This window comes from Peromyscus leucopus, chromosome 16_21 (genome assembly GCF_004664715.2).
Source record: "Peromyscus leucopus breed LL Stock chromosome 16_21, UCI_PerLeu_2.1, whole genome shotgun sequence".
NCBI classification, from domain to species: Eukaryota; Metazoa; Chordata; class Mammalia; order Rodentia; family Cricetidae; genus Peromyscus; species Peromyscus leucopus.
In genome coordinates this window covers 61,698,543-61,770,631 of record NC_051084.1, presented here as the reverse complement: position 1 = coordinate 61,770,631, position 72,089 = coordinate 61,698,543, and the positions used below count along the sequence as shown (strand labels likewise).

At 44.3% G+C, this 72,089-nt stretch overlaps 2 protein-coding genes across 2 annotated transcripts; both read right to left on the bottom strand.

Annotated features, from left to right (window-relative positions):
• Nucleotides 1-20,503: 20,503 nt before the first annotated feature.
• Nucleotides 20,504-30,114, bottom strand: Il17f (interleukin 17F). Its single transcript, XM_037199575.1, has 3 exons — nt 30,013-30,114; nt 22,197-22,411; nt 20,504-21,034 (listed from the first exon to the last, which is right to left on the bottom strand). Exons 1-3 carry the CDS (start codon nt 30,112-30,114, stop codon nt 20,797-20,799), a joined length of 555 nt encoding a protein of 184 aa, XP_037055470.1. The 3' UTR covers nt 20,504-20,796.
• A 17,038-nt stretch (nt 30,115-47,152) lies between these two features.
• Nucleotides 47,153-65,563, bottom strand: Mcm3 (minichromosome maintenance complex component 3). Its single transcript, XM_028868084.2, has 17 exons — nt 65,363-65,563; nt 63,129-63,241; nt 62,546-62,754; nt 61,936-62,066; nt 59,865-60,103; nt 59,335-59,443; nt 58,728-58,881; nt 58,298-58,429; nt 57,569-57,777; nt 55,966-56,140; nt 55,513-55,639; nt 54,243-54,393; nt 51,229-51,369; nt 50,219-50,322; nt 49,707-49,786; nt 49,259-49,328; nt 47,153-47,853 (listed from the first exon to the last, which is right to left on the bottom strand). The coding sequence occupies exons 1-17, from the start codon at nt 65,438-65,440 to the stop codon at nt 47,655-47,657; spliced, it is 2,421 nt and encodes an 806-aa protein (XP_028723917.1). The 5' UTR covers nt 65,441-65,563; the 3' UTR covers nt 47,153-47,654.
• Nucleotides 65,564-72,089: the final 6,526 nt, after the last annotated feature.

Genomic DNA, 72,089 nt, shown 5'->3' with positions numbered 1-72,089 from the left:
AAGTCTTGAAATTCTCTTTCCATGTCTTGTCATCTGTTGGTGAGACTTACCTCTGAGGTTTTGCTTGATATCCTAAGTTTTCATTTCCAGGTTTTACATCAGTTTGGGTTTTCATTAGTGGTTCTATTTCTCTGTTAAATTTGGTTTATTCTTATTTGTGGGTCTCAGCTTTTAAACTTTTAGTACATGTACAACAATCCAAATAACCAAGGGACCAAGGGAGAGGAGAGGCTCTCCCTTGGTAGGGGAAATGGGTGCAGTGTTAAGGAGAGATAGAAGGGGGAAGATGGGTGAGTAACATAAAGGAGGGAATACAGAAGGGAAAACTAACACTGCAAGCTACTCGAAAACCCCATGGAAACAAACATACTAGTGTAGAACCTTCCTCTACGGAATGAATCTAAACAGAAGTCACCAAGTAATGGGATACACAATGACCCAACCAGACATCTCATGCTACCAAGTAAAACCTCCCAGTGCCAGGAATGGGTTACCTATTGTTCAGTCACAGGCCAAAAGGGTCTCATGAGACCACCCACACATCACAGGCTGCAGCCATTGTCATGGATTGCTTTCCACAGCCTGATGGTAAGGCCCCATTGCAGAAGACCACACTCACTTATGTCACCGAACATGGAGAATCTGAGCTGCTGCTGCTGCCTAACAAGGAGTTTCACCTCTCCCCGTCAGCATTCATGGTACTGGAAGGCATGCTGCATGCTCCTGGGGGAGGAAAGTAATTGTCAGTACTAAGTAACTAAAACCCCCGTGTCCTCCAACATCAACCTGCCTGCAAGGTACACTGATGCAACAGTGTCACCAACGTTATGTGAGAATCCAACCACTTTATTTTTAATTGGATTTACGCCCCACTCCATGAGATGGAGCTCATGCCTGACATTGCTAGGGTAGACAGGAGACCAGATAGATCGCAGGCCTCGGGGAAAACCTACCATTATTCTGCTGAAGGAACATAGCAATAAAATGGCTCCTAATGATGTTCTGCTATCATAGACTCCCTTCACTCACCCCACATCAGAGAAGCTTCCCCTTTCAATAGATGGGAATTAACAGAGGCCCACAACCAGACAAGGTACAAAGACTGAGAAGCTTTGGAGTCCTTAGTCCTAGGAGGGATGTCTTTCTCAAACCTCCCCTCAAGGCTCAGGGATCTGCGCAGAAGAGAGGTGGAAGGACTGTAAGAGCCAGAGGTGATGGAGGACTCCAAGGAAACAGGATCCCTCAGACACAACCGGACTGATGCATAGACAGACGAGCTCACAGACACTGTGGCAACACACACAAGACCTGCACAGCTTCAAGTCAGATGGTGTCTCGGCACTGAGGAGAGAAGGGAGACAAGGGATTGACCAAGAATCTATCTGTGATTGGATAGCCACTGGCAAAGGGAGACTCAGTTTTCTCCAATGGAGTCTCCTGGGGTATATCAACCACACTCCATGCCCAGTGGTACTGAGCCAACACAGAACAAACTCAATGGTATTTTCATGGACTTTTTGTTTCATTTTGGCTTTGTTTTTTCCTTATTAGCCCTTTGATTGTTTTGAATTTTTTGCTTTATGGCTTTTTTTATTTTATTTTGTTTCTTGCTTTTTGAGAGAGAGAGAGAGACAGACAGAGAGAGAGAGAGAGAGAGAGAGAGAGAGAGAGCATAAAGTTGGGTGGGTAGGCAGGTGGGGAGGATCTGGAAGAAACTGGGGGAGAGGAAAAACATGATCAAAATTTAGTATATGAAAACCTTTTCACTAAACACCAGGCATGATGATGATACACAGCTGTAACTCAGCACTCAAGAGGCTGAAGCAGGAGAACCGTGAGTTATAGGTCAGCCTGGATTATATGGGGGAAACCCTATCTCAAACACATCACACACACACACACACACACACACACACACACACACACACACTCCATTTAACTAATTTGCTGGTATTTTTACTTTGGACATGCCACTTTGGAAAATAGTTTACCAGTTAAATGTACACTTACAAATCTCAGCAGGACTTCTCCTAGATTTTTACCTGAAAGAAATAAAACTTTCTGACCAATAAACATTTATATGTATTTTTTAAGTACAATGAACAAAATTACAAGCAACCAGAATGTTCATCAATTAGTATATGAATAAGTAAATATGAGTATATTCCAACAATGGAATTCCACCCAACAACTTAAAAGAACAAAGTAAGGGTTGGAAAGATGGATCAGCCTTTAAGAGTGCTAACTGCTCTTCCAAAGAACCTGAGAACCTGCTTTGAAGGGCTCACAACTGCTTGTAACTCCAGCTTTAGGGGATCCAATGCCCTCTTTTGGCCTCTGTGAGTATCTACATCCACACATGCACAATCACACATATATGTAGAATCCAAAATAAACATTAAAAAAAAACTAGTGGTGATCTTTAGCATAAATATATCTTAAAAGCATTATACTAAAGTGAAAGAAGCAGTCAAGTTTTGGGAAAAGGTCTACTATTTTATATTCATATTTGAACTATACATTCTGACTACCATTTCATTGTGTTGGAGATAAGCAAAGAATTTTATTCAAGAATCAACTCCAGAAAAGAAGAAGAATGTTTTGGGGCTAAGATTTACTTTTTAACTTTTGTTTTTCTTTCAGGTTGTACAATAACTTTAACTGGGCTTGTGCACTAGTTTAACATTTCTTCAGCCAAGAGTTATTAGATCACTTCCCATGTTTCAGCAGCGGCATGAGCTGCACGTAGCACAGTGATCTGGTTTTGGTAATGAAACTCTTCACTGCCCCAGATAACCTAGACTGTATCTCTCCCTCGCCTCCAAGTCGACTCCCACAAACCCCAGCCTTGCTCGCCCTGGTCTACCCCGTCTCTTGACAAACAGTGTGGTTAACCATGCTGTCTGCAGCCTTCCTGGTGAATCGGTGGCTCGCAGTTGTGATACTCACCACAATAGTATAAAAACTCTGTCTTTGGGTCCGGAGAGAAATGAAAAAGAAGCACAAGTCCATGTGCCCTCTGTACTGCAGGGAGGGAGGTGTCCCCAACAAGGAGATACACGGGGGTGAGATCAGCCTACTTAGAAAGGGCAGCTCTGGAGCCATTCTCCTCAGGGGCCCTTTCCTTTCCACAGTGTCGGACGTCAACCTCAGATGCAAGTGAGAGCTGAAAAGAAATTTAACACAAACTTTTCCTCGCTTCCAGAAAAGGCAAAATGCTTCACAATTATTCATAACTCCACCTGATATAACTCATAGTGATTGACGTTGTTGCGGGTTTTCTAAGTTTCCTCAACAAAATCTAAGTGTTTCCTCAAATTTAAAAAGAAAAGAACCAGGCAGTGGTGGCGCACGCCTTTAATCCCAGCACTTGGGAGGCAGAGGCAGGCAGATCTCTGTGAGTTCGAGGCCAGCCTGGGCTACAGAGTGAGTTCCAGGAAAAGGTGCAAAGCTACACAGAGAAACCCTGTCTCAAAAAAAAAAAAAAAAAAAAAAGGAAGACCCTCCCCCTCACCAAGGGCAACCATCCAGAGAGCGGGCCCTGCACCTCACCGAGGCAAAACAGTAGAGCTGGCCCAGGTGGTGTGAGAGCAGAACTGGCCCTCCTCCTTCCTGTCTGCTACACTGGATGAGTTTGCCAGGACAGTGCTGGAGAGCTCACCTGGGTGATGATGATGATGATGAGGGAAAGCTGGCATGCTGACCAGCCCAGCTACCTACCACCCAGGCCCAGCACCGGAACTTCAAGGTAGCCCACTCCAACATCCACCTTGTCTATGAACTGCTGGAGCATGTGAAGGGCCCAGACCTGCAGACCCAAAGCTACAAGATCTCCCATGACACAGGCAACAATAGGATATCCAAAAGAAGCCCAGTATCTAGGGTGTAGCAGAAGCCAGAGACCTCACACCAGACCAATGACTCATTCCATGAACACTTCAAGTAAAGATGTACGAGCTATATACTGTGTGACTCACTGAGCCACAGCACAGCTTCCATGCGACATGCCAAGAGTTTTTGTTTGTTTGTTTTATTTTGTTTTTTTTGGTGGGTTTTTTTTTTTGTTTGTTTGGTTGGTTGGTTGGTTGGTTTTGGTTTTTTTTGAGGGGAAGTTGTTTTGGTTTTGGTTTTACTTTTAAATTTTGTTTTGGGAGGAGGGCACAGAGTGGAAGCCAGGGGGCAGGTAGATGAGTAACATCAGGATGTATGATGTGAAATTCACAAAGAATCAATAAAAAAAAATTGGATTTTTTTTTTTTTTTAAGGAAGACTAGAGAAAGAGAAGATTATTGTGTGACAGGACCTTTCCTGGGGAGACACAGCACACATGTTTACTCACCCCAGACAGGGAACCCACGACAAACCAAAGTACTGCTACCACCAAAGTCCAATTTGGCGAACCATGAGTTTTATTGGGGTCACTTACTGGAATATGGGTGAGGGTTAACTTACAGGGGAAGAAATGACTCAAAGACAGCTGCATCACTAAAGCCCACCCCAGCATGGATGACAGCTCACAAAAGCTGGGGAATCTGGAGCACACTGAACAGCCTGGAGGCAGCACAGCAGGATGAAGAGGGTCCTTTCCAGGTGCCTCAGTTGGTCTGAAGCTCCTCCAGGCAGCTCAGCTGGTTTCTGCTTTCTTCCAGACAGCTGGTTGGGTCTCAGTCTTCTTTGCTGCTTGGGTTGTCTGAGGATGATTCTCAGTATCTATTGCTTACCCTAGCAATGGGGGGGGGGGGGGACGGGACGGACACGGACGGACACCTGGTCTGTTTCAGGAACTTCCTGAAGCTCTTTTGAGTTGTTTACCTTCCTGGTTAAGGAGCTTCCCTGTAGGATGAAATGTTTCCATCTCTGAGGAAACTGTTCCACAACAAGGGAGGTTCAGTAGAGGAACTAGTAAGGACACCCGGTGTTACTAAACGTTCCTTGTGGATTGCTCCTTAAATGCCGGATCACCAGCTTTCAGCAGCTTACACCCGAGAGCACTGTTTACACGTCTGCTCGCTATTCAGGTTTGATTTAAAGAATCATGAGATGAATTGTCACAGTTATGTCAACAGCACACCTTAGAGATGTAGAACTGCCCATCATTCTGGAACATGATACCTAGCATGCCTCAGGAACTTTCTCCTCCCTGGTCAGGTCAGGAGCTGTCAACCATAAAGGGAAAAAACTCCAGACACATGTATTTTGCCCCATCTCACAAAATGATATTTATTTATTTATTATTTTTGAGGCAGTTTGTTGCGATCGGGACCAAGCTGACCTCAAACCCACAATCCTCTTGCCTAACCTCCCAAGTGCTGGGATGACAGGTGTGTACCACCATGCCCAGCTTATAGGTACTTCTGACGTACTGTTTCCACAGCATGTAAATTCACTCCAGTGTGACATGGCTTTACAAAAACCATGAAAGGACTGGAATTGGCACAGGACACACCAGGGAATAAGAGACAAAGACAGGAGATGGAGGGTGAGAGAAGGGGAAAGGGACAAAGGACTGCCTCTGGATAGGGAAGAGATAGATGTGGCCCATAGGCAAATGGCGGTTTATAAAGGGAAAAGAGGAAACCCTGTGTTAGGGTGAGTTGGTTCATTTTAATTGGGCATGTTAATTAAGTGAGCCGAAAGGGGCCTTTTGATAGCTGGACCTTGATAGTCAGTCTCAGGAGGAGAAAGTGGCCAAATAAGGGAATAGACCTGGGCGGCTAGCTTTAGGAATGTAATCTAACAGTTTAGAAATAAAGAAGGAAGAGACCAGGGGGTGGAGAGAGGGCAAAGCCTCCAGAGCCATATTTGCCATGCTCAGGCCTACTAGAGCCCTTCAAAATGTAAACTCAAAGAAGACAAACACATGAAGTGCTCATAAGCAAGGTGAAATCCATCCACATCTCTCAGAAGCCATGAATCCTGGGAGCTCTGTACATGTCATGTACCACAGTAAACATCTGCAGTAAATGCACCTGCATAAACAGATGCGGTAAACATCTGCCATAGTAATCTTGACATCCACTGTGGCAATGGTTTTTCTCCTCTGAGTCCCAAACCCAAACTCATTCTCTTCCTGTACCCAGAAGACCTTTCCCAACTAAGGAACCTTCTTGCCCGGTTATAAACCCTCCTCTCAGCTCCCCCTCCCCCCCCCCCCCCCCCCCCCCCCCCCCCCCCCCCGCCAGGTGCTTTAAGCCATGACAGCTGGAAGAGAGGGCTCAGGAGCAGAGTTACTAGCAGATGACAGGAACCTGAGAGAAGTGGTTATAGTACTGCTTCATCAGCAACGGTGACTGAAGAATGTACTTAGGCACAAATGCACTGGGAAAATAGCCCGGGAGATAAGAGCACGGTGTAGTGGGTAGCCGTTCCAGCTTTGACCTGGAAGTACTACCCCCATTGAGGCTTCGGTAACTGTCACACCTACAAGGCGGGCCGAGGCAAGAGCCCTTAAGACCCGAGATCCAGATGTACCGGCTCTCTTGGTTCCTAGATCCTGGACACTGGAGGTAGACCAAGCAGAGTTCTCCAGAGAACACCGCTGGACTGCGCCACACCTTTCCCGGACACTGTAACCTATCCCTTCACTCGTAAGTTACCCTACAAAATAAACCTCCCTTTTAACTACATGGAGTGGCCTTAATACTACAATCAACACATCCTGCTCTTTGTAGAGAACTGAAGTTGGGTTCACAGCACTTACACCGGGTGGCTCAAAACTGGCTGTAATTCTCGGTTAGGGGGTTTGACAGCATCTTCCGGCCTCCACGGGCACTGCATTCATGTGTGCGTGTGCGCACAGGTGTGCTCAAAAACCCACACACAAAAGTTAAAAATGAAATCTTTTTAAAATTCCTAGAGAATAAGAGTGTCTGGTATCGGCAGTGAAATGGTCGCGGTATGCTGCTGTTCAGCCCCTCCCATCCCCATTCTACAACTTCAAGCACGCCTAGCAGACGCAGACATGTCCAGTGCTGTTTTCAGCAAGGCACCCAGGGAGCTCAAAGCAGAGACATCCTGTAGGAGGTGGACCATGAAAGCAGAATTGGCTCACTGTGTCTTAAGAAACCATGAGACAGGCAGGCAGGTTGGCTCTGCATCTGAAGGCCCTTCCTAACAAATGACAACCTGAGTACAATCCCATCCGACGTGGTTGAAGGAGAGAGCTGACTCTTGAAAATTGTCCTCTGACCTTCACATGTGTGCTATAGCCTGAACATGTGCATACACACACACACACACACACACACACACACACACAATACATGAATTTATATATTCAGATAATTATAAGAAAAGAAGGAAGAAACCAGAGACTCCAAGGCAAGTAAGGTTCCTACAGAAATCCTCACGGGGATGGGGGAGGACAACCTGTCATGTATGTATCCAGTGGTTACATATCAATTGCAACATGGTAATCCAGCTGCGGGGTGCTATCATTTTCTGGCTGCCTTTTTAGACATTGAGTGTAAGTGTTAAGAATGCTTCCTTATTGATCTGTGTCACAATGATTGAATCGTATGAGCTAGAGGTTTTTGGAAGATATAATTTTCTAAAATGTGTGTGTGTGTGTGTGTGTGTGTGTGTGTGTGTTGTGTGTTGTGTGTTTGCACACATATGCTGGTACCCCCAGAGGCCTGAAGGTGCCTTTGGTTCCCCCCTGGAGCTGGAGTTATAGTTGGCTGTAAGCCACCCAACATGAATTACTCCCTAGAAAAGCACATTTTTTAACAGCTGTCAAAAGTGATGCTTCAAAGAGAACTTTTCAGCAGAGCACAGAGATAAACCTTAACGGAGTTTCCCCCTAGAGTCCCACAGATCATACAACTGAGTAGATGGTCTCTTTCACTGGTGTTGAGACCCAGCCAGAGAATTAAGACTGAAAGGTTTTGCAAATGCAAGGAGCAGATTGTCCTGTGGACATGAAACAGCTGTCCCCACAGCCACATAACTGCCTACTCAATCCTACTACCTTATCACCCTTTTGTTGGAAAATTCAAAGATGCATGAAGCCATGGATTCCAAGCATACACTATTGAGTATGATTGTCATTCAATGTTTATTTTTATGTACTTAACCTTGAACTTCTTGGGCGACAGCGAAGGTCATTTTGGAGGCCTACAATGTAGGTCAGGCATCTTGGTTTTTGTTCGTGGAAGGAGCGCTCTACCAACACTGACTTCCTTCCCCTGAGGTTACTGTAAGAATTTGCCTATTTCAGGCAGATCTTGAGAGGCCAACTCGGGGTCCCAGAATGCTTTTCATCGTCTCCCACACAGAGCATGCAGCACTCAACCTGAAACAGCATCCTTAGAACTGCTTTCTTTCAGAACCTACCACATGGGTGAGTCAGAGACATTTCCCAGCCTGGGCTGCTGGCTGCTTTCAAAGATGTCATCCAACCAAACTGACCACTGGATGAAGAAAATCACTTGTAAGAAACCAGCAGCATTGAATGCCTGCCTGAACACATGAACATGAGTTAGTATTCTGCATAAGGGACTAAGCACAGAGGTTACAGATAGATAGAAAATGACTAATATTTCCAGAAGGATGTTCTTCTGGCCTGGAAACTGAATGCTTAAGTTAATCATAAATCCAAATTGAGTACGAATTACCTCAGCAATAAAAAGTTTTCAACAAAGATGGCTGGGAATATGGCTCAGTTGGTGAAGTGTTTGCCCTGGATGCACTCCCTAGCACCACATGAAACCCAGTGTGATGTTGAACAGCTGTGATCCCAGCACGTAGGAGGTAGACACAGAAGATCAGAAGTTCAAGGTCATCCTTCTTACATAGCAAGTTCTAGACCAGCCTGCACTCCATTAGGAGGAGGAAGAGGTAACAATGGCACCTGGGTACACATTAGCACTTTATTGGTTTCCTACCGGTGCTGTTAGAAATTACACAGCACACATCCATTCCCAAATAGTTCACTGGACCCAAATCCTTATCAGTGGTACCATGCTTCCTCCAGGCTTCGAGAACCATCAGTTGTCTGTGTTAGCGTCTGAAGCTATAGTCAGGCTAGAACACTTGCTTAGGAGCTGCAAGGCCCTGAGTTCAATCCCCAGCACTGAAGAACAAACAAAAACAGTAATAAAATAAAACGAATAACAGAGCTTCAGCCGTCCAGTCCCTTGCTGTGGTGCCTCCCTCCATCTTCAAAGCCAACTGTGTTGCATCCTGTGCTGTCCTCAGATTTCCTTCTCTCTGTCGGTCATCCTGCCTGTCTCAAGGACACTGGCGGGCACATTTAGGACCCACACAGATAAGTCAGGATAACCTCTCACTATCAAAATCCTAATTGTATCTGCAAGTCCTTTTTTTCTTATGCAGTAAGACTCTCAGGTACACATTTTAGGGTATAGCTACTTTGGGGACTATTTAGTGGGAATAACATAATCCATCATGCACAAATGCTCTTCAGAGAAGAAACTTATACACACAGTGCTCTAACAAACTGCACACGATGGTGGAATTACCACCGTATTCTGGAGGCACTACGATGCTGGCTAATAGATTGCTAGTAAATAAAGCCTGAGGCTTGGCTGTGTCTGACTTCAGGATTTCTGAAAGGCAAACATTTTCTGTCTTGCATAAAAGTATCTTGAAACCTTTTTTTTTTTTTTTTTTTTCCTGTAATGAGAAATCCACACATTTGGGTTCTTTAATCATGTAAATGCAAAGTAGAGCATTTTGGGTAGCTGGGTCTCTGGGGATTCACCTGTTCTTTGCATAAGGTGTTCCCAAAGGTCATTTATCTTGTGGGCAGAAATGCATGCCTACAAACTGTGCACTTTGTAACGATACCTTTTCACCTTTCAGTCTTGTACTGTTGCACATTGTTACTTATTGCAGTACCAGTATGCACTGTGTGCATCTCAGTGTAGCTGTGGTGGTCAAAACCACCAAGATGTAACTGTACTGTGATCAATTCCTGGTGGATGATAGAACACACAATGTAACACTGTAACAGACTGGAGGGCTGGAGTTATAGCTCAGTGGTAGAGCACCTGCCCAGAATACATTTAATTCCTAGAAACACACACACACACACACACACACACACACACACACACACACACGAATGCACACACAAACGGACCAGTTATAATCTAATTCATATTCATCTAAACTCACAACATTTAGGCAGAATGAACGTTTAGAAATAACAAGTAAAAATGCTGGGCTAGGGGCTGGAGAGCTGGATCCGTGATTAAGAGCACACACTGCTCTTGCAGAGGACAGGAGCTTAGTTCCCAGAACCCATTTCAGGGGAATCAGCGACACCTGTAACTCTAGCTCCAAGGCATCCAATGCCCCTGACCTCCACAGGCACCTGCACTCATGTGCACATACCCATAAACAACACACATACACATGGTTAACAATAATAAAAATAAACCTTTTTTAAAAAAAACTGAGCTACTACACTCTAAAAATTTCTATTGATGTGATTAATATTATTGTATGTTGAGTCCCCTAGAAATTTCCTGATGCAAAATCACTATCATTTACTTTCTGGTTTTAAAAATCAGGAAATGTTCATCGGGACAGCTGTTCTTGGGATCCTATGAATAGGCTGGTTCTGTAATCACAAACCCACACCATTGCTAACCACTCCAAAAAAAAAAAAAAAAGATCTGGCATACAAAAAAAAAAGGGTAGGGGGAATGGAAAGATCCTGTATTACACTGAGAACCTCTGCAGCCTCCCTGACCAACAATTCATAGAGAGATATTCCATATCAGCCCCTGGGATTTTGTTTAATGACTCTCGGCTGTTAGTTGCAGCATTAATTCAGCCACAAAGGCTACATCTTTCTGGCTCTCATATGTGTTAGTTGACTTACCGGGTAGGCGGTCTACATATGGCTTTTTCATGCTCCTTTCATTTGATTAGCATTCCCTCCCTCCCCATAACTCCCCATCTCTGTTCTCATCCCTGCTTAAATGTTCCACCCTAATATCTCCCCTCTCTGTTTCCATATCACATATGTTGTGCTATTCCCCCTCCTTTGAACCATTCCCCACCCCAAACCAGTCTATTCTAGTTCCTATCTTCTACAGGTATTCCAGGTTAAGCATGCAGATCTAAAGATTAAAAGCTAAGATTGACCCATGAGAGAGAACATGGCAGCGTTTGTCTTTCTGAGCCTGAGTTACCTTGCTCCATATAATTTTTTCCAAGTTCATTCATTTACCTTAAATTTAAGAATTTCATTTGTCTTTATGAATGAAGAAAATTCCACTGTGTGTGTGTGCCGCATTTTCATTGTCCATTCGTCAGCTGATAGACATATAGACGGAGTCAATTCCCTTGCAATTGTGGATAAGGCAACAATGAATACTACTGAGCAAGATCTCTGTAGTACGATCCAGAGTCCTTAGGGTATATGCCCTGGAGTGCTTAGCTATAGTAGTTCTGTTTCTAGTTGCGGGTTTTGTTTTTTTTTTTTTTTTTTCTGTTGTTGTTTGTGAACTCCCCATTCTTATTTCTGCAGTGGCTATACCAGTTTACATTCTCACAGTGAATAAGAGTTCCTCTTCCCCTATCAATTTTTTGCCACTTGATTTTTTTATGGTAGCCATCCTGACAGGGATGAGATGGAATTGCAAAGTAGTTTAAATTGCATTTTCCCAATGGCCAAGGGTATTGAACACATTTAAAAATGTTTAATAGTCATTTGTATGTCTTCCATTGAGAATTCTCTGTTCAGACCCATGGTCCATTTTTTTTTAATTGGGTTTTGTTTGTTTGTTTGTTTGTTTTGTTTTTTTACCTGATGTTTAGTTGGGGTTTTGTTGGTGGTAGTTTGGTTTGGGTTTGTTTTTTGGATTTGTTTTTTTAGGGGGCTTTTGTTTGTTCTTTCTGTATTCTCCATATGAATCTCCTATCAGAGATATAGCTGACCATGAATCTTTCGCCCATATGGTGTTTGTACGCTTGATTAACAGTTTCCGTTTCTCTTTATTGTCCAGCATTGCTGAAACCTTACTGCTGAAGACATGATACCGGAACTGACATGACAGCTTTCTCCCTATTCGCCTGCTTTCATAGCACTGGAAGATGAAATGCAGGCTGCCAGACAAGGAAAGGCATCAGTTGCCTTACCTAACTGAGAACCCTACAACCACAATACCAACTTCCAACAGTGGCACAGCTGGTACATGGACAACCAAGCACTCTCTGGTTTTGAGGCCCACTCCTCAAGAAACAATACATGCCTGATACTTGGTTAAAAACCCGTGGTTGAGGATGCTTTTGGCCCTACAGTAGCTAAATTGACACAGTACCAAGCTGCCTTCTAGATATTTCTGTTTATACCCAAAGACGTATATTGCTTTCAGACTTAAGCAGAGAAACTTCTCTTCACAAATGACATCAGCAAATGCAAAGATGAACGGCTGCTCAAGGTGCTGAGAATAAGTGACAGCTGAATGCTGAGCCTCCTAAATACCACCCCACCTAAGGCTCAGGAAATGATATGGAAGGGCAAGCAGAGGGAATGCGTGAGTCAGAATGTCTTGGAAAAGAACTGTGAAATTCTATTTCCTGGGAATGACGCATCAATGCAAGCACGATGTCATAGGGGCAGATGCTGCCTACAATGGCTCTGTATGTGACAGGGTCTGTCAACGGTGAAGAGACATAGGAAGGGGGCACCTACGGCCCTGCCCCTCTCTGCTGAAGTCTAGATAGCCGACGCGTTCTGGAGGAGGGGCAGACATGTCTTCAGTTATAAAGCCACAAATGAGCTCACCGTGCTTGAAGGGACAGTTCCCAGCCCGTGGTCACTTAGTGGGGTGCCAAACAAAAAGATGTGAATGTGGGAAAGGGACTTGTAGAGAGGATGAGATGGGGATGGTGGTGGGAGGGAGGTAATAGAAAGTAAGGGAGATGGTGTTCAGAATAAAATATGTGTGTTTATATATATTGCATACATATGTGTGTGTGTGTGTATGTGTGAACAGAAAAAAGAACGAGTTATTGGAGAAAGTGGGAAAGCTCACCCAGGGCTGCTCCCCCACCCCAGGGCTGCTTTCTCTGTAGCTACGAAGTAGCAGGTGGGATGCCAGCAGACTGAAGAAGATGGGCGATGTCTCCAACAGGTGCGAGGCTTCTGTTAGGCGCTGAGGAGGGCATACCAGACTGGCAGGCCTCGTGGAGTTCAGTGTCTAGTGGTGTGCTCTTGAGACTCGTGAGCTGTTACCGTCTGTGTCACCACATGTTCGAGGTTCTGGAGCACAGTTACTGACTAGGAACTCTATGACCCAAGTCTTGTTAGTTCCTTTGGGAGTAGTTAACTGTGTGCAATTAATTATTGGGATACATGAGACACCATTCTTTCCTCAAGAACAGGAGGAGATAGCAAACATATTGCCTTTTCCCAGAGCACCTGAGGAGATTTTTTTTATAAAAAGCCAACGTTCCTCTGGAGGACAGGGGAGAGAACACTTGCTGGACCTCAGCCTTCCATCCGTTCATTGGCTCCAATCAGAGGCATCTTCTATGAATAAGCCAGTAGGAAGTCAGCATTTCTGGGCTCTGGAACCTCTAAAATTAATGTTTTTTTTTTGTTTTGTTTTTTTAAATAACTCAAGCAAGCAGAACAAGAGAGTTTACTTAGATCTTTCCCGTACCCTGGAGAGACAAACCCATCCCTGAATATAAGCAACCCCCTTATCTGCAGAGTGAGGCTGCTTAATATTTCCTCCTTCACAAGATTATTGTGATGACTGAATGCATGGAGACTTTAAAGATCATCCTATTGTGATGACCGAGCAAGCGTCAGCTTCCATTACAAAGCATTCTGCTACTTCTAAAACCAATGGCGTTCCTACTGTACAATGGAAATGATTGTATCATCGTTCCGCTCAATAAAATTCCTTCCCATTTGACAATTGCGGCTCATTAGTAATTCACCCAAATCCTCAAACGCAAATAATGGCATTGAACAGATGTTAATAAGCTGAACAACATGGACCCAAAAGAAAAGATTGATTTTTTTTACATATATACTTAATTCTATTTGGGGTTTATTTTCAAGCATGCAATCCTGAAGACAGGTGTCTCCGTGCAGACGTCGTCAACAGCGAGAGACAGAAGCAAGCATTGGTTTCCTTAAGAGATTCTCACTTGGGGTTTCAGGTGACCACAGAAGGCAATCAGGCATTTGACAAGTGGTCTGCATGACATCTGGGGTTTCTGTCTTCTTAGGTGGTGAGAAACCAGGAGTGTGGTGTCAGCAGAACCTAGAATCTAGGGGAGCTCTTGATCTTAAAAATACAAAGCACTTTATGTGAGCATGGCATCCCCTCCTAGGGGACAGCTACAGTTGAACAGGATGAACTCTGGCCTTCAGGACACTCCAGTGTACTCCAGGGCAGCCCACCCACAGGGCTGCTTTCTCCATAGCCCTGAAGTAGCAAGTGCATTAACGCACTAAGCCATCCCGCCAGCCCCACGGCCATGAGAATGTGGTTGTAAGACATGGTTAAGGGACCTATGGTGCTGTCACCACTACAAACAAGATCTGGTTCTCACCCTCAGGACATACAAAGGGCTGTGGTATGTCAACTACGAACAGCACAGAAGGAAACCACAGAAGTAAGCCAGCAGACTCCCAAGTCTATGGATTTTGTGACGAATCATAACCCCACCTTGGTTTAATCCATTGATCCACTTAACTTGGACAACAAGAATTATAGTCCACACAATTGCGATACTGGTAGCCGCCTGGAGTAGCTGGGAACTACTCTGAATGTTTTACATTTAATACATCTTTTAATGGGTCTCCCAAACTTCAGAGGGAGATACTATTCTCACCCATTTTATAGTTAAGAAAACTGAGACAAAAAGAAGTAACTTGTCCAAGGCAAGCTGTTGATGTGGAAACACATGTACACAGAATCTTAACATGCAATATAGTGAGAGAGGACAAAGAGTCTCTTCTGTCTATATTACCTAGTTTATAATTTGTTTTAAAGTAACTACAATAGCTATAAGCATTGTCTATTTTTTTTTTGAGAATTCCATGCATGGGTACTATATTTACACCATTTCCAGCCCTCTCCTTCCCCTCTCAAAACCTATTGAGTCCACTTAGTGTTGCTCCTATGCACATCATTCAGAGATGACTGATAGGTTGGACCTATCAGAGGGGCTCATCTGGAGAAATCAGTTCTCCCGCAGTAGTAGTCATGGAGGGCTTCATCTAGGGCTAGGCCTTGTGAAATTTTCTCTATTCATATTGTCGGGTCCACGAGTGTTGTTGTACAGATCTTGTTGAATTTCATGGATGCTCCTCCCCTGCCTTGTCTAGAAAGACAGAACGTTGTAACAGCATCCTGGTCCTCTGGCTCTTACAACATGACTTATCCTTCTTCTCTATAGAGATTTCATTGTAGCTGTATTGGCTGGAACTTGCATTCTCACAGTTACCTGTTCTCTGCAGTTTGACCAGTTGTGGAACTCTAGAATAGTCTCTAGCTGCTGCTGCAAAAAAAGCTTCTTTGATGGTGGGGTGAGAGCTTATCTGTGGGTATAAGGATAAGTACTTAGAATACAGTTAGAAATTATATTGGTTTAGGATAAGTGGCAGGAGTAGACTCTCTTCAAGGGTCCATGATCTCTCCAGCCATAGGTAGTTGAATAGGTTTATAATACTTGGCATAATTACCTCCTGTTGAGTTGGCCTTAAGCCCAATTAGACAATTACTAGTTGCTCCTAAGAGAAAAAAAGCTACTATTGGAACATTCACAATATCTTACTGAGCCGGTCATAGTTGTGGTTTGTAAGCTTTATAGCTAGATAGAGCTGTTGATTGTTTTTGTTTGTTGATTTTCCTATTGGCAGCTAATATAGTACCTTCTTATCCTCTGAGACTTAGTCCTCAAGGAGGGGACTTACAGGTGAGCTCCATCTCCGTTCCTCCAAGTCCAGTGTCCAAAGTGTGTGATCTCCTCAGCAATGGGGTCTCAACTCCATGTTCTGGAAGACCCAAGGGCAATGGCATCTTGTCTAGATTGCTTCAGGGGTCTCTTGAATCCCCCTGATCCACAACTCAAAAGGAGACTCCCCATGCCTGGCACTGGAGTTTTGTTAGATAGTCTGTGTCTCTTGGGGAAGCATTATTGCTGTATGTGTGTGTGTGTGTGTGTGTGTGTGTGTGTGTGTGTGTGTGTGTGTGTATGTATGTGTGTGTGAGACAAGATATCATATGGATTTCAAGGAAACTTATAAAAAAGTTCTCTATGAATTTTTCAAACATCGTTAGTGTTTTCTTTTCTTCCTCCTTCTCCTTCTGTATTATCCTCCCTCTCCCATTAAAGTCTCTCTGCCATTGTTTATCCCATTTCCCCCTCCATGGTACCTGTGTCCTACAGCCTCCTCTTCCTCTCCCTCCTCTTCCTCTCCCTCCTCTCCCCATGGTCCCTTTCCACTTCCCTAACCCCTGCAGTCACACAGGTTATACACTCAAATCTAAAGATTCAGAGCTAGTATCTGCAGCTAAGAGAGGACATGCAGCCATTTCTCTTTCTGGGTCTGGATTCCCTTGCTCAACGTATTTTCCAGTTCCACCTATTTCCCTGAGAATTTCATGATTTCATTTCTTCCTTTACAGACAAATAGACTCTATTGTGGACATATATCAGATGTTCACACTCATTCGTCGATTGAAGGACATTTAGGCTGTTTCCATTTCCTAGCTATTGGGAACAGAACAAAAACAAACACTGCTGAGCAAGTGTCTCTGTAGTAGGATGCCGGGAATTTTAGGTGTATGCCAAGGACTGGCATAGCTCAGTAGTATGTCACAGTTATAGACTTAGTTGTAGCCTAAGAACTTCTCTTTATAAATAGTGGTCACCACCGGGCGGCGGCGGCGGACGCCTTTAATCCCAGTACTCGGGAGGCAGAGCAAGGTGGATCTCTGTGAGTTCGAAGCCAGCCAGCCTGGTCTACAAAGTGAGTTCCAGGACAGGCACCAAAACTACACAGAGAAACCCTGTCTTGAAAAAAAACATACACAAAACAAAAAAAAAAAAAAAGAAAGAAAGAAATAGTGGTTACCAAGTGCTGGGATCAAAGGTGTGCGCCACCATGGCCCAGCTGCCAGGTACTGTCTGAACCCTCTTAACCAATCACCTTATTCTATCCTCTTAAAAACTCTACTAGGCCTGGAGGTGGCGGCGGCGGGGCGGGGCGGGGCTGGAGAGATGGCTCAGAAGTTAAGCTCTTGGTGCTCTTGCACAAGACCAGGTTCATTCCCAGGACCCACATGAGGCAGCTCACAGCTACCTATACCTCCACCACTCAAGCACCAGGGACTCTGACACCTACTTCTGGACCCCATGGGCACCGCACTGACATGCACAAACCCACACACACACATAATTTTAAAAACTAAAACATCTTATTAGAAACTCTATGAGGCTGGTACTGACAGCATGCCCCTCTTACAACTGAGGAAAGGCAAGCGGAGCAAGTCTGAGTAACTTGTTCAAATCACTAGCAATCAGCATGAAGCAGTAAGACCCAGAACAAACATTTTACCCCAGCATCTGGCTCCAGCATCCTTGCGCTCAGCCGTCATGCAGTCGTCTCTGATATTGCTATGACATTTGCACAGCATAAAGGAAGAATTTCCATTTTCCATGTGAAAACCCTTTAATGCACAATCACAGTCATTTTCTGTTCTTAGTCTTAGTTTTAAAATACAGTCTTCTTCATTATTGAGCAAAACGCAAAACTGGTCCCCACTAACGAGTAAGGCTATCACAACTCATAAAATGTACATTTATCTACTGGGTCACATATCACTCCTGAAATGTATTGCTTCTTTTCCAAATTACACCCACAGAGTACATTATAATGAACTTTGACGTTAGGTACAAGGGGTACATTTGCTTTTGTTATTTACTGTTTTTAGGACAATGGCATGGTTGAGGGGGGCATTATTTTTCCTCTCAGCTGAGACCTTCGTGAGTAACTAAAAATAAGCAACTATGCGTGGGATAGGAATGCAGCTCAGTTGCAGCCTAGCATGCAGGAAGCCCAGTAAAACTGAGTGCGGTGCTCCACACCTGTAATCCCAGCACTCGGGAGGTAGATGCCGGAGGATCAGAAGTCCAAGCCCTTGGACAGCTTGGTCTGTAGGAGACATTGGAGAGGGGGCGGCAAATAAGCAAAGCCTGGAGGGAGGGAAGAAAAGGAAAGGACAGAAATAGCTATGTGCTTTCAAGTTCCTATGTGGAAATCTCCCCACACACTATGACGGAAACTCTCTATTCAAAAACCTAAGCCATTCAACTCAGTCTGTGTCTTCAGGGAAAATGGAGGGACTTCTGCCTCTAAGACATCTTGGCAAAGCCGATGACCACAGCATCCTCATTCTGCTCCGTGGTGTCTCACAATCACCTGAGCAAAGAGGTGCAGCCAGCCATTCCTTTCTTTTCCGTCTGTGCTGAAGAATCCGAGAACGCACGGGTGCAGTGTGCCACCTCCTGAGTAGAAGAGGGTGTGCAGTTTCAGCTTTAGCCGCAAGCCAAGAAGGCAAGCTTGCTCAGCCTCTGGCAGCTCAGTGAGCAATGTGTTTGGAGACACAGGATGTGGTACTTCTGTAGCTTCTCCCACAGCCAATGCAAGTCCATACAGAGAAATGGCTGGCATGGGTCTTGTCATGCTATCACGGATAACATGATAACTGACATGTTATCAGACACACTCTGGCAATACTGGAAAACCAGAATGCAATGGTGTTAAACCTGGAGCCTGTGAGCCTGTTCCTGCCAGTAACTGCTTGAGTGACCTTGAACAAGTCACCAAATTCCTCCAGGCTACATTCATAAATGGGGAAGTGAACCAGGGGCTATAGTGGTCTATTTGGCCCTCACCATGAGACTGCCATCAAGAGGAACCTCTCTCCAGTCTTTAACTGAGCCTCAGAATTCAGATCATTTTTACATCACCAGCGCTGTCTTGGGAAATGTTGCCAGGCTTCTGTCATTCCTGCAATCCAGCGCCCAGAACTAGCCACAGGTGGCTCATTAGGCAATGAACCCTACGGTTGTTTGCTGCAGGTTCATTTGTGAATAAGTGAAGAGCACATGCTGGAGCATCCTTCCTGTCGTTAGATCATGCACAAGTTAGAAACGGAAGCCCCAAGCTCCTACTATCTGCCTGACCCAACACCAAATCCCAGATAGGAGAAAGGTCGTACATCTCACTTCCTCTGGCACCTGGAATGCAGCAGCAATGTGGATGTTCTTAAAGCTGGTGGCATGGCAGCCGTGAAAGAGAGATGTGATATGCTCTATCTAGAAAAAGGGAGACACACGTTTCCCAGAGACTGTGATCTGCATTCTGTGTATCTCCAAGTAGCATTGGAGTCTGACAAAAAGACTCCTGGTGACCCCATAAGGTCGAGAAGTCAAAGGGAGAAGGAGGCAAAGGAACCACATGGCCCTAATGACAGGGTTCTGGGGCTGGCTGCTGTACATCCTCTGTACATCTTTCTCCACTGTGTACCTCTAGTGGCTAACAGCAATCAGTAAATGTTTGCTTTATAGCATAATGTGGCCAGAAGAGTGGATGAGTAACATGCTGCCCCCACACTTGAATTCTGCTTGCATCATTAACGGAACCTCGATTTCATTAATAACAACTCTAACACCAGTAGTCTGACGAGGAAATATGATAAACAAATGACATACATACAGAATTTCAAAATCTTTAGGGCTGTAAGGTCTTGGGAGTGCAAACTGGAAATAGAAACAAAAACTTTGCCTTCCTTAATTTCCATGTTGCCATGTTAATTACCACAAGCAAAAGGAACTTAGAGGGAGACAGATGTGCTTGGCTTGTGAGTTATAGCCCATCATGGAGGGAAGTCATGGCAGGAACTCAAGGCAGGAACTGAAGCAGAGATGATGCAGGAACGCTGCTCACTAGCTCACTCTCCGCAGCCTGCCTTCTGATACAAGCCAGTACTGCCTGCCCAGAGGTGGCACCACCCACAATGGGCCGGGTCCTCCCACAACAATCATTAATCAAGAAGATGCCCCCAGACATGCCCAGAGACTAATTAACCTGCTGCAGTCAATTCCTCAGCTGAGGTTCCCTCTTACCAGGTCGTTCAAGTTTGTATCAAGTTAACAAAAACTAACCAGCACATACTTCAAATATTTTTAATTAAAAATATTTTATTATATAATTAATGGATATATTAACTTCTGCTAAATTTTTGTATAATCAATAGGTCATAAATATATGTATAGTTCTACAAATATAAATACATAATAGTTTATTCCAGCCTCATTTATATTTAGCAAATTTTTCTATAAACAGAACTATCAGATGCTTGCCCCATCCTTGTTGACCCAGCCCACACTACAAATCCCCCTCCCATACATGCTGAAATTTCCATCTGAAAGAAGAGCATTTCTTTGAACTCTACAAGAATGATACTGTATCAAAGTGATAGTATTAACCAAAAAAAAAAAAAAAAAAAAATGCGGCCATCATGTAACATAAAGGGGCTGGGCCAAGGGTGTCTTAATTCTTGATTTTCAGAAGTTTAAGGCATTGGAACACATCAGAACTGGTCACAGTTCTAAAGCACGCCAGGAAGTTAGCATTGCATCGAGTACAGAGCTTCAAGAATGCCATGCGCATCTTACTAAGAGTCCTAGGAAGCAGGAAGACTTAGAGATCAGGCTTCAAGCAGAGCACTGGGTAAAGAGAGGCACTTCCTCGGCTTCTTCAACTGCGTTTGCTGCTGTGGAGCTTGGTCAGGCCGCGCGGTGCACGATGGGAGTGACGCAGGTGCAGCCAACCTTGACCCGCATCTTCTCCAGCCTGAAGGAATTAGAACAGCCCTGGGGCTCCCGCCGGAGGACCAGGATTTCTTGATGGATGGCAACGGAGTTCATGGAGCTGTCTTCCTGCCCCTGGGCATTGATGCAGCCTGAATATCTGCACTGGGCCTCGGCGATCTCTGAGGGGAACCGGTGGGGGTCTCGGGTGATGCTGAATAAAAACAAAAAAGCAACAAAGGATGTTGAGGCCAGGGAGAGAGAAGGGCTCCGGCAGCTGGGTGTCCCCCTCCAGGGGAGGTTCTGAGTCACACAGGGAGCAGCACCCGCTCCAGATTCTTGGACCAAGCTCTAGCTGTTAAGTAACTCCCCATGCCCCAAATGCCTCCACCATAAAATGGGGCTTCTCGCCATATCATTCTCTCAGGGGGACTGTTGAGGATTTTTACGTAGTATGAAGGCATGTAAAGCAACCCCATAAATGACATTAGGGTTCAGTTCATCTTAGACCTGTAGTTTATTTGTATTGTTATTACAATTATTACACGTCCTTTAAGCAGAAAGTGAACATCACTAATAGGTCTCCCAATGTACAACCCATAAAAATTCACTGCTTGGAAAGGAAAATCAAAGCCCTAGAGATTTATGAATCCAAAGCCTCTCTCAGTTTCTCTCTTTATATTCACCTCTGCCTGGAGACAGGCAGCCTCGTGGGCTTGCCGCAGTGTGCAAACCTCTCAGGAAGTGCCCCCAAAGCACTGCTTTGTCCCTGGAATCTGTTTTTATGGATGTATTTGAAGAGTATAAGTGGGAGCTTAACCTATATCTTAAGATAAAATCACAAGACTCTACCCTACACAGTAGACGTCTACATCTCAAGCTGACCTCTCTTCCACACCTGTTTCTTACCCTCACTACTCAAAGTAACATCGAATCTGAGTGCTTCCTTAAACTGACTTCTGGTTTCCACTTACCCTCATCCAGTGATAATAATGCATAACGTAGCACTCCTGTAATCCCAGAACTCGGAAGGCTGAGGCAGAAGGATAACCATGGGTCTGAGGTTAGCCTGGGCTACCTAGGAAGTTCCAGGGCAACCTGAGCTACAGAGTGAGACCTCCATCTCAGAAAAAGAGTGAATGTGAGTCCTGAGTACGGAGAAGAATGAGGCTTTATAATCAATAATAATTAGATAATTTAGAACATTTTTCTTTAGTTTTGGCTGTCCTGGAATTCAGTATGTAGATCAAGCTGGCCTTGAACTCAGAGATCTACCTGCCTCTGCCTCCTGAGCATTGGGATTAAAGTCATGTACCACCACATCTGGTTTAGCACATTTTTCAATGGAATATGGATATCTATCTCCCCTGACTTACTTGTAATCCCATGGGGAGCTGGAGCGATTCTGGAAGTCATGTGAGACAGAAATGCCCTGATTTTGATTGAAGATGCGGATGTCAACTCTCACACTGTTATCCTCCAGGGGAGGGCAATTCCCAGCCTTCTGAGGGACAGGAGCTTTGGGGTTCTTCCGTGCTGCTACCCCTCTCAGGATGGCAAGCCCCAACATCAACAGTAGCAGGGACTTGAACTGGAAAATAGAGAAGATTGCTGATGGCTAGAGCCCTGGTGGTGCGATGTAGCTGAACTCCAACTCTATATATGCAGTCTCTTTATTGGACCAAGGTTTCTTTCTTTCTACAGGTAGTCACTGGCAATGAGAACAGTAATCCCTAATGTTACCAGAGTGTGAAACAGAAAGACCGGTCATTAAAAGCCTCTTGAATTTAAGCCTCGACTTATATTCCACAAAGGCTTCCTCCAGGACATCCCTCCAAATCTCACCCTACCATCAGGGCCCCATTCATATGTAGTTCAATTAGAAGTATATTTATCAACAATAAATAATAAAGATTTTATCATTTATCACTCATGAAGCATTTCTTTATGTTCTTCTAGAAAGGTGTTATGTGTGTTCATATCAGACTTAGACCTGTTAAAGTAAAACTTTCTGTATGAGAACGTGCACAGCAAGGGTGTTCCATAAAAGCTTTCTGAATGAATGAAAGGATGGGTAAGTGAATGAATGAACAGGGCAGGGCGACACAGTTATATTAAACAATAGAGTTGAGCTCAGCTCATTGAGTAAAAGATTATGCAAAACCAACCACAGCAAACTTCCAATTATCGATGCTAATTGAAAGACGCAGGGGCACTAATGGCGCACAACAGCAGAGGATGGAAGCCATTTCTTTAAGCTGTGGCATAAATATATTTTCCACACTAATATTGAAATGTCAGTTTATCTGCTGTTACAAAAACACACAAAGAAAGTACTCAGTGAAGACCTACCCACAAGAGGAGCTGGGAACTCAACAGCTTCCCTTTGTTGTGACTATCCCTTGCCCACACTGCCATCCCTGCTTGACCATCACTGGGGATGGACAGAGGAACTGAAGCTGAACTTTCAACTTCTGGGCTCCATGTTGCTCAGGTTAATACTGTGTGGGAAGGGAAAGTGATTGTGTGTGTTGGTTTAAAAGACAAGCCTGGGTGCAAGTAATGCCCAGCACACACAGAAAGGTCATCGTACCAACCTGCTGTACCAAGATCACTAGTAATAAGTAGAAATCAAGATGCAGGATGAGGCAGATTTGCCTCCAGATAATCAGCAGTCATGTCTGTTTTCCCCTCCACAGTCATTGGTTCGCTCAGTAACTAGTACTAGGGGTCATAGTGTTGTGGTTTGGGGCATTATCTCTAGAGTCAACTGTCTGGCGTCCATAACTCAATTCTAGGACTCACACCACAGTGACTTGGTTTCCTACATCCACAAAAGTCCTAAAGACCCCTGTAAGCACGTGATGAGGATTTGATGCAGGTAACAACTGTTGGCACTATACCGATGTGACACTCACTGCATGTGAGATGGATGTGGAATGTAGTCTTCGCAAGTGCCTGGAAGTTTAGCAAACAGAGTCACTCACCGATCAACCACTTATTTAGGTTTCTTAAGTAAATCTCTCCTCTGAGTCTTCTCCTTCCTCTTGTATATCATGTTCACTGACTCACTTCTAATTTTCATTATCAAGACTGAAAGTCACTATAGCGTGGGTTATGTGATTCATGACAATTATTGTAGTGGTTCAAATGAGAATGCCCTCCATAGGCTGATATGCGGTCTTGTTGGAGAGAGTGTGTCACTGGAGTGGGCTTTGATTTTTCAAAAGTCTTTCATCATCCCCAGTTAGCTCTGCCTCATGGTTATGTCTTAAGATGTGAGCTCTCAGCTACTGATTCTACACCCTGCCTACCTGCCTGCAGTCATGATGATCATGGAGTTAACCCTCAGAAACTGTGGGTACCAAATTGGACACTTTCTTTTACGTGTTGCCTTGTTCCTGGTGTTTTATCACAGCAATAGAAAAAAACAACTAAGACAACTACCATGCTCCTAACAAGTCATTACTATTTTTATTAATACTTAAATATTCATGGGGTATTTTAGAAAACATTTTCATGGCTCTTTAAACACTAGATTCTACCCACTGTCTCATGAGGCAGACAGAACTCATCTTAATTATCTAATCAGATAGATGAAGGACTTAGTCTGAGAAGCAATCAAGAACTTGGCAGATTTTCAGCCTCTTAATGCCAGTCTACAGGCTCCACTTTCCATGGCAATGCTTGGTCACAGCCAGTCACTGAAGGTCGTCACTACTATTATCCACATTAATCTTAGTTGTGTGTCATTACAGGACACAAGAATTCTAAATATTCTATCCACTGCATCTGAAAACCAGAGGTATTGAAAGCCATGGGGCCTTTATCAGGAAATCATATAATATCATCAAATCACTGCTTGCTTCCTGACAGTATCGTTTTTAGTGTTTGGGGGCTCTGATAAGGCTGGTGCTGAGTCTGAAGAATGATACAAACAATACTTCCCAGGGAAGCTGAGAGTGTTTTACAGGCTTGAATTCTTATATGCCACCCTTAAAGCAGATTAATAAATATAATTCTCACCCTGTAGAATGGGAAACAGGCAGGAGAATACTGAAACTATTCATAGAATGTGAACCTTTTCAGCTTAGTTTTGTATGTTACTCTGATGTGAGCCCAGCTGCACATTGCCCCTACACTTACCTGCAATCTGTGACCTCCTCACTCAAGAATAGGCTACGGAACCTGGTCAGCTCTAAACTCCATCCAAATGCACCTCAATTACCATAGTGTGTCCTCTCGGCTGGCCCCCCTTTACCCAATCCCATTTCCATGCCATGTTCACTGCCATGCTTCTTGCTGACAATCCATCTGATTTTTCTTTCTCAAAGAAATAGAAATGGTTTGGAACACTAGACTACCCAAAGGATTAGCTTGGATACAATGGTGTTAGGTTAAGAATCTTGCCTCTTGATCACCCACAGATGATTCGGGTCACAGTTGTGCATTACACTATTCAATGACAGCAAACAAAGAACAGATGATTGAACTCCCTTTCACTGTGTAATGGGCAGCATATTAACTGTCTATTTCTGTGGGTTGATGAGGGTCTCAGAGGTAATGATAATAACACTGAGCTAGGCTTGGTGGCACACTCCTGTAGACCCAGCACTCCAGAAAGGGAGGCAGAAGGATTGCCAGTTCCAGACCAGTCCGAGTTACATAGCAAACTCAAGACTAGCCTGGGCCACACAGGAAGATCTTGTCTCAAAAAGCAAAAACAATAACATTAAGAATTAACATTTACATGCCTTTGCTACCTTTATCTCTTACAGCAAATTAGAGTGTCCAAATTAAACAGAAACTAAGCATTCATGATCTACCTCACAAATAGAGATTCATCCTGCTATACCAATTAATCCCTCCCCCCAAACACTGTAAGGAGACACTATTATCATACTGCTGCATGGCTGAGAAAATTAATTTCACAAAGGGTGATGACTAATGCCAAATCCCACATTTAGCAGATAGCGGAGTCAAACTTGTCTGACTTCAAAGCCTTACGTCCCTAAATACTGTGCTTTGGTGGCTTGTGGTAATCTCTAAAATAAAATACTAACAATCAAGTCAATATCACCATTGTCAGAAAGCATGAGCCCTTTATAAAAGCCCAGCTCTTTGAAGTTGCAAGGCTCGTACAAGGAAGATCAGAAGATTATCCGAACCAATTACACAGTGTGATTTCCTATGCCTGGTCCATGTGCCTCTATGTTAAACGCTTCCCACGTTTATCCAATTAATGTCGGCCATGACTCCAGTTGTAAGTAGTGAGGAGTAGAATTGTATTATACTAACATTCCACTAGCTTCTAGAAGGAGAAAGACCAAGCAAATTAATTAGTTAATTGATCAGGTATCAAAGACATGAAAAGCTTCTCCAGGAGCTGTCCAAGTTTAACTGGGTGGTTGTTCTTCCACCACCCAAAATACTACCATAGTCTTGAACGAACCAAACCTTGGGTTCTCTGCTTCCTTGGGATATAAATTATATATTAATACCTAATGTATATCAGATAGTATTATATGTGATATTACATAGCTACTCCTTCCTTGGAATTTATACACACACACATATATACACACTATATATATATATATATATATATATATATATATATATATACATACATGTATGTATGTATGTATATATAAAAGCTTGGCTTGGCTCTCACCATCAAGTATTTTCTGGCCAACCTGAGTCTATAATGAGTAGCTAAGAGAGACCATCATGGTCCCTTGTGATACCAGATACACACACTAACTCACCTGAGCAAAATCTGTCAGGTAAGATCTATGCTTTCCACTCCCTGTAACTTTGCTGCTTTTGGTTCATTGGTTTTTTTCTTTTTCTCCACCAGACAAATCAGAAATTAAACTTAACTTCATTTTTTAAAGAACTAATCCACAAAAGACTCCTAGAAGGTCTGAAGCCTTGGAAATCTCCCTTCTTTACCGCTTAGACGCATTTACCCTTACCCTAGACATCAGCACCACTTACCATGGCTGTCTCACACGGACCCTTCATGCTTGTTTCCAGCTGGCTGCTTCTTTGTTCAGGAAACTCTTTCTTCTGAGTATGTCTTCCTGGGTATGTCAATGACAGTACCTGTCACTTTTATAGCAATCACTGTCCCTGTTTCCACTGACCTCCTTACTGTCTGTAAGTTGTGGTTGACCCAGAGTGACTGACGAATGCAGGTTTTTTTTTTCTACTTCACTTCCTGAAGGGGAATCAAAGGGGGGACCCTAAAGGAGATGACGGAAAATGGACCCAACCTTCCTTTCCTCCTGCTCCCCGCCTCCTCTCCCATTATCTTCACTACAGAGAGGAACCAAGTCACAGATTACTGTCACAGACTCTAATTCTTCCACAACCTGTGGACACTCTTGTCACGCACTGTGCGTTCCACTTTCAGGTCACGCGGTAGAATCCCTGGTTGACTTGGGGGTAAGTCATCCTTACCAAGCCTTGGCTTTAAACACCATGGATGGGAAAATGAAGCGAAAGAAATGACTGGTGTCTGAGAGATTCAGAAATTACATCCACAGGTAGTTTTTTGTGGTTTCCCTAAACTAATTCTTCTAACGCTCTGACCAAACCCTTACTGTGCTTGCCAAATAATCATTCACACAATATATATGGCTGTTGTCTTGGCTAAACGCTGATTGAGGATGATTTTTGTTGGCCAAAGTGAACTAGTAAATAGAAGACTTTAAATGCTCTGGTGCACAGTTTGTGGACTTTCAAAAAAATTCAGTTGTCTCTGTCCCGATCCTGTCCCTAAAACATTTGTCAGGCACACACATTGATGCTAGGGGAACACAATCATTCCCCCCTCCCTCAAATACACCAGAAGCTTACTTCTTAAAAACTTCTATTACTAGGTCTGTTAGCTCAGACGTTAAGAGTACCGGTTGTTCTTCCAGAGGATCCCAGTTCAATTCCCAGCACCCACACGACAGTTCACAACAATCTGTAATTCTACTTCCAAGGGATCTGACACCCTCACACAGACATGCATGCAGACAAAATACCAATGAGATAAAAATAAGTAAATTTAAAAAATTCTATTACGAGGAGGTAAAATCATCTACACTTGGACCAGCTTTGAGTCTCTGTGTCCATTACCATCTCCTACAAAATGAAGCTTCCTCAAATGTCGGGAGTGGGGGTGGATTTGATCAATGCTATATATTCATGTATAAAATTCTATAACCAAAGTTTTTTAAAGATCAGGTGAATGTGCACACTTTCCTTTCAGAGTGTAGTCTAGAGCTTGGAGCTGCCATCCTCTGTTGTCGGCGTATTTGACTAAATCTCCATTTTCTTTAACTGAAGAGCATCCAAAACTGACCACAGTTCTGCCGTGGCACGCCTTAGCACCACACGATGGAAGCTTCTGTCTGTGGAAGCTTCTGGTCCTTCTCTGCAGCTGTCAGAAGTTCAACTCCTACCTAAAGACTCTCCAACCATCCTCTCGGGCATTGCTCTCTCCTCACGCTTGGTAAGCTCAAATTCTATCATCTTTTGCCTGCTTCTTCTGTTCAGGATGGTTCTCTAGGCTCTTAATAAATATGTGGTATCTTCAGCCCATCCCAAAAGAAACATCCTCAAATATGCAATCTATATTACACAGTATATATACTGGTTTTTCAAGACAGGATTTCTCTGTGTAGCTTTGGAGCCTGTCCTGGGACTTCCTCTATAGACCAGGTTGGCCTCCAACTCACAGAGATCCATCTGCCTCTGCCTCGGCCTCCTGAGTGCTGGGAGTAAGGGCATGTGCCACCACCGCCCGGCCTACACAGTAAAATTTTTGGGCAAACATGGATTCAATACAAGTGCTTTAACCAGACTGAAATCCCCATGCTTATCTCACAGATAATTTTAAGGCCTCATCACATAGGACAGCTCATGAACACAGTGAAGCTGCCTTCATGAAGTCTAGATTTTAGATTTCAGCTTTGCTTGTATTCCTCATGATACCAAAGCATCTATGAGCAAGGCTACTTCTGGATCTGCACTGTCTGCTAAAGGACTGAACATTGGTGGCTTGCTGTCTGTCCACTATAGCAGGGTTCAGAAGCAGGAGCTTCAGAAGTAGACCTGACAACTTTTCATTTGACAACTTTTTATCAATAGAATAAACCTTTCATAGTTTTATAGTTTTTTTTTTTTAGTTTTACTTATTAGCTTTAATGCCAATTATTTAGAACTCTGATCATTAGATATTTTACACACACGCGCATGCACAGATAAATTTTTTGGCTAGCATATAAAATAATAGATTTCATTATGACATTCTTTTGTTTGTTGTTTGTTTGGGGTTTCTTTTTTTTGTTTTTTCAAGACAGCATTTCTCCGTGCAGCCCTGGCTGCCCTGAAACTCTCTTGATAGATCAGGCTGGCCTCAAACTCAGCAATCTGCCTGCCTTTGCCTCTTGAGTGCTGGAATTAAAGATGTTTGCCACCACTGCCTGGCTTTATTATGCCATTGTTATGGATGTATTAAATTTATAACTTAATGGGCTATTAGAAAAATGGCAGAAATTCTGATAGATGGGAACTAATAAGAGGAAGTGGGTCATTGGAAAAATAGATTGAAGGAATGTATTTGTTCCAGGTCCTTCCTCCTCTCCTTCCATCCCTCTCTTCATTCACCTTTTCCTTTGGAGACAGCATGAAGCGAACAGCTTTCCCCTACCTCACACTCAAGAAAACCACACAAAGTTCTTGTCTCATCCTGATCAAGAAGTATGATGTCACATGACCATACACACTAAGACCTCTGAAACCATGAGCCAAAATAAGTCTCTATGCCTTTGAGTTGATGGTTAGGGGCGTTGCCATAGAAACAGACGGCTGCTTAGCATCCCCGTTTTCCTCAGTAGCCTTTAGGTTGATGGTTAGGTGTGCTGCCATAGTAACAGAAGGCTTATGAGCATCCCCACTTTCTTCAGTAGCCTTTAGATTAATGGTCAGATGTGTTGCTACAGCCACAGAAGGCTTGTGAGCATCCCCACTTTCCTCAGTAGACTCTTTCCTCATGGCTGTGCTTCAGTGCATAGAAGAGTACCAGAACCACCCTGAAAGGAGTCTCAAAACACCAGACTCAGTGCGGGAGGGTTTGCTGGATTGCGGCTGGGAAGAATAAAAGAGCACCTTCCATGCGAAGGAAGCAGCACTGACTTTCACAGCCGCCGTCAAAACGCCGTCTGCTGCAGAGGGAAAACCACTTATAGGGATGCCAAACTGGTAACTGCCCAGAACCAAGGGGTCCAGATCAATCATCTAGCCCGCATTTCCTCAGCATTTCTTCCCATGTAAACCAGGTGTGTTGACACTATGGATACAGTAATGAATGTATGATAAGCAGACAGCCAACTCGGGTGCGTGCACCTCTCTGACCTTGTATCAGCATCAGCCCTGAGACTTTCGGAAATACCCTAGAGCGGTTGTCCAGCACCCAGGCCACACTCAGCTTCAAGGCACACAGAAAGCAAACAGCAGACAACTGTAATCCCAGGAGTGGCTTATGTAGTGGATATCTGTTCTATCTATGACCTTGAAGTACTGCCCCTAGAGATGTAGCAGGTAACTATCCTATCTACCAATGACCTTGAAGTACCTGCCCCTGGGGCGTGGTCTGGGGGCTACCTTTAAGACCTCAGACACAAGTAGGTTCCTCTCTTCTCTCCCTTGTGGGCTTGGATGCTCGGTCGGACTCAGGCAGAGGAACAGTGTGGCATTGTACCTCGGCCTTCCAGGACCCTACGAAAATCTCCTATTCTATAGTGAATCTTCCTTCCTAATAAATTCCTTTACCCTTTAAGCAGACTCCATGGATTTCTTGTAATGGGCTTACACATAGCCTCACCTATGATAAAATAGTGCAGCTGGCAAAACATCCAGATTAGCCAGTGTTTTAGCCAATATGCCCTACTGTGTGCTTGGAGCCATACTCCATGTTTTCCGTGGGATACTGTTCCAGGTAATAGTCTGTACTATTATAAATTTGTATTAAGAAGTTCAAAATCTGGTTACATAGTGAAAATCATCACACATATATTAACAAATAAAATAACAGCATGAAATTGATAGTGATCTTGGTGGCATGAATATAAACATTTAATTTTACAAATCCAACTTCCAGAGATGTTATTCTCATTCTATAAAGGTGAGTCTAGTCCTCTATAGGAAGATGGCTTGGTGGGTAAGAAAACTTGCTGTGAAAGCAAGATGACCTACGTTCAGATCCTCAGCACTCACATAAAGCTGGGCAGGCTTGGAACCCTAGAACTGAGGGACAAAGTCAGATTGGTTCTGAGAGCTTTGCTGGCCAGCCAGCCTGGCCAGAACACAAGCTGCAGGCTCAGGGAGAGATTCATCTCAAAATAATAATAAGATAGAGAATGATAGAGAACAAAAGCCAATCTCTGACCTCTGTGTGTGTGTGTGTGTGTGTGTGTGTGTGTCCCAAGCACACAAGTGCACATACACTATACTACAGAGAGAGAGAGAGAGAGAGAGAGAGAGAGAGAGAGAGAGAGAGAGAGAGAGAGACTGCCACAGCACAGGAGTATATCTGAAAACACAAAATTAATGTCTGAAAGTGAGGTGCTAACATAGCAAAAGCTTAAACAATCTAACCGTACTTCGGGCAGTTAAATTACCTGTCAGATAAATGATGATCTATGTTATGTAGCACAATCCATTTGACAAAAAACTGTAATAACCAGAAAGGCAGATATTGTACCTAATTAATTTGTATCCTTAGAGAAAGAGATTAGAACCTTTCCATATACGTGAGATTTTCTGAATTGACAAAAATTACATGAAGAAATTGAGTTCAGAACAGAACTGAAGGTTTGCAAATGAAATGGAGAATTGAGGCCAGAAGTCCAGAGTCCCACAAGACTAGAAAGAAAGAAACATCTATTTCTACCCACCAAAAATAAAAGACAATCACAAAAAAGCTTCAGACACATCTTTCAGCCAAACAAATTTCCCACGGATGAAAAGCAGAATGAAGCGTGAAATAATCAGGTGCAGGAATTCAGAATGAAACATGTATGAATATAACTCTAGCAACCTTCTACTAAATCAAGAGAGGAAGAGAGAGTTCCAGGAATGCAGAAAGAAACATGGGTGTTCTGAACATTGTGCTTCGAGAGAAAATTCTGACTTAAATAAGAAATTTATTCAGCTTTTAAGAGAATGCTTAAAATCACCCAGGAACTGATCCTTGTACCTTTATCATCAAGGGGCAGGTAGCAAAGTCCTAGCAAAGATTTTTTGCCAACACTATTTTATATACATCAAAGAGATGATTAGGAGGAAAAAAATTAATTTTCAAGTACAACCAGAAATCACAGAGTAAAACTAAAGTGTGCTTCTTCCAAATCCCGAACCAAGTTCCAATCGTGCGATAATTTGTATAAGAGGTGCCTGTGACCAAGCCAAGCAAAATGTCAAAGCCACAAACCCAAACAAATACCTGCTCGGCTGCGATTCTTTTTCTTTCTAAATAGAAACAGTTGTTGTTTTCCTGCTTCTAGTCTATCTGTTCAGGTAATGAGCTATAGTATCAGCCAGATGCTCAGACATTATGTAATAAACCCTAGATTGGCACTGGACACTCGGATTGGTTGGTCGGTACCGTAGGGTGCTTTTCCTTAGGGAAGAAGAAAAAGCATTGTGAGAACTGAGAACAAAATATTTGATGGAAAAAGAGGTAGACACTGGAAGGAGCAAATACATTCATCAGAAAGCTCTTCTCTGCTTCCAGGAACAGAGTGCAGCTTTTTTTTTTTTTTTTTTTTTTTTCTTCTTGCCTCCTTACTCTTTGTCTTGCTCTGGCCCATGAAATGTGTGTGAGTCACTTCCAGGCAGAAGAGTGTAAAACCCATGTGTCATTCACCATGACTTTCTTCTTCTGCCTCAGGGATTATGGAACTGTGTGGGGAAATGATAATGTGGTAAGAGGGTGGACTCCCCATCAGTCTGCATCTCTGAGCTAGTTCAATGAGCTGTCTCCCGACTGACCCACATTGGGCACGGCAGTAAGGCATCTCTGGTCTTGCAAACCACTGGGATTAGGGCATTATTTATTTGTTACATATCCTAATCCAAGCAGACTGGTGGACACATTAAAGGATTTCACAGTCTTTTCTGTTTAGTTTTGCTTTTTATATGAACTCTGATTTCTCATAAAACAAGACAGTTCAGTATTTTATCATATACCACATTTTAAAAGAGTATTATAAATTAGAATTAAATTCAAACTTTAAACTGAGGTGGGTTGTTTTTTTTTAACTATCTTATTCACAAACAGAAGTTTTTAGTACATGGTTTACTTTAACCCTGCGTTTATCCCCAAGTGATTTATTTTCCTGGATATCATATATTTATGTTGAAGTCAGGCACGGAGTATGAGAACACCAGGCTAGAATAACATCAAAACATCCTGGATTTTATTCTCTGACTCCATTCTTCTTACAGCTTGTTGCTCCCTCAAGCAAAAGACTCTTCTTTCCTTTAGGTTGTTTGAGCTAATTAAATATACAGCTTGTCTGTTTAGTCCCTAGCACAAAGAATCCAGGCTTCATTTCCTGGAGTCACCTTAGCTCTGGGTCTCCTACTGAAGATTAAAAATGTGGTAATGTGACAGCATACCCTGCCGGGCAGCAGTACTCGTCACCAAGTCAACATGATCCTTTTTCCCAGTTTGATGCGGTAGAATAGCCCCAGGTTCAGGGTGCTTTGAATCTGTTCATTGTTTTGTATCTGTTCGAAATAAATAATGAGCCCCACCATGTGTTTTTTTTAGAAGCGACACAAGGTCACAATCCATAGTGGCTAACTAACCTTTCTGTCTCTCTCTGTGTCTCTGTCTCTATCTCTGTATCTCTCTCTGTCTCTGTCTATATCTCTCTCTCTCTCTCTGTCTCCATCTTTCTCTCATTTGGTTGTTTGTTGAAACAAGGTTTCTCTGTCAAGTTGAACTCAGATCATCACTACATAGACCAGGTTGGCCTCAAACTCGGAGATCTGCCTGCTTCTGTGTGCACCACCGTGCCCAGCAGACCCTGCTTTTTAAACGCAATGACTATTTGTCAAATGGAGAAGCTGTGCGTGGGTCTCCATGGGCCGATATTTATGAGACTAGGAACTACTTGAGTGTGAGGAAACAGAATTAAACTACAGAAGCCTGCTTTCCCTTCTGCCTTTATGGCGATGGTTTTCTCTTCGAGCCTTTTTTCCTTAGTCTTCCTCTCCTCTCTGAGAAAGGGTTGGTGGGCTGGCGATGTGGTTCAGTTGGAACAGTGGTAGCCTGGCATGCACAGAGCCCTGGGCTATCCCTTGCATGGCCATAAATGGGGTGAGGTGGTTCATGCCTACAGCCCCAGTGCTGAGGAAGTAGAGACACAAAGATTTAGTTTTATGTCACCCTGGGCTGCATAGGGAGCTAGAGACCAAGTCCGGAGTTAGAAAGAGGGTGGCGGAGAAGAAAAAAAAAAGGAAGTGGGGGGGGGGGTAGAAAGTGAGGGGAGGACCGAGGGAGGGAGGGAGGAAGAAAGGAATTGATGGAAGGGAGGAGGCAAAAGCTCTGGAAGAAAAATAAGAAAGAAAAGCAGGAACAGGGTTTCACCAGAACGCAGTGAGAACCCTGGGTGGAAAAGGTTATATGTCACTAGAGAAAGGTCCAGTGTGACCGAGGGCTGTCTCAAATCTGAACTGATTCTAAGGGTCTGTGGAGACATCTGCATCACACTTCTGTTTCCTTGTCAATAAGCATCCACTCTGGACAGGGGAAGAAGAAGAAAAATAAAAAGGCACTGGCTAAAAAAGCACGAAAGCGCTGGAGAGATGGCTCTGTGCTTAAGAGAGCTGGCTGCTTCTACAGAGGACGCAGGTTCAAGTCCCAGCACCACATGATGACTCATGACCATCCATAGCTTCCATTCTAAGGGATATACCTTTTTCTGGCATGAGGCACACATGTTGTGCACATGCCCATATATATGCAGGTAAAACACACATGCATATAAAATAAAGTGAGTACGTCATTTAAAAGGCTGTGTGCCACCATGCTCAGCATTGAAAAATAAACAATGGTGCTCCATCATTGACTGCACTGGTTAAATCAAGCTTGGCTCTAATGGAAAGGCTGATAAAATTGGGATGTGGTAAGGAGGACCAGCGGGGTGTTATACTGAAAGAATACAGACATCTAAACCCAGGGGAGCAGATCAGACAGTATTGCTGCCTTAGAGAGAATTTACCTGGGGTCCTTTAGGGGCTTTAAAGACAGAGCCTCTTCCAGGATAGATGGCACAGCATGAAGTCATTGTGCATGAAAATAAGAGGAATTTGAGTTAGTCCTGGAAGGGAATTGAGATGCCCATTAACACTCTCCTAGTGGCTGAGCTGACAAGGGAGCTTTCCAGGCACAAGTTTCCAAGCCTACGTTGTGCTTTCATTGGTTTGGGGGTAACATGTCAAAACACAAAACAGTCTTATGATGTCCACACAGAGCAAAGCGACAGGCAGAAAACAAGATCTCCTCAGGGGGCATCAGCAAGCACCAAGATTTGATATGAGAAACTCACACTGCTACCTCAAGACTGCCGTCTAGAAGGATCTTGCTACCCAACATCAGGTCTCAGAACCATCTAACTTATTAGCCCCAGTGAGCTTGTTTGAAAGTGAAGACTCCATTTTCTTTCTCTTTTTCTTTTCTATTTACCTATTTATTTATTTATTTAGGTTTTTTGAGATAGGGTCTCTCTAAGTAGTCCTGAACTCGCTATGTAGACCTTGAACTCACAGACATCCGCCTGCCTCTGCCTCATGAGTGTTGGGATTAGAGGTTTGTGCCACCACGTCCAGCAGCTACCTCAAGTATCCACATCACATAGGAAGTCTGAGGTTCCCCAAACTAAAGTCCATTAGAGAAACTGCTGCATGTCCCATAAAATTACGTCCGGATGTGTTGTGGTTTCCAACACCGGTAAACCCAGCACTTGTAAACTGAGGCCAGAGGACCATGATTATGCTATCCTGGACTACATAGTAAAACAAACACATGAAACAGTGCAGTAGGTTCTGGAACCGGGAAACGGACAATCAAATGCCCTTGGCAGTCTGTTGGATACGAAAAGAGCAATCTTTTTTTTTCTTTGAAAAATTTTTTAATTCATTTTACATACCAACCACAGATCCCCTTCTCATCCCTCCTCCTGCTCCCCATTCACCCCCAAAAGAGCAATCTTAAACTTCCTGTACATCTTTATAGCTAAGAAGGCCACCTCTTCTATACTCTGGGCGGTTTCTTTGGCAAGTGTGGGACCGCTGTAATAGGAAAGCGAGGCTGTTTCTGAGTCCCAGGACTGTGGTCTCTCCTGGAAGCTAGTCTGCAGCCGCGCTCTGCAGGTTCCATGCAGACTTTCACTTGCCCAGCTGCAGGCAGACTTCCTGCTCTGAGCTGGATGGAATTAGTCAGCACACTGCCCAAGCACAGCGCCAGGGGAAAGCCCAGCACACCGTCTGCCGGTTCAAGGTCAAACACCCTCGAAATGTTCCTGCCTTCCTCCCACCAAATCGCTCCTCAGCTCATTTCTACCAGGGTTATGAAGGAACCAGGAATCAGCGATTTTCGTCCCTGTACTTTCCCCCCAATTCATCATTGACAAGAAACAAAGTTTCTGGATGGTAAATCAGGGTTCAGAAAAATTGATCTTCCGCCCCATTCTTACCTCTCAATCACTAATTTCTCATGTATTGGCTCAAAATCGCATGTACGTATCAAATTCTCAAAACTTTCACACAAGCAAACTCAATTTTATTGAGTTTTGTGTTTCCGTAAGCTCCTGCTCTCCAATCTGGTCTTCTTTCCTGTAGTGATTGATCACGTTGCTTCTCCGAGTTCCACCCTAACTCACAGTCTCCCACGTCCAGCTCCTCCTCCTCCTGAAAACCCTCAAAGTATCTATTTCCTCTCATGCCAGTCCACTCAACAATTAACTAAAAACAACTAGAGGTGACTTTCATATTGGACACTTGAACGGCTATTTGTATGGGCTTTGGACTTCTGAGGGTCTCAAGTGTGCATTCATAATTCGTTCTCTGAATCTTAAATGCTGTGAAGGGGCTCGCTTTGAATCCCGCCTTTTAGACTTCCACCATGCCTACAGTCCTGGCCATCGTCCTGCCTAGGGCTGGTGCTCAGTAAATACTTGACTCCACTTTATGTCAACGCTATTTTATGTCTCCTTCGTCTAGTTTAAATTCTTAAAATGGGGCATTTTGAAGAAGAGAAAGCTTGAAGACACAGAATATTATTTTCAAATACTTGTAAATGTTTTTAAGATGAAGATTGGTTTCTATCCAAGTCTCTCTCTCTCTCTCTCTCTCTCTCTCTCTCTCTCTCTCTCTCTCTCTCTCTCTCACACACACATACACACACACACACACACACACACATAAGTGTCTCACTATGTAATCCTGACTGTCCTGAATCTCACTGTGTAGCCCAAGACCAAGCTGGCTTGACACTCATAGTGCTGGGATTTAAAACGCACAGTTCCACAACTGGCTCTTCACAAGCCTTGATGAGCATTTGGTAGTGATGCTCTGAGGGAGTCATGAGTCTTGATAGCATTTGGTAGTGACACTCTGAGGGAGTCATGAGTCTTGATGAGCATTGGGTAATGACACTCTGAGGGAGTCATGAGTCTTGATAGCATTTGATAGTGATGCTCAGGGGGAGTCGTGAATTGGGAAGCTGTTGGACTGAACCTCCTCCCCAGCTGCTTGTACTTTAGGATCCTATGGAACCCTCAAACAGAAAACTAATTGGGGCCAACAAGATGGCTTTGTGGGTCAGACGCTTGCTGCCAAGCCTGATGAACTGAGTTCAATCCCTGGGTCCCACACAGTGGAAGGAAAGAATAGACCCCTCTGACCTCTACATCAGCGCCGTGGCACAGGACACACACTCTAAATATGTAAATAAATAAATGTGGCAAAATGTTAAGGAATATTATGATTAATAACACTCCCAGGTGCAGTCAGGGAAGTAAGTGGGAGCGTGTATGAGGAGGACACAGGCATGTACCTGCATGTAGGGAATGCTATCCCTGCTCTCTTCTTCAGCTCATTCCTCCCATCTCTGTGTGGAAAACACTAACATCAACTCCAAATGCTAGGAATTCTACATGCTGTAACTCTGCCTCCATGAAAATACATGGAAAATGGGAATGGAAGAGGGGGAGGTTTCAAACGACCACATTTGGGGCATGTATCACTTTCACCCTGCACAGCCATGACTCAGGCCAGTAGTCCTGGGCTCTCCTAATTTGGGTAGAAAGGCTACAAAAGACAGGATGCAAGGGTTTCCTGTGAAGCACTTCATCTTTGCGGAGACAAGAACTTGAAAGGTGGATGAAGGAGAAAGGGTGGGAGGAGACATCTGGAGAGGAAACAGGGCATGCCTTCCCCTTTCTGCCTCCCAGGCTCAGGACACAGAGAGCTGGGGCCCTGTGACATGTGACACGGGAGGTGGGGGGGATGAGAAAGAAAAACTAAATAAATACGCTGGTGTCACTTATGAAGGGTTTATTTTAACCAAATGACCCAAGGATGTTTCCACTGTCTGTTATCCTGTGGTACCTGGGCACCATCCAGAGCACCCCTAGACCTGGCATCTGAGTTAGATGAGCCCATACTGCCTGCTCACTAGAGACATCAGGAGCTGCCCAGAACTCTAGAAATATGGTGCTCCAGCTCTCACGGACGCTCGTGGAGACTGCACAGCTTTCTTACAGCTAACCACCCTTGAAGAATTGCGGTCCCTAGCCTCTTTTTTTTTTTTTTTCTTTTTTTCTATTTTACACACCAACCACAGTTCCCTCTTCCTCCCCTCCTCCCAAAGTATCCCTCCACAGGAAATGGGCTCCAAAAAGCCAGTTCATGCACTAGGGATAAATCCCGGTCCTACTGCCAGTGGCCACACACACTGCCCAAGGTCCCTAGCCTCTTGACTCCCTCTGATCTGTTTCTCTGTCTCCCCTTCCTCCCATCTCTCTGTGACTCCTTTTCCTCCACCCTTCTGTATGTAGGGAGTGGGTTGTTTAGTTTGGGGGACAGGATCTCGGAGGCACTAGCCAGACTACATGTGTAGACAATGCTATCACTGAACTCCTGATCCATCTGCCTCTACCACCCAAGTGTTAGGATGACAGGTTTGTTAATACTTAACTACAGACAAAGGGATCTCTCTCTCTCTAAAACTCTTCCGGACCCCTTTTCTCTGTGCCAGCACTATCAGCTCTTTGACAAAATGATATATTCATGGTATGGTATGGTATGGTATGGTATGGTATGGTATTATGGTATGATATGGTATGGTGCTTAGATGACTACTCATATGTCTAGGACTGAGGTCGGAGACATCTGATCAACTCTGCCTGCTCTCTGAAGATAATGGGTGGTGAATTCACTGCCTGCTTTTTGATTGGGTCTACGTCATGCTTTATTAGGTGCCCTATTTAGTTGCACATTATTTTCTGGACATTTTGCCTTTGAATTAACAAGGTAAACGCTGGATCAGGCCAGGTCACTTCAGGAAGTGCTTCTACTCTGCTGCGTGTCACATGTAGTCCTCAGAAATACACAGTGGGAGAAGCTTGTCCTTTCTATATGTCCTGTGTGTTTAAGGTAGGAAACAGTCTCAAACCACTTCCACAAATCTGAATTTCAGTTACTACTGAAAGTATAGAGTGAGAAATATAGGACATTACAAATATACGTCAAGTTTCAACCATGCCCAAAATGAACATTTGAAAAAGATGAAGGTGGGGATATTTAGTGTCAGCAAGGGTACAAGACAAAACATATCCCTAACACATATATGTAGAAATAGATACTATAAATGCAGTAAAGCGTTCATATTTTGTGTAAAATAATTGTACTTCTAGGGGATTGTCCTAAGAAATAAGTGTGTGCACCAAAACTTACAGCAAGGCTGCTCTTCACAGCCTTCTTGACAGTCATGAAAAACTGACAACATCCAGCGATGCAGGCAGTGTAAATATCTAGGACAGCATATCAACCATATATTTGGCTTGATAATTATGGGTGTTTTCTAGTGTTCCACTAATGAAAAGATTCTAGGTTAGAAATAAAAAAGAAAATATTTGAGTTTCTCATAATTAAGAAATTTTAGTGGGCCCCCAAAAGCAAGGTTCCTGGTAACTCTAGTGCCCACCACAGCTATCAGCTTCATATGAAATAGCACATGCCAATCACTGCCACACAGGCCTTGCTGCCCTTGGGGAAAGTTCTTGAGATTGCTCAAAGAGCATCACCTAGCTATAGAAGGTCGTTTCATCTCCAAACATTGGTACCCAGTCACCCCATCACACTAGAACTCTACGATCTTGTCTACAATATTTATTCATAGATAAAGCTATGAACCCTCTAGCTCACAGAGTCCTCCAAACCCTTTGAAGAGAACATCACAGTATGGCAGGTAAAGAGCTGTAATTAGTAATCAAGACTAATTAAGTAATTAAGTAATCAATTCCACCACTGACCATCTATGAACCCAGAGCAAACTATCTAGAGAAGGCCCTTGCTGCCAAGTCTGATGACCTGGGCTCTGTCCCTGGAGCCCAAGGTGGATGGAGAGAACTAACTCCATAGAGCAATGCTACAGTATGCACATAGGGGTCAGAAAATGAGTCTATGGAGTCAATACTCTTAGTCTAATGGCCCATCTTGCCAGTCTCTAAACGGGTTCTAAAGTTCACCAAAAATAAATTATATATATACATATATATGTATATATATATATATATATATATGTGTGTGTGTGTGTGTGTGTATATATTTTTATATAGTAGGTGCATTAGGGTGCTTTGTCAGTATTGTTGCTTACTTTTCTAAATAATATTTTTTAAAACCTAAAACCATACACAGCAATTCAAACCTTGTTTTTGCTTGGGGGTCCTTTATCGAGTTGATTATGGCTTTGATTCCAGAGACACACGTGCAAGAGGCATAGGTTGACCTTTCTACTGCAAGATTAAATGGTGGCACTTAAGGCAGGAAGGCTTGGCTTGCTTACTCCAAAATATACCTGCTGGGATAGCTATTACCAGGATGGCAAATCTCAGCAGAAGCTAATATCCTCCTACAGGCTGTGGGAGAATACTCAGGACTTAATAGTAAAAATGTTCAAGAAAAGAATTTAGAATCTTAATTCCCTCCCCTGAGGAGACTGAAGAGAATAAGCTAGGATTTCATGCTGCTTAATAATGAATGAGCTAGAATCCAAGACTCTTCAGTGAGGCGTAAACTAGGTTTATATTTCAGCAAGTTAAAATGGAATTAAAATTAGTCTTGTGATAAGATCTTCCTAGGAATTAAGTAAAACCTCTTGAGATCATTGAAAATGTCCTGGATACTACTCACTGAATATGGAGGCATAGAGACCACTGCTGTTTGGAAGGCATGGGGTTGGTTACATGTCTATTGGTTGTCTACAGCCAATCAATTGAAAATACTCTCCAAATGGGTACTTTCTGGACTTATCGTTGACTTCCTAAACAATACACTATAACAACTATTTATAGCATTTTTATGGAATTGGGTATAATTTAGAGATGACTTAAAGTGTGCAACAGGATATATGTAGAGAATCTGCAAAAAAGACACCATTTTACATTAAGGGACTTGGGCCTCCTCAGATTTTGGTATCACTAACAGCCTTAGAATGAATGATTGTATGTATGGGCCGGGTGGTGGGCACACGCCTTTAATCCCAGCACTTGGGAGGCAGATGCAGACAGATCTCTGTGAGTTTAAGGCCAGCCTGGGCTACAGAATGAGTTCCAGGACAGGCTCCAAAGCTACACAGAGAAAGCCTGTCTCGAAAAACCAAAAAAATAAAATAAGAATGACTGTATGTAACCAGGTATTAAAATACTGCTGTGTAGCAGTTTCCTCAAGATTGAAGCATTCCCTCCCGCAAGGAAGCTCCTTAAACGGGAAGGTAAACAACTCAAAATGGCTTCAGGAAGTCCCTGAAACTGACCAGATTCACTAGGCCCCTTCTTCTCCAGAGCAGACAACTCAAGCTCTTAAGATTTCAGGGCAGCCTAGGGGCCTGGAAGAAGCAGAGACCAGCTGGGCTGCCTGCAAGGTTTAGACCAACCGAGTCAGTTGGAGATAACACTCTCAAACCTGTTGAGCTGACTCCAGTCTGTGCAGTGTGCCCCAGGTCCCCAGCTTTTGTGAGCTGTCATCCATGCCGGGGTGGGCTTTGGTGATACAGCTGTCATTAAGTCATCTCTGCTCCTGTAAGTAACCCCTCACCCATGTCCTTTAAGTACCCAATAAAACACAAGTTCTTTGGTGGTTATCTGTACTTTGGTCTACTGTGGGCTCCCAACCTGAGTTGTGAAGACATATATATGTTCTATATCTCCCCAGGAAAAGTCTCGTCACACAACAAATATTTTTGTTAAGAAACCATGCACTTTCCTCTAAGGATGCGGCTGGCCTTTCACTCAGGATGGAAGCCAGTGTCAGGGAAAGGAACCTGAACACATGAATGAAGACTTACTTCCCTGGAGCAGTCTGTAGCTCGCTAGTGACATTTCCTGTGTAATCAGTCCCACCCCCATCTCCACATCCAGAAAACAGAAGTGGTGTCACCATGTTCCAGAGGAGAGTAGCAAAGGGGAGCAACCACACAGACTGTCCAGAAGACTGCAGAGCTGAGGCAGCCAGCGCACAGGCGACTCCCACCTACCTACCTTAGTCCACTCACGGACTGACCACATCTGAGTAGACCTTACCTCAGAAAGTCTGGCATCACGGGGCTGGTGTTGTAGAACGTGGTCTTCAAGAACACAGCTAGGATATCTTCCCGCTGCACTGTGAGGAAGCCCAGTAAACCCTCTGGTTTCCCAGGTTCCCTTTGGTCTGTCCCAAGGACTTACTAGGTTTCCTGGAACAAACTCTCCCCACAGTTGTGGAGATAGCTCGGGGGTAAAACGCTTGCTGCCCAATGAGGACCTGAGTTCAGATCCACGGCACCTATGTAAAAGTGAGGTGTAACCCCAGCCCAGTGAGGAGACAGAGACAGACATATTCCAGGGTGCCCATTGGTCAGCTGCTCAAGCTGAAGATATCCAGCTCTAGGGTCAATAACTACAGTGATAACAATAATAAACATGATGATGGTGGTGGTGTGGGGGAACAGTAAGATACTTGATGTTGCCTTCTGGGTTTCCACACGCACACACATGTGGGCAAGTGTGACCATACACACATGCATATACACACAGGCTGCTGTGGGATGGTCTGTATGTCAAGTTGCTCTGATTGGTCAATAAATAAAACACTGATTGGCCAGTGGCCAGGCAGGAAGTAGGTGGGACAAGGAGAGAGGAGAATTCTGGGAAGCGGAAGGCTGAGGTGTTTACTTGGTTGGGTCTGAGCGGCTGTGGGACTGGCGGGTGACAGAGATTTGTCCTGACTGTGGGCAAGGCAGGAAAACTCTAGCTACAACAGGCACCATAAACATAGGCTTTAAAAAGATCTCAAAGTCCAGAATCATTAGGACAGCTAATGTAGAATGAACAGTCACCAGGGAAAAAACGTGCAGGGACGAGCCAGCCAATTCTGATTTCGTCTTTCCCTTTTCTTCTCCACGTTTCCCTGACTTACCTCACAGGGCTGCTAACCCTGCCTGCCACTTCAGAAAACTGCAGTCCATTGGGGAGAGCTAACGGCCCTCTCACAAGTGAGGGGCTAGGTGCTTGAGCCAGGCCCACACTGCCTGCAGAACAGGTACTACCAAAGAACAGAAAAAGGGGATGAATCCAAGGGGATGCTGGCGATTTGAACCCAAGGCCTTGTACATGCTAAGTAAGCATTCTACGAGCGATGCCCCCAGCCCCTAGTGATTTTTGTTTTGTTGAAACAGTGGCCTGCTGGGCAGTGGTGGCGCACGCCTTTAATCCCAGCACTCGGGAGGCAGAGCCAGGCGGATCTCTGTGAGTTCAAGGCCAGCCTGGGCTACCAAGTGAGTTCCAGGAAAGGCGCAAAGCTACACAGAGAAACCCTGTCTCTCAAAAAAAAAAAAAAAAAAAAACCAAGAAACAGTGGCCTGCTTGGCTCCTAAGTAACCTACAAAGCAGTATGCAGCCCCATTTACAACTTATTAACAAGCAGGGCCTGGTAAGTGGCAGACTCAATGCCAGCACCTTTCCCAAACTAACAACTTTGACCATCACTTTCTTATCAACATTCCATTCATCCAGGTACCCTATTGATAACGCTCTAATCTCTCAAGATAGGAAAACTTTACCCTCTAAGTCCCAGAAACTGCTTAGCTACTTTAGATAGCAGACCTAAATGCAAGCAGGCTTTTTCGGAATGAGGAACGCAGATTTTTGTTCTTCTGCTTTTTAAAGCAATGCTTTTTTAAAACTTTTTACTATTTTATTTTTGTGTCTCTGGAGTGCTGGAGTCAGACGAGGTTGTAAGCAGTCCAACTTGGGTGCTAGGAACTGAACTCACATCCTCTGCAAAAACAGTGAGCCCTCTTAACCATGAGCCATCTCTGCAGTTCAAGTCAGTATATTGCAATAGCTATGTGAAGAGCATCTCGTCACAGGCTGAGCACTCTGTGGATGTGTGTGTGCACATACACGTCACAGTACATGTGTATAGACCAGAGAAAAGCTTTTGACTTGATTTTTCAACTTAACTTGAAGGCAGGGTCTCTCACATGAGCCACACTTCTGCCATACTATGCACCCCAGACTAGGTAACCTGCCAGCTTCCAGTCCTGTTTCCACCTCCCATCTCACCATGGGGGCACCTGGATTACAGATAGTAATCTGGCTTTTTTTTTTTAAAGATTTATTTATTATGTATACAGTAAGCCTGCAGGCCAGAAGAGGGCACCAGATCTCATTATTGTTTGTGAGCCAACATGTGGTTGCTGGGAATTGAACTCAGGACCTCTGGAAGCGCAGCCACTGCTCTTAACCTCTGAGCCATCTCTCCAGTCCCAAAATCTGACTTTTTATATAGCCGCTGGTGATGAGGCTCAGGTTATCAGGCTTACATGGTCAGCCTTTATCCAGTGAGCCATCTTCCTGGTCCCCTACACAGCACTTTAGGTGTCTGCCATGGGTCCCACAAGGCTTCTAGACAATGGCAAGATGGTGCCCTTAATACCTACCCACATCTTCCATCTCACAAGTCAGGTACACTACACATCCAAGTTTCTTGAAACTCAATATAAAGATCGGAATTCCTAAGAACCCGCTTATTTTAAACACTTAACATCTACTCTGGCAGACAAACCCCATCTCCTTTCTGCCTTCTATTTAGCCGAGTAGAAGACAGCCAGAGTGGTCTCACTGAATGAAGGCTCTTTACCCCCAGCCTGGTCTCTTTATTCCTACAGCTTTTCCTGCACCAACTGCCCCCCCCCCACGCCTGCCTTCTGCCTCATGGCCAGTACTCAGTGTCACAGTCCCTCCTGCAGGACACACACCCTCCTTTGTGGTGTTCCATTCAGATCTGTGTATATGTTACCTGTGTGTGTGTGTGGGGGGGTCTTTTAAGACGAAACTCAACTCACCAATAATTTTGTCCTCACCCACACACCAAAATAAAACCCTGTCATGAACAGCTACAGATTCTTCTGTTTTGTAGCTTCAGGAAAAAAAGATAATCCCCAATCAACACGACGTACCCCCCATCAGCCTACAGCTGCAAACTGGCACAACTCAGGGCACATCTGTCACCAGGACACAGCTCAGGTGACATTCTTATTTAAGTCAACTTAAGTTCTTTGAAAGCTACTCAATACACACAGAGAAATTTGTGCTGGCCCTGCCAACTTCTGTACAAACACACTATATATATCACTATCTCTCTCTCTTTCTCTCTTTATATATATATATATGTCTCAATGCCAAGTAACTGCAACAGACAAGAACTATGTTAAGGGTTTCTGACATAAATTATCAGTCCTTCAAGAGGGACCTTTGTTGAGTCACTAAGCCAGAGTCCATGTCCCTGAACTTTCAGCGACCGCTGTGTATTTAGCTTTTCCAAATCAGCAGGGCCTGGTGTGAACAATCTGTTAGCAGTTTTAGCTGACAAATAGTTTACCACGGAAAACTACAGGACAGAAATAAAATCCCCAAAGAGATCACAGCAGGCTGCTGCCACCTTGTGGAGACTTGATGTAAATGCAGAGGCTAGTCCTGCAAAGGAAATGAAATGAAATATACATATAAAAAGCACCAGCAAATTAATACAGCCACTGGGGAGATCAGTTTGGAGAATTCTGAAAAAACTAAAAAATAAAACTCCATATGGCCCTAACTTTTCCATCCTGGGCATACCCCCAGAAAACTCGACACCCTACCAGAGACCCTTGTACCCTGTGTTTTATTACTCCTTTACTCACAGTAGCAAAGAACTGAAATCAATTCAGTTGTCCACCAACAGATGAACAGACAATGAAAATCTGAGACCTAGAAAAAATGGTAAGCATTCAGCTCTAAGAGAAAAAGCAATCACAAAATGTATAGGAACACATACAGAGCATATTAAGCGACGTCACAATCTCAGAAAGAAGAAACAAACGCACGTTCTCCCTTGTATGTGGAACCTAGCCAATGTACACGTGAGTACAGTGTAACATGCAGACAAGAGAAAAAAAAGGCTGGACACCAGGGCATGAGGAAGAACTAATGGATACGAGTTATAAAGGACATAAAGCTCCTTGTCTTTCTAGTTCTCTGTCATCCAGTTCCCTTTTTGGGTGGTGGATAAGTGCATAAACATAAATTGAACAGTGAAAGCATAAAATGTGTCTGACACTCCACTGTCTCCCTTTCCAATGGCTGCTCTGAAGGTACAGAAGTTCACTGAGTTGTATCATCTTTGGGTCTGATTAATTTCAGTATGTGGATTTTTTTTTCTTGCGGGTCAGGGTGGGGGAAATATTGATTTTTCAAGACAAGTTTCTCTTTATAGCCCTGGCTGTCCTGGAACTCGATCTATAGACCAGGCTAGTCAGTGTGGGATTTTATTTGCAATGAGTTAAAAGAAAAAAAAATTTCCAAGTGGGCCTGGGCCTAAGAGAGAGCTCAGAAGGTAAAGCAGCCTGCTACCTGAGTTGGATCCTCAGGAAACAACTCCCACAAGACATCCACTGACCTCCAGTGTCCCAGCTCCAACCTTCACATACACACACAAATAAATATTATTTTTAAAACACAGAGTATGAAGTCCACATGTATAAAATAGTCATATTTACTCAATGTCATGTCTTGGATATTTAGGTCAACAATACATATTACACATTAGTCTAATTGAACTGCAAAGAAAGCTTTCTCCAATCCACCTTAGTGATCTGCTTGCGCTGCTCTGGCACAACAGACCTCAGGCTTTTCCTAGACTAAAGTGCTTGGGGTAGAGGTGGGGGAGGAACTGAAAACACAAGCAATAAGCAGAAAACAGCTGTGCCCCCCAAACACAAGCCACAGAATAACTTTCTTTCCAACGTTGAGGACTGGAAGGGGTGTGACCCAGGCATTTTGACAGAGGCCAGGCCTTCCCTCAGAGCTCTTGGCCACAGCAGCTGTCATTCTCAAAGCTTTCCACCAAGTCCTGACAGTCTCATCACCCAGGTCCCCATTTCCATCACTGAAACAGTTCACTGGAGAAGGCAGCCAAAGGCAGAGACAGGGCAGTCCTTGGCAGAAGCGACTTCAGATACGCCCCGCTCAGATAAGGAAGACAATGCCCTCAGACACCATGACCTGGTTGTCATCCTGCATCCGGCTCAGGGAAGCCTGGATCTCCTCCGAGGAGAAGGGCTCTTCTTTATCCCGATTGATGGATTCTGTGAGTTGGTTCATGCCCACAGACTGCGCGTGAGCTTCTCGGAACACGTCCAAGAGGGCCGCCTTAAAAGCCTTCAACCTGCCCAAGACAGGAGAAACATGAGCAGAGGAGGAGCCAGGCACACTGCATGCAGCACATATATAACACCAGCATAAGGAAGCTGAGGGGGGGGGAGCCCCCAAACTCACAAGCAGCCTAGACCACACGGTGAGACCATGTCTTAAACAAACAAAATAGTAGTAAACAAACTCGAAGCTCTAAGGCAAGATTAAAGATTGAGCATTAACATTAGTGTTCTCCCCATATTCTAAGCATCCCCCTTTAAAGCTAACCTACACTGCTCATAAGGCTTCCTGCAATTCAGGCACGAAGGGGCCTGTGAGGCCTGGAGGCTGTCAGAAAGACGGAAATCCTCGACACAGCACAGTAAAGCGGTTGGCACAGCATCTGGGGACAGGTTACTCAGTCGCTATGGAAGCCCACACCTCTCCACCAGAGCCTAGGAACCTTACCACACCCCGTGTGTGCCATGTGACAAACCTAAGAATGTTTCACCGTGAATGATGAGGACATGGAGCCACCTCATGCCGTTCAAGAGCTTGTTTAAGAATCTGTATTTCATCAGGGAGGTGGTGGCACACACCTTTAATCCCAGCACTTGGGAGGCAGAGCCAGGCAGCTCTCTATGAGTTCAAGGTCAGCCTGGTCTACAAAGTGATTTCCAGGACAGCCAGTTTCTCAGTTACACAGAGAAACCCTGTCTCGAATCAAAACAAAACAAAACAAATCTATACATCAAACTGGGTGAGGGGGCACACGCCTTTAATCCCAGCACTCAGGATGCAAGGGAAGGGAGATCTCTGAGTTCAAGGTCAGTCTGCTTTGTATAGCAGATGTTTTAAAAACCAAAGACTCTATACATGGCCCCCTCCTGGAAATCTAGCTGAGTTGATTCGAAAAGCACAGGGTTCGGTAACTGCTTCTGGAGACTGGAATCACAATGAGCTTAGTGTTTTTTTCTAAATAATTTTCCATGTTTGACTGCATTGTGTTCTGTATCTCTAAATTAACCTTAGCTATGGAGTTTCTTTGGTGTCCAGTAAAGATAAATTTCAGGGGGAAAAAGTGTTTTCTGAAACCCTAGTGAAAATCCATTTCAAATCAAGTAGACACAATTTATGAAATTAAAAAAAAAAAATACAACTCAAATTTTGCCCTTCGTAAGTTAGGCCACTTCCTCTTGATTTAAAAGTAACAACAACTCAAATTCCCACAAAGAAAACCGGCAGAGACCTGCAAAACTGTCACAGGCATTCAGACAGGCTTGCAACTGTCTGGGTGAGCCTGGCATTAGAATCGGTGTGGGGTGTTGTAAAGCCCTTGGAGTTCCAGCTCTCAGCTCCTCAGAGGTGGCTGGTGGCACTCTGGAAGTGAGCGGGTCCCTCAGCAGCAGCAATTCCCAAATATGAGCAGAGGCACTCACCTGGACTCGCTCAGCTCCACTTGCTGAGATTCCTTGGACTCCTGAGAATCGTCGGTCTTCGGAGTGTGCACTTCAGGGGTGGGGAGACAACACGGTGAAGCCATTTCCACCAACCCTGGAGAAGCGACCCCTTCCCGCCTCGCCGAGCCTGAGAGCACTGTCTCCCATGGTTCTTACAGGGCCAGGCAGGGTAACACAGGGAAATCCCCGTGGACAGAGGGACTGAGTAGGCGGGAGACCCTCAAGGCACTACCCGGATGCTTCCACCAGGCGTGATGAAGGTTATATAGAGTGAACGCCGAGCCAAGCTTCCTTCTTAAGTGTGCACTGTGGCTTCCCAAGGCTCTCAAGGTGACAAGGGCGACAAAGGTCCTGGTCCCAGGGGCTCACGATTTGGAAAGGCAGCACCAACTGCAACTGGTCGGGTATCAGGGACATGCTCACTCACCTTGAGGCATTTCCTTCTCTGCTTCACGGAAGTCATAAGGGTCAAAGGACTCCCCATCTGCTGTGGCATCCGTCCTCCTCCTGAAGAAACCATAGCAGTCAAGAAACCGAGAGGCTTCAGGGAGCTCCACTGGGGGCTCTGACCACACGCACCCCAGAACAATGTACAGCCAAAACCAAATGGGGGGGAGGGGGCACGGCTGAAGAAACCACTAAGTTTCTGGAAGACATTCTAGAGGGTCCCGCTGCCCAGTGCTGTGTCTGTTACCAGCCTAACAAATGATTAGGCAGGAGGGAAAAAACAGCCCAGAACATCTGAAGACCTAATGACGGCATTACTTCCACTACTCAGCACCCCTTATAGGAAGCCATACAGAACAGCACACAGGCTCTCCCCTTCTCCTGTGCCCAACTATCTTCATCTGCAAACCCTACAGGGCCCTGAGGAACCCACCAACAAGAAGTGCTCTCCCTGCCCCCCACAGAGTCTCCCACTTCTCTTTGCCCCCATACTTCTTCCGCTTCTGCTCGGGGTCTTCCTGACTCTTGTCCTCTTCATCTTCCATGTCTGATTCATCCTCATTTGGCTTCTTACGTTTCTTCTCCTTCTCCAGAACCTAGAACCAAGCCAAAGGACTTTGTCACTGGTGCCAAAACTGAGTAAGGAACCTTGAGTCTCTTGTGCATCACCGGTAGAAACCATTTCCAAGTTTCAAAGACTTATCTCTATCCTCCCTGGTCCACAGTCCAGGACCAGAGGCAGGGAAAGCCTATTAGCCATCTTTAACCAATGTTGGGAGGGAGGCCTTTCACACAGTAGGTACTCTGTGTTTACTGAGAAAGAAGCATGTTTGGGGAGGTGTCCAAACCATTATGGTTAAGTGGAGGACAATCAGTTCTTTATAGATCAGGTATTTAGTTGAAATTCAACACAGCTCCCAACTTCATGAAGAGAAAGAATCCAGAAAAGCATGGTGGAACCCCAGCTCTAGACCTTCAAGGGCTACAGTTCTTCAGATGAGCAGCAGGCAAGGGGCACAAGGCTCACCTTATTTTTGTTTTTTTCTCATTTCTTGTCCTTTATTAAAAATAAATTCTGTTTTTCACACAATATATCCTGATTAGTTTCCCCTCCCTCTACTCCTCCCAATTCCTCCCCACCTCTCCTCTCATCAGATCCACTCCCTTTCCGTCTCTCATTAGAAAAGAACAGGCCTCTAAGAGGTAACAACAAAACATAACAAAATAAAACAAACATAAACCATCACGTCGAAGTCGGACAAGGCAAAGCAACAGAAGAAAGAGTCCAGGAGAAGGCACAAGAGTCAGAGACCCACTCACTCCCACACTCAGGAAGGAGTCCCATGAAAACGCCGAACTGAAAGCTATATTATACACCCAGAGGACCTGGTGCAGCCCCGTGCAGGCCTGTGCCTGCTGCTTCAGTCTGAGTTCAAATGCCCTTTGCACAGCTGATTTCGAGGGCCTCGTTCTCCTGGGGTCCTCCATCCCCTCTGGCTCACCTTCTTGAAGTAAGCATACTGAACCAGCTCCACGGCTTCCTCTGCATCCTGCAGTTCCACAGTCTTGCTCATCCGGGCCTTCGCGTGGGCCGTGGCCAGTCGAATCAGCGTCTCCAGTGTTCGCGCTGTCACTGGAGACGTCTAGGGAAGGAAACGTGAGGGAGTGACTTCTGAGGAAACGTGTCTCCCTCTCATTGCACAGAAACGCTCAGAAAGCCCCAGGTCTGCGTCTCTGTAGATGGGCACCATGGAAAGTTCAGACAGTCACCAGTACCCAACTAACGTCACCCTCACTCAGTCCTAGCAGTTTCTCTCCAGTGAGCAGTGGAGAAGGCGAAGATTCAGTTGCCCAAGGTGCTGAGAGTAAGTGGCGGCTGAGTGCTCGGTCCCCAACTACATCTATACCATCCCCGTCAGGTGCGGGGAACAAGCAGAAGAGGGTAAAAAGAATAAAGGAACAGGAAGGCAGGCCATAGAGCTGGGAAACACCATCTTCTGGATGTGGCACAAGACACTACAATCCCAAAGTCACAGCATCTGCGGATGCCTGCACTGAGTCTACACAAGACTAGGTCATTGACAGCAAGGCATAGATGGGGAGGGGCTCAGGAGGCCCTACTCACTGCTGAACTCTTTGTTACCAGAAGATTCAAGGAGGCGGGGAGTCGTTGTTTTCATGTGCCTATCCACTGTGACCCCACCAAGTGCCAATGGATGGTTAGTCACACAGACAATCCTGGTTCAACTAAATGGAGAGCAAAGTCCTGAGTCTGTGAGACACTGGTAGGGCAGAGGAGAGGCTGCCAAGGACGTGAGACAGGAGCGGAGTAATCAGAACACATTACACGTGCGTGAAATGGTCAAGAACTAATGAATTCTTAGAAATTCAGTGCCAAGGAAACCAAGGGAGGGTATTCAGGGCGAGAGGAAAGGTGAGAGAAAAGAAGAAATTAGCCATCCTCCCACAACTGCTGAGAAGGGAGAGACACAAAAGTGAAGTGGGGAAAACCAGTCCTTACTCAGGCCCACAATGCACCGGGGAGCTGAGTACTCCCTCCCTCTCTAAGTCACTCCTCTTAACTAAGTACTTTACAGACAAGGACGTGGAAATCCAAAAGCTGAATGTGTCAAAGGCCACATAAGGTGTGAAAGTGGAGCCGAGGACAGGTTCCTGTGAGGAGTGTCGTCTTACAGAAAGAGGAGCCTGACCCATCCCTACCACGTGGCTCCCAGGGAGGCTGCAAACCCAACAGGGTGCCAGTGTCTTTTCCAGCTGCTACTACATGAACAGGATCCTTGGCCTGATGAATCACACTGTGCTGACTTTAAGTTTCAGGGACTTCACCTGGGCCCAGCTGTTACCCAGCCTTCTCACTGGGGGAAGGAGACTGGCCTGGACAGTGAAAGGATGTGTGCCAGGCTGCAAACCAGCTGCAGAGCTCTGACCAGGCAGAGAGTCACTCTCTAGCACACTTCCTTGTCTCCCTTTACACACACTTTCAGTGCCGTACGCAGCTCCTTTCTACTTCTGGATCTTCTAACTTCCAATTTCTACCCACACCGATCTTCCTAAGCAAATCTCCGGGTGCTTGAATGTGCTCATGTGGAACACCATGAGTCCAGAGAGTACACTCCTAAGAATCTAGTGAAGTCTCCATGTGCACTAACAGAGCTAGACCATCCTAACTGAGGGACCAACCAGGACTGTATCTCCAATGGCCTCTTTCACTCAAGTCTTGCTCCAGTGAGCAAGTCCTCAACATGGACACACCGGAACAGTCAGTACAGGGCAGAATGGTGCTAAGAAAGGGAGCTATTAGTATGGAAACCAGTGATACAGAATCCTAGGGAATCCATGGGTAGAAATGTGGAGAGCAGGTTTGATCTGAGTAAGAACTTGTTCTAAGACTGCAAGGCAGTGATGTCCTGAGCATGGATCTATCACAGGCAGAGGGGAAGTAAAGGACCAACAGAACCCAGGGACAGAACAAGTGTAAGGGGAGTGTTAGGTGATTTCAAAGTCTGTCATATAAGCAGTGCTTTGAACTGTGGGCTCTCCTTGTAACACCGTATGAACTATACTGTCCCTGGAAGATGCAGATAAATTCAAGGGCAGCTCTATTAAGTCACACTAGAAATCAAGGTCACTCAACTTCCAGTTATTGGCCCAAGTCTGCCCAAACATCACTGACATCACAGCCCTCTAGACATTTTTATTAGCAAAACCTTCTCTTCACATCTGTACTCAAAAGAGCCCTCACATCCATTCTCTTCCAAGTACCACACTGGGTACATGGTAAGTATATGGTCTTCCCATCTAGCTTTCTGCCTCCTCCTCTCAAGTCTCAACCCTCAGTTCTTTTCTCATGTATGTGAGAACAGAAACAAAGTCACACTCCCTGGAACCTACTCATAGTTCACTGGGGGAGATTCTTACTATCTGTCAGATCTTAAGTTTTCATTTCCTTCAGAAAAGTGATAATTAAATGTGTGTTAACAAAGTTCTTCAGACTAGAAAGGACAGTCAAGTTAAAATCACCCAGGTTCTGAACAGAAATGTAGTAGGGTGGTGCTGGTGGTAGCACACACCTCTAATCTCAGTACTTGGGAGGTGGAGGCAAGTGGATCTCCAAATTCGAGGCCAGCTTGATCTATAGAGCAAGTTCTAGGACAGCCAGAGATACACAGAAGAACCCTGTGTCAAAAAAACCTAGATAGATAGATAAATAGACAGACAGACAGAGAAATGTATTTTGGGATTTGGAGAGATGGCTCAGTGGTTAAGAGCACTGGCTGCTCTTCCAGAGGACCTAGGTTCAATTCCCAGCACCTATATGGCAGCTCACAACTGTCTGTAACTCCAGTTCCAGGGGATCTGGCATCCTCACAGACACACATGTAGACAAAAGGAAAAACACCAACGCACATAACATAAAAATAAATTATTAAAAAAACAACCCCAAACCTCCCATGTTCCCAGAGGCCTTCGGGACCACAGCCCCCTGTGCACTCACCCGGGCAGTGTCTGAGCTCATGCTGTCCTGGCTGCGCAGGCGCGAGTACTCTTCCGCAATGTAGGCTGCTGACTCTGGGGTCAGGATGGGCTTAATGATTTTGGCCACGTGGATGTATTTCTTCATGAAAGCTGCACTCACCATCTTCTCCCTGGATCCCAAGGGAATGAGTGTCATTTTCCTAACCCATCTTGGGCAATGGTCTAACCTCTCAAAGAAGGCAAGGACCATAGAGCAGAGATGAAGCCTGGAACCCACCATCGCCACTACCTCTCACAGGGACATATCCTCTACCTAACCTCAGGGGTTATCTGTCACTCCTGTAGTCGAGGGAAGAAACTCTAGTATTACAGGTCTTATTTTTTATTCTTTGAGATTTTATTTATTTTGATGTGTATGGGAGTTTGCACACAATGTGCATGCCTGTGTCCATGGAGGCCAGAAGAGGATCCCCTAGAACTGGAATTACAGACCATTATAAACTGCCATGTGGGTGCTGGAAAGTGAACACAGGTCCTCCAGAACTGCCCTTAACCTGCTACATCATCTCTCCAGCCACTTGCCCCCCATTTTCGGAAACAGGGTCTCACTATCACTGGCTGGCCTGTAACTCATGTGTAGATCAGGCTGGTCTCAAACTCACAAATACACGAACTCACACAAATACACTAGCCTCTGCCTCCTGAGCGCTGAGATCATACCTGACACCAGCCACATTTTGTAGGTGGGAATACTGGATCAGAGAAAAAACATCAACTCAAATTCAGTGCAATTATGCTTCTTTCTAGAGCATGGCCAAACAGAGGTACCAGAGTTTACACATCATGTTTTGAGCCCCTAGCAGTCTCTTCTATTCAAATTCACTCTCCAAGACTCTACTGACTCTACCTACTAACCGTCACCAAAAACGACCATGAAGAACCACAGGGCACCTAAGAGGACATATCACACACCACTAGCATTTGGGCATATTGTCAAAAAAAAAAAAACCAAAAACAAAACTTTTGAGACAGGTTATCTGTAGTCCAGGCTAGTTTCAAATTCCTAGGAATCCTCCTGCCTCAGCCCCTCGAGTGCTAAGACTACAGGGGTATGCCCTGCCTAGCTGTCAAACTTTCTGTTTTAGGAAAGCATCCGACTCTCAGCTGAATCAAATCCAGACAAACGCAAGGCAAGTGGCGAGGACAAATGGTTTACCTGTCGACCCCGAAAAGAAAATCTAATGTGACAAAAGTCTCAGGTTCTGTTAAGAGAGAAAAGGGATGCTCACTTTTTCTTCTTGCTCCCATGTAGAAGGTTGTCATGCTTCTCATAAATCCGGGTATCTTGTTGGTCATCCGGAGCAAAGTCAGGATCGTCTGTGGCTAGGATATCCACTGAACTACCCAAGGGCAAAGCTGGTAAACACAAGTTGAGACACAGGAGATTAAGGAGTTTAAGCCAAGTGAACTTGCCTCTTCTATAGCACAGAGATAAGACCAAGATTTAGAAAGCCAGAACCCAGGAAGAAACAGACACGTGGACCTCACACATAGGAAGAAGCCAAAACGCTGCTAAGAGAGACAGCAGAACCCAAAATGGACAGACACTCAACCTCCGGTGAGCAGTAATGTAAGGGGAGAGGTGAGGGCACCTGCAACATTAACCCAGACACAGAATGGCAACAGCCCTGGGTCTGGCCCAAAGAAAAGGGCGGGCCATTCCTGCTGTTCCATGTACTCACCATCACCATCCTGCTCCCCCGGGGCTCTGTACTGGTGCATCCTAAGGACGTGGTCTGAGATTTCCCGATCCTGTTCAGGATCCATCTGATCCAGCATGATGAAGAGCAGGTCAAATCGTGACAGCAGCGAATCCTGAAGCCCAATGTTCTCCATGGGAGTCTTATACTGATCATACTGGAGAACACAAGAAGACAATCGAGTAGAGGCAACATCAGTAGGAAGGACATCAAGGTCAAATCAATCCTGGGGGTGAGAATGTAAGGCTAGGCCACATAAAATACAACAGGAAGGCAAAAAATGTGAACTGGAGTATAATTCAGTGGTAGAGTCCTTGTCTATCATGTGTGAGGTTCAGGGTTCAATGCTCAGGGATCAGTGGGGATCAATATGGTAAGAGAAAAATGAGTCCTTCAAGCTGCCCTCTGACCTTCATATGCAGGCCGCACACGTGCACAGCCGCACACACATGTAGTGGTATTTGCTCCGCCCATGACCTTGGGCTAGACAGCCCAAAGGAGGCGGTGCTTCCAGCTGTTGTACAAGACCTCTCATAAGGAGTCGGAGAAGAGTCGCTGCGCCCTTCTCCCTGCTCCTGCCTGCGAGGTGAATTCGCTCCCAGTCAGATCAGAGGATGACTTCAGCTGTCTGCTCCATTCTGTATTCATGAGTGTATTTCCTCAATTTCTATCTTTATAAATTCTGTTACCAATTTAATAGACTCACATGGATTGATCGTAACACACATACACATGCATACTAAATTTTTGTTCTGTTTTCAGACAGGGTTTCTGTGTAGCCCTGGCCATCCTAGAACTTACTATGTAGCCAACAGCCTTGAATGCACACAGATCTGTCTGCCTCTGCCTCCTGAGTCCAAGGCCAGCCTGGTCTACTCAGCTAAGTTCTAGGATAGCTAGGGTTACAAAGACTCTGTCCCAATAAACCAAAATAAATAAATAAGTAAACAAACACATATATCACAGCTTCCTTAACTAAGGATTGCAAACGCAGCATCAGGCAAGTCACAAAAAACAACCATATAGAGAGTGTGACGAGTCTTGACAGTGCTGGCTTCTGCTACATCACACAACTTCAATAAAGCCTTATTCGGAACCCACACGTGCATTCTCACTGCATGTGCTGCCGTGACTCAACACAACACTGCCCGCAAGTCCAGGGCTCAGATCTGAGAGCATCTTAGGAGTTGTGGTGCTTTACTGCACACACACAGTCTCCTAATACTAGAGAAGCAGGATGGCCCAGTTACAGACTTGATGGTTTCCCAACATCAACTGTTTGGCTAGCCAGCAGCCCAAACAGCAAAATCCAGGTCTACTCACGGACCCTATCTCAAAAATTCCAAAGTGGAGGAGGATAGAGGAATACACTGAACCTTGACCTCTGGCCTACACACACACACACACACACACACACAAACTCTGTTCTACAGAACTGTGACGAATAACTGCTATATTTCAAGGACAGTAACAAGATGAGGTAAGTTTTTGACTTATGATTCCCCTACCATAAACCTCTCAGCCCAGTTATTAGGCAAAACCAGATCAGTTCCAGATTAGCGGTTACAGACCTAATTCCACTTACCCTGCCATAGACCGGATTGGCAGCTGCCAGAACACTGCAGCGGGCATTGAGGCGAGCGTGGATGCCAGCCTTTGCAATAGTCACTCGACCCTGCTCCATCACCTCATGGATGGCTGTGCGGTCCATGTCAGACATCTTGTCAAACTCATCAATGCAAACCACTCCTCGGTCAGCCAGGACCATGGCACCGGCTTCCAGGCGACGCTCCCCTAGAACAGAAGAGGTAGTAAAGTACATGCCACGGGCTAAGGGAGAGGACAGAGAAGGATCTGGGTCTCTTTCCAACTTATCACCACAGTGCATGAGAACACAGTAAAGAGGCTTTAATAGGAAACCATTAAGTGTTACTTCTCAGTTCCACCCTGCAGTCTTGCTGAGCCCTCCCAGGAGCCTAGACTCACATCTAGACTCGCTTTCCTCATCACCCTCAGTGACAGCCAGCCAAAGCTCCTTTCCTGCTCTTCCAACCTTTCCCCCAATTTCATTTTAACCTTCCTCCTAAATTGTTGTTTTTTCCTTTGCCATCATCATTCAAACCATCTTCTAGAACACATTTTTAGCCAGAGACCTAAAGCCTTCACTAACTGACCCATTTTGCCAGGGCATTCAGTCTTACAGCACACCTCATTAACCTTTCAAATATTCCAAACCTAAGCAGCGTCTACAGCCAGCTTGAAGAACATGGTCACACTCATGCTAGGCCTCTGCCAAGAAGCCGCCCGCCCTTACCTGTTTCCTGGTCTGTAGTGACGGCAGCCGTAAGACCCACTCCAGACGAGCCCCGGCCGGTGGTGGGAATGGCCCTGGGTGCCGTGCAAAGCACATACCGCAGCAGCTGAGACTTGGCAACAGATGGGTCACCTACAAGACAGGGCAGTGGTGAGTCTCCAGTCAAGGCCCCACACACCCCAAATTCTTCTCCTGTAGCACGCTGCCTGGCACAAGTCACACAGTAATCTGATACTGTCACTTCTTTTCTCATTCTCAGAATACAGGCTAGGTATAATAAATCAAGAATTCCAGGGATAATTTTTAGCCTTCTGCACTTTGATGGAGCTGAAATATGATCAGCTGTAGAAGGTACAATTTTATATCCACATGTTCCTACAACCCACTCCTCAAGGTAAAAGCTTGTCTAAGGCATCCCCCAGCACCATACCGATGAGGAGAATGTTGATGTCTCCACGGATGTGGCTGCCGTTTTCCAGCTCTCGCTCCACCCCTCCCAGGAGCAAACAGAGGATTGCCTTCTTGACATAATCGTGCCCATGAATGCTAGGGGCCAGTGAGCGGGCCAACTGGTCGAAGACATCCTAAAGGAGGAAGAACCAACAGAGCAAAAAGCCTAGTGAGACCCAGTGGGGTTTATCAAGCCCACAGAAAATATAAACTCTCTTTCATTTCAAAATAAAAGGTAGAAACCCAGATGGTAGCGCATGCAGCAGGATCGGGGGTTCAGGGACACCCTGGGCTACATGAGACTGTCTCTGCAGGAGAACCGGACCAGTTATAGGGAAGGCTCGGTGGTACGATGATACCGTAACTCTTACACTCTAATTTGCATTAGGTTCACCTGAGCGGCCCAGCAGACAGAACAAGTGTTACCAATCACACGGCAAAAATACCCTAAACTTGCCAGTTGGAATGAAACTGGATGCTAACAACACATTTCAGGAAAAATCCCAACTTCCTCCAGATGCAGCCCAAAGATGGCCACACACAGGACACAACACTTTCAAACCAAAGCCATCCCACTCTTAACTGACCTTGGAGCGTGTTTTGCTGAACTTCTTGATCTTGGCTATGTCGTCAGCGGAGAATGCAGGTTGCACATCCTTGCTCATCTGCTTCACGTTGCAGGCAATCAGGACGGTCCTGCAGCACAGGAAGAGGAAGTCTGCTGAAACCCCAGCGGCACTAGGTGTTCTTGGTCTATAAACTACACCAGAAAATGGGAGGAGGGGAGGTTCCTGAACTCAGCTGAGCTCTCGGGCCAGGAGCCAGTGAGGACGCAATGTCCAACAAACAAGTGTGTACAGAAAGGAGGTGGGGTGGGACTCCTAGGCTAGGCTGGTCATGAGGCTGCTTGTGCCACCAGTGACTCCACGTTTGGCCTAGGATGACCAACATTCCCAGTGCTATATGAGAAGGAAGAGGTACAAGAGTCATGGCACCTCTCTGGCAGGCAGTCCACACCACCCACCACTTAGTGCCCTCTTGTATATGGCGGCCTGGAGCAAAGCACTGCTAGGCTAGAAACCGCCATTGCTCCAAACGTTGCCCAGCAGACCTTTACCTGAAGGTCCCCGAGGTGTAGCCGCCCTTCTTCCCTGGAAGGCAGCGGTAGGTCCCCACCACCTGTATTCTGTCCCCAGGTTTCACTTTATCCACCAGATCATCGTCTAGAATGACGTCCACAGAGCGGGGAAGCTGACCAGCGGGGGCCTTCTCCGGCATCTCCTGGATGGTGATGGTCTGGTGGTCCTTGTAGACAGACAGGCCGTACTCTGTCTCCAAGGGGTTGTTCTCCTCATCCTAAAAAAGAGGCCACAGAAGAAGTCATTTCAGTCTTGTCTCAAAACTGTAGTGTTCATCTAATGAGGAAAAGTATCTTTCAGAAATGTTGAAACTTTACCATCGAGAATCTTAAAAGAATATGCATCTCTTACAGCCTTTCTAGCCTGATTCCTGAATTAGTAACAAACCAACAACGGAAGGGTCAGTTTTCACTGATGGAACCATGACTATACCAACACCTTATTAAAATCCTGACTCCCCATACTGATGCTAAATCTGTGATTATAATTTGGTAGTTTTTTTCTTTCTTTCCGAAACAAGGTTTCCCCTGTGTATCCTTGGCTGTCCTGAACTCACTCTGGCCTTGAATTCAAGAGATTATAATTTTACATTACAATATACAGCAGTAGCAAAATTGCAGTTATGAAGTAGCAACAAAAATAATTTTATGGTTGCAGGTCAGCACAACATGAGGAACTGACTGTATTAAAGGGTTGTAGTATTAGGAATGTTAAGAACCACTGGACAAAAGCAATCCCTACTGTTAAGACACTGGGATTGCAAGGCATGGTGGTACACACCTTTAATCCCAGCACTCCAAAGGCAGAGGTGGGTGGCTCTCTGAGAGTTCAAGGCCAGCCTGGTCTACATAGAAAGTTCCAGGACAGCCACGGCTATGTAGAGATACTCAGATAGCACAGCCTTCAATAGGGGCTTCTACACACTTGTAAGTTTGGTTCCCACTTTAGATCCTGGTTATGTGAGTATATTCGGCTTGTAAAAACTCAAACGACACACTTAGGAGTTCTCATATACATATGAAAACTATATATATAATACATAGCTTATTAACATGTATTACAAATATGTAATATTATAATGTTAATATATTAAGCTTCCATAAAAAACATTAAGGTGTGCCCCCATTACATGTGAATTTCCTAAAACCATACAAGCCACTGTGGACTCACTGAGTGCTCACTATGTGCCAGGGACCGTGCTACAATCTCATGTAATTATCATCTTCTAAGAGCAAGTATTTTCTACGTCACAGACAAGGACAATGTCCTAAGAGGTATCCTTTGACTAAATGAATATAGACACCAAGTAATCAATATTAATGATCTCTTGTCTCACTAAGAAAGTTATCTTCCATTTTTCTCACCCTGAACTGAACACCATCAAGAAAGCCTTTTACTGTCTTTCCCCAAATCCACTGGAGTATCTGCGAAGATTATACAATGGGATCACCTAACAGAAGCACTTTCCATTTTACTTTTAGAAAGCATATTATATAACTATGATTATAACTCTGTTAAAATACCTGCCACCCAATGTTTCTCCTTTTCGGCTTTCTATAGTCCAACTGTTCTAAATTTTAGTCTGTGCGTGTGGTGCACACACGTGTAGATGCACACACTCATGCATGTGGAAATAGGTATGACATTAGTATCTTCTTCATTTCAGCTAGACTAGCTGGCCAGCAGGTAAACTTTTGGGATCCACCTGTCTCTGCTCTCCAAAGACGGCTGGGTTAGCAGGCACACGGAGGTATGCCCAGTCTTTCGCTTGGGTGCTAGAGATTTGAACCCAGGTCCTCATGCTTGCAGATCAAGAACTCTCACCCACTAAGCCAACTCTCGAATCCCTAACTTTAGTATTAAAAAAAAGGGTGGAATTTCTATATTAAACTATCTTGCACCCAACCTTTCGTCAGAATTATCCTTACCTTACATTATTTACTTTTAGAACAATGACTCTAGATATTATACAACTACTAGTATTAAAACAGCATTCCTTGATTCCAAGCCCCCAAGGCTGATTCATATCCAACTGATTCATGTCCTCACCTTTGTGGGATAAACCGAACTGGACGGGAAAGCTACCAGGGTGGTGAGATCAGAGTAGCGTCGCTCAATGGTCTTTTTAGTGGCAGGACAGTAGTGAACACTGCGAACGACTTTGGGACGAACTAGAGAGCCTAGGAATGCAAAGGCAAGTACAAAGTCACCCGAAGACACAAAGACAGACACAGGAGGGATCTAAACTCATGCCAGGACTTTAGACAGTGGATTCTTCCACCTAGGTTAATCTGTTTCAGTAACACTTGTCATTTATTTGTCTTCACACTCATACACAGGGTATCAGTGTATTCACATGAAATTTTAAGAAACACTGAGTCAATTAAGGGACAGCTCGAGGTTGCCGTAAGTTTGGAAGAGCAGGACTCTTCTTCCAGCTTTGGAAATTCACCATTCTGCTACTGCTGGTGGCCACTGCCAATCCCCCTAGTTGCTATGGACCCCAAGTTCCTCCACATTTTGTGATTTAACGCCAATGCTTCACTTCTCTCAGACTACAAGTTCCGCAGACCCGCTACAACTCTTCGGGTTTCAGGACCTCCTACATTTACATCCGACCACTGCATCAGGACCCTGGCACCACCTTCAACCCACTCACATTTAGTAACAATGCCTTCCACACAGACCATGCAGCTGAGGAAGCAAGAGGTGAGGGTGCGGGGAGAGACGTGCTTTGAGCCAAAGCTGCCCTCCAAGCCTATGTAGAACTCCTCGTACTGTTTGGCATAGGTTGCATCAATGGAGGCCACGAAGTCCTTCAAGGCCCGCTGGAAGGCAACCAGCTCCTCAAAAGCATTGTTCAGGAGGCTGCATAAGATTGTGACAAAGAACCATTAGGCAGAGTTCAGGAAAACGACCCTCAAGACAAGAAGAAACATTCTTAGGTCACTAAGATCAGTGAAAGAAAACCCCATTTCTACTTCGTCCTGCCTCTGGAGAAGACTCAGTAAACTACACCAGAACTGAGGTTGACTTCAATTCATCAAAGATGTAAACATGACACTCAGCAAAACGTTAGAAGATAGGAGCACCTGAGAGCAAAATGCCCACCACGTCCTCTCGCTGAGAGGACAGCCGTGCAATCCAGGTCTCTCTCCGGGAAGCCTGTTCCCGTCTAAGCAAGATGATGCCCTTCTCACCCAAATGCAGAGTACACCCCTCCAAACCCTGTCGTCACTCACCGGTTAGCCCTCTTCTCATTTTTCCTGCGCAGGTCATTCACACTGACAATCAGCCGGTACTGGTTGTCGCTGATCAGCTCCCGAACTTTGTTCTGGTAAATTCCCTGGTCTTCCTGCAGAGCAATCATGACATACCAAAAATAGCTACACAACTCAAAATGTTTCAGAACAGCTCAATTCGAAATCTGTGACCACCAGTTTCTCTCATTCACTAGTCTCAGGTTTCACCTACAACCTATTAGGAGACTATAAGAATCATAAAGTCACTATGAATCTAGGATACCCAGGGTTCCTTTTCTGCAGGTTCTTGATAGCAAGCTTGGGTTTCCAAAGCTGCCAGGAAGGAGATACAAAGAGGAAAAGTTTTGTTTAGAACTCAGGTGGGGCACTGGAGGTACCCTATAATTCCAGCACTCAGGCATCTGAGGCAGGAGGATCACCATTCAGTTCAGAGCTAGGCTACAGAATAAGACTCTATCAAGAGCAACAAGAAGAACAAGCAGGCAGATAGGTTCACAGTGAGGAGCTGTAAAAACTGGTAGACGAGTGGTCTTCAGTGAGAGTAAGACTGGCCTGAATCTAAGGGACAGCCAGCTCAGGATTCAGGGATGTGTTAGAAGGTAGCGGAAGGCGGCAGAAGTCAGAGAACAGACAGGCTCAGCAACGGGATCTGCAGCTGGGTCTCCAACCTGGGATACTTAGGACACAACACTTGAAGGTAGGGTGGTCATTTCTGAGTTCTTATCCTCTGGTGTGACATACTTCCTTCCTGTCTTTCAGCTGTAGGATGGTCTTCCCTAGGCTTCCCCCATCCTGGGATGAGATCTAGGTCTTTACAGATAAGGAAAATACACCCACTGTCTACATCAACAGAGCATTAGTGACCACTGGCCATCCCATCTGTAAAGCGATTACTGACCGTGGGGTGCTATTTTACATCAGAGGACGTCAACATGAAGGTATTGGGGACTTGGGAGCTACTCAAAGTCTACACTGACTTGACACTGAATACCAATTATGTCACTTACACATGAGGATGCCAGCATATTGGTACTCACATGTCTCAAACGGTACCCAGGAAGAACATGGCTGCAGACAGCCCTTTCTCCCCACCTATCACATGCTACCATGATCAGCAACAGTTCTTCTATATGCTTATATTTTAATTAGGAATTAAAAAGACTTAATTAACTCTTAAGAGCAATAAGTGAAAAGCCTTGCTAATATGAAAATTTCATTTTAAAATAAGACTGACCGCAATCTAACTTCAAAGTCATGATGTATATTTCAAATATACACAAAAATGTAAATTAAGTACTCTTAAAATTCAAATTTGAATTGCTTTGCACTGATCAACAAACTTTCAGTGCTCAATAATATCCTAAAGCTTTTGGGGGGGTTGCACAGAAACCCCACTTTACCTGCACACAAAATACTTTTGATCTGACATAAAGCAAGCGGCCAAATTGGTGGAAGCAAGTCAGTAACTAAAATCTGAGCACCAAGCCAGTTACAGCAGCTCTCGGTACACCCTCGGGGCAGCACCTCCTTTCCATCTAAGTTAGAGTTAAGACGGCCTTAACCATTTGTTTACACCTGTCTCTTTGAGCAAGCGGGGTCATCCCGTGCATTTACAGACAAACTAGATGGCTCTGAGGAAAACTCTAGCGAGTAACCAAGAGAGGTTTCAAGAAAAATAGGCAATTCTGGGGAAGAGCGCAAGCACATAGCCCTGGGAACCTTCTACACCACCACATAAAAATTAAAGAAAAAAAATTAAAAATTCCCACGGGAAAATTCATTGACTCAAAAAAAAAAAATTAAAGTAGAAGGGGATCAGCAGGAGCAGGAAAATGAAAGGAGTGATGAGAGGTGAATATGGTCAAAATGCATTGTTTGTGAAAGCCATATGCATAATTAACGTACACTAATTTAAGACATGAAAAAAAAATTTAAACTTTGAAGTAAACTTGAAGGAGGAGAAAGAAAAGAATTAAAAGAAGATATCAGGAAGTTGCGGAGCGGAAAGAGGAGGAGGAAGAGGAAAAGATATCAGAAAGTTGCGGAGCGAAAAGAAACACCAGTGGCCCTGACCCTCCGCGGGGATCTCGGGGGCTGGACCCAGGCTAACCGCGGGGACCCCAGCACCGGGCCGGGTCACCCGCGGAAACCCGAGCTGCCGGGCCGGGCCACCCCCGGGGACCCCAGCACCGGGCCGGCCGCCCGAGCCTCACCTCGTCATCCAGGAAGTCCAGGTAGTCTCTCTGCGCCTCCCGCAGCTCCACGTCGTCCAGCACTACGGTGCCCGCCATGCCGTTGCCCCGAAATCACCCGGCCGCCAAACCGTGCTGAAAAACCCGCGTGACTCCGCCCTGGCGCGAAAACTTCCCAAGTTTTCCCGCCACGGAAGTTTACGGTGGAGGACGCAGGGAGCCGAGACGCGTTACGATTGGCTGATCACTCGTACGTCCGGTATGCGACTGTCCAATAGCCAGGTTCTTCTGATTCCGGCCTTCCCTTCGGTTGCCTGGATTGGAGGGGAATGGCGTCTCTCTCTCTCTTTCTCCGCCCTAATAGGAAGGCTGTCCAATTGGGACAGAGGAGAGGCTCAAGATCCGCCCCCAATCATTGAGCAACAGGAAGATTAGAAAGCACTGCATTCTGGGAGTTGTAGTCTTTCCTGCATCTCTGAATGTAGGCCTTCGTCAGGTGGCAATTTAGGATTTACAGAGTTGTCCAGTTTTTCGCCCCAGTGGATTTAGATGGAAAATAAAGTAAACGTTAAAGAAAGAGAGTTTTAACCACAAAATGTTAAAACATAAAAGCGAGTAATTTTTTTTTTTTTCTGTGTAGCTTTGAGCCTTTCCTGGAACTCACTTGGTAGCCCAGGCTGGCGTCGAACTCACAGAGATCCGCCTGGCTCTGCCTCCCGAGTGCTGGGATTAAAGGCGTGCGCCACCACTGCCCGGCTCGAGTAATTTTTAAAATTCATCCAAGTTGCTGGCCTTAACAGCATCTTTCCAGAAGATTGTCTTTTGAGGTTCTTTCAGACGAAAAATGAAATCAAATGTAAGAAAAATGTTACTTCATAGAAGACTCATTTCTTACCTGAGTACACTGTAAAAATATCAGGCCACTGAGGAGCCTGAAGTAAAAGAAATCTCTTGGGTGTGTAGCCCTAGAGGCCATCTCGTGTGCTATTCCACAAAGGTTGGGATACTACACCATGTTGCACACAGGTAAGTTAAAGGTTTCTCACCTTATAAAAAGAAGACTGGTCACCGTCAAGATATGAACGCCACTATTTTACCTTTAGTGATATCTTGCCATGTTGGTCGTTGCGGTTGATGGGAGGCACAGATGGATAGGACTATTGATTACTTCCCTCTCTTGTCAGCTTGTGCTAACACTTTCCGGTATTAAGGAAGCTATACCACAGGAAGGAGGCTTTCAGGTTAGATCCAGTCCTGTGTTTGAAGTGTGTGCATTCTTCAACAATAGAGACGTACCTTCGACTTCTGACAGGCAACCAAAGGCACCAGCAATAGCCTATAATTTTAGGAGTCACTTCTTGGGCTACTCAACCTTTAACTCCAAAGGAGTTTTCTCATGCCTGGTACTGGAGTTTTTGTTAGACAGTCTATGGCTCCTGTGAGGAGCATTGTTGGCCCAAATGGTGTAACTTCATCTAAGAGGTGTGTATGTGTGTGTTACACACATATATGTATATCATTTGGGATAAATATAAAATAATTTGATTCTTTTGGCTTTCTTAAACATTCTGTGTTATTTGTCCCTCACTCTCTTGTGCTGACCTCCCTCCCCTCCCTCACTGGACCCCTCCCCTTTTATCCCATTACCCCTTTATATATCCTGTATTTCCCTCTCTAGCCTCTCACCCCGACATACTCCTTTTATACATCCCTGGTTTCTGTGTTTACTCCCGCATATATATTCACATCTGAAGACTGGGAGCTCAGAACTGCAGACAGAAAGAACACACAGCATTTGTCTTTCTGGGTCTGGGGTTACCTCACTCGATTTAATAGTTTCTAGTTCCATCTATTTACCTGCAACTTTTATGACTTTATTTTTCCTTATAGCTGAATAGTATTCCATTATGTATATGTAGCACTTTTCATTATCTGTGCATCTGCTGAAGGATAATTAGGTTGTTTCAATTTCTTGGCTATTGTGAATCAGGTGGCAATGAATATTGTCTGTGGAATAGATATTGAACCTTTGGACATATGCCAAGGATTGGTACAGCTGGGTCAGAGAGTAGATTTATTTTTGCTGTTTGAGGATCCTGCATACTAATCTCCAGAGTTGTCTGCACCAATTTACATTCCTACCAATAGTAAATGAGAGTTCCCCTCTCCCTACATCCTTGCCAGGATTTGTTGTCAGTTATTTTGTTGGGTAAGTTGAAATCTCAAAGTATTTTTAATTTGCATTTCCCCAAATGCTAATAAGGATGATGAACACTTTTTGAGACATTTCTTAGCTATTTATTTCTTCTATTGAGAACTCACTGTTCAGATCCAAAGCCCATTTTTAATTGGGTCATTTGTTTTCTTGGCTCTTTGTTTTTTGAGCTGTTTTATTCTGGATATTAATCCTCTGAAAGATGTCTAGCTGGCAAAGAAAGATTCTTTCCCACTCTGTGGGTTTCAGCTTCACTTGATGGATTGTTTCCTTGGTTGTATGGAAGCTTTTTTGTTTTATGAGGTTCCACTTGTCAATTGTTGGCCTAAATTCCTGGGCAAATGTAGTCCTATTTAGAAAGTCCTTTCTTACACCTGTATCATGTGTTTTCTGTCTGTGTTTTCTCCTAGCAGTTTTAGTATTTCAGGTTTCAAACTGAGGTCTTTGAGCTACTTGGAGTTACAAAAAGTTATTTTTGTTGTTGTTTTTTGAGACAGGGTTTCTCTGTGTAGTTTTGGTGCCTTTCCTGGATCTCGCTCTGTAGACCAGGCTGCCCTCAAACTCACAAAGATCCACCTGGCTCTGCCTCCTAAGTGCTGGAATTAACCGCCACCGCCTGGCTATAGAATATTATTTTAAGATGTGTTACATTTGTTTATGCTGTGGAACATTTGTTTAATGAGGCAAAGATGTATTGCATCTTTTATGTTACATTTGTTTAACTCTGTGAAGCTGTGTTATTTTACCTGTCTAAAATACCTGATTGGTCTAACAAAGAGTTGAACAGCCGATGGTGAGGCAGGAGAAAGGATAACTGGGGCTGCCAGGCAAAGAGACTAAATAGAAGGAGAAATGTGGGGAAAGAGGATAGGAGCAAGAGGAGGAGAAGGAAAGGAGGACACCTGGGGCCAGCCACCCAGCCAGCCATGGAGTAGGAAATAAAGAAAGGTACATAAAATAGAGAAAGGTAAAAGCCCAGAGGCAAAAGATAAATAGGATAATTTAAGTTAAAAAGAAGAAGAAGAAGCTGGCTAGAAACAAGCCAACTAAGGCCAGGCATTCATAAGAAAGAATAAGCCTCTGTGTATTTATTTGGGAGCAGGGTGGCGGGCCCGCCAAAGAGTAAAGAGTAAAAAACAACCAACAACACATAAGGCCCAATCAACAAAAAGGAGATTGTGCCTGGTACTAGAAATCTAACCAACTATAGGGCTACTGATGTCATGGATCTTAGAGAAGAACCTACCACGACCACTTTACCAGAGATGCTTAGCTCCTAACTACATTCTAAATACTTAGCCTCATACTCACATATACATGTACCTCTATTCCCTCACTAAAGAAGCTTCTCTTGTAGCAGGCTGAGACCACTACAGAAAATTACAAATGGTCAAAATTCAGAGAACAACTGATTGTGGGGAACCCAGCCCCAACTGAGACATGTATATAATTCCTACACCCAAGGCTCAGGGAACATCACAGAAGAAAAGGAGGAAAGATTGTAAGAGCCGATGGACCATGAAGTCTGCTGTGAGATTGTGTCTCCTAGAAATGTTAAGGAAGCTACACTCATTGATACTTTGACAATATGACTGCCTAAACAAGACAGCCTGAACTATGAAAACACCAGTAGACATGCTAACATGGCAGGGGAGATCTCATGGGGTCCTACCCCTACACAAAGACCAACAGGCAACTGATGACTGCTGAAAGAAGGTGACCCCCACAACTGGTTATCCAGTATGAACTGATCAGCCTTGAAATCATACATACAAGCAAAACTAAATGGACTCAACAAGTTTTATTTATATATTTATGCATTTATTTATACATATAGATGGTGGAAAAATAATAATCAAAGGAAAGGAAGCCATTAACTTCAGAGGGAGTGGGAGGCAGCATGGGAGGAGTTCAAGGAAAGGGACATGAGATGGATCAAAAGGAAGAAAGAGAAAGGGGAAAGTGATGTGCTTAAATTTTAAATCACATTTTTAGAATCTGGAAATCTAAAAACAGAAGAAGAAGAGGGAGAAGGAGAAGAAGACGACAAAGAAGCTATTCATCTAAATTACTTTTCTATTGCTGTAATAAAACACCATGGCCAAGGCAGCTTATAAAACAAAGAATGTATTTTGGTTTATTATGGTATTTGGTTATTATTTATTTGGTTTACTACAAAAGAGAGGCTAACTATGGTTCCAGAGGACTAGGGTCCATGATGGAAGAGTAGAGGTAATAGGCAATGTGCTATAGAACAATTTTTGTACACTGTAAGTATGTATTGCTCTCATTGTTAATAAAAAGCTGATTGGCCAAGAGCTAGGCAGGATTTTCAGGGCAAACAGAATGCCGAGAAGGAGATGGAGTCTGAGAGGAGTCACCAGTAGACACAGAGGGAACAAAACATACTGGAGGATGGGTAAAGCAACAAATCATGTTGCAATACATAGATTAATAGAAATAGGTTACTTTAACTTGTAAGAGCCCATTAGTAATAAGCCTGAGCTATCAGCTGAGCATTTATAATTTATAGTAAGTCTCCGTGTGGTTATTTGGAATTGGTGGGTGGGAAAGAAAAATCCACCCATAGCAGCAGGCTGCTGAAGCTGTAATGGAGAGCTCAAATCTGGAATAACAAATGGGAAGCTGAGAGAGTTAACTTGAGGTGGTGAGTCTTTTGAAACCTCAGAACCTGCCCCCAAGTGACATACTTTTTCTAACAAGGCCATAACTCCCAACTTCCCCACACAGCCATAAACTGTGGACCAAGTGTTCAAATGTCCAAGACTTATCAAAGACATCTATTCAAACCACCACACAATTACTAAATAAAAAGGTTTCCAACACATTTTTTAAAAAATCCTTTAAGTACCTTAGTTTTAGTTTACCAAAAGATTAACATGGGAAAGAAATGTTTCCTCCTACAGTTGATATCAACTAATAATTAAGATACTATAAAAGTCTGAAATTATAATTGTTAAAAGGTCTGTTGCACACCCAAGTGGCTTTTGTTTGTTTGTAGTGAGTCATGACCATCATTTTTGTTAGTGATGGTTTTATTTTATGAGGTATAATTTATATACATACAGTTAAGATGTACAGAAGTACAATTCAATGAATGTTTACTTATGTAACCACTCAGAATACAATAGAACATGATTGCTGCCCCAGCATGTGTTTTTTTCCCTTTTCCTTATTAGTATATATTAAATTTTATAAAATAATGGGTAGAACCGGAGATATAGCTCAGTTAGTAGACTGCTTGCTTTGTGTGCAAAAAACCTTGGATTCAAACCCCAGCACTACATAGGACCAGTCCTACAGTGCCTACAGTGCATATCTGTTATAATAGCGCCCAGGAGGTAAGGGCAGAAGGATCAGAAGAGAATCCTTGACTATTCTGTATTGTATTGATTTGAAGACCAGCCTGGAATGCATGAAACTATGTCTCAAAATTATAATAATGGTAATGATAATACTAGTAATAATACCACATATTTCATGCATTGATCTAGCATGTGCTTTAATTTTATTGAAAAGAATGCTAAAATGCTAGATTGCCCAGCAAGACATTTGGTAACTTCATGTTTAAAATTTTAGTCAATTCATCATTACTTTGTATGAAAGATCTACGGGGACTCATTGTGTGCAAATAAAAAACCTAAGTGTGGGCTGGAGAGATGGCTCAGAGGTTAAGAGCACTGACTGCTCTTCCAGAGGTCCTGAGTTCAATCCCCAGCAACCACATGGTGGCTCACAACCATCTGTAATGAGATCTGATGCCCTCTTCTGTATACATAATAAATAAATAAATCTTAAAAAAATGATAAAAAAAATCCTAAGTGTAATCTGCCTAAACAAGACATACATGCCATCTTTACTTCTAAGTAAATGCATACATATTTCTAATTATGATCATTCAGTTTATGTTGAGTATGCTTTTTTGTCATTCTAGTGGGCATGCTGAGTGGGAGGGGTGAAGAACGAGATTTTGTCCTGTTTGGAACTATATACTAAGAGATAATTATTAGCTTAATGTCTTTATCGGCTATAACTCTTTATGAGTATACTGGATACAATACTGGTGATATTCTCTGTTTTTTTAAACAACTTAAAGTTATCACTAAAAAGAGCCAGGAAGCTAGACTTAAACTAGCAAAAACCAGGCTGGAGAGATGGCTCAGAGGTTAAGAGCACCGACTGCTTTTCCAGAGGTCCTGAGTTCAATTCCCAGCAACCACATGGTGGCTCACAATCATCTGTAATGAGATCTGGTGCCCTCCTCTGTATACATAATAAATAAATAAATCTTTAAAAAAAAAACTAGCAAAAACCAACCAAACGAACAACAACAATAATTAAAAAAAAAGTCATTTGCAATAGAAAGTTTGAAGAAGTGAAATTGGAAACCATGTCTTTGACACTTTTTTTAAACTTGTGTGCAGGTGAGCATTCACATGTGCACATGTAGACATGAAGGCAGAGGTTGATGTCTGATGTCTTCCTTGGTCATTCTCCCTTAGATGTTTGAAA

Excerpts from the sequence above, each read along its gene's own strand:
- Mcm3 (XM_028868084.2), bottom strand. The coding sequence starts at position 65,440 with ATGGCGGGCACCGTAGTGCTGGACGACGTGGAGCTGCGGGAGGCGCAG. Across the intron at positions 62,755-63,128 it reads AATGAGAAGAGGGCTAACCG|CCTCCTGAACAATGCTTTTG; the intron begins GTGAGTGACGAC and ends AATCTTATGCAG. Across the intron at positions 58,430-58,727 it reads CATCAACATTCTCCTCATCG|GTGACCCATCTGTTGCCAAG; the intron begins GTATGGTGCTGG and ends CCTGTCTTGTAG.
- Il17f (XM_037199575.1), bottom strand. The coding sequence starts at position 30,114 with ATGATTGATCTGGACCCCTTGGTTCTGGGCAGTTACCAGTTTGGCATC. Across the intron at positions 22,412-30,012 it reads TTTTGACGGCGGCTGTGAAA|TTCAAGTCCCTGCTACTGTT; the intron begins GTCAGTGCTGCT and ends TCTATTTTCCAG. Across the intron at positions 21,035-22,196 it reads AGCTCCCCATGGGATTACAA|CATCACCCGAGACCCCCACC; the intron begins GTAAGTCAGGGG and ends GTTTTTATTCAG.